At 41.3% G+C, this 72,089-nt stretch overlaps 1 protein-coding gene and 1 pseudogene across 1 annotated transcript; both read right to left on the bottom strand.

Moving 5' to 3' along the window:
- Positions 1 to 5,938: 5,938 nt before the first annotated feature.
- On the bottom strand, positions 5,939 to 7,339 carry LOC137815834 (uncharacterized). Its single transcript, XM_068618946.1, has one exon. It carries the CDS (start codon positions 7,337 to 7,339, stop codon positions 5,939 to 5,941), a length of 1,401 nt encoding a protein of 466 aa, XP_068475047.1.
- Positions 7,340 to 16,628: 9,289 nt separating this feature from the next.
- Positions 16,629 to 33,287, bottom strand: LOC137815833 (uncharacterized; annotated as a pseudogene).
- Positions 33,288 to 72,089: the final 38,802 nt, after the last annotated feature.

Below are 72,089 nucleotides of genomic sequence, written 5' to 3'. Positions count from 1 at the left end.
CGCGAGAAAACTCAGAGGAGGAAGAAGAAGTGGAGAAACGCAGTAATGCATGAATAACAACAGTCCCAGGCAGTTCAATAAATCCTATAATGCGACGAAAGGGAAGAGTCGTGAGTACTCGAAATCGTACCTTTCCTACTGGAGTGGAGGCGGTAGAAGAGCGCACGAAATTGCAGAAAAAAGGGGTTTGAAGACGATGAACAGTGCGGAGATGCAGAGAGAATGAATGTAACAGTAGGGTGAGCGCGGGGTTTGGAGTAACTTAAACGTTACATTTCGCAACTCAAGAGGCGCTAACTGAGGGCCGTGAGATCGTACCACGTGTCAAAGGATCAATCGCCTCAGGGAAGCGCAAGGGTCTCTAGAGTTTGACCGTGAGATGGGCCACGTGGCACGCGATCAAGGGTAGCCCCAAAAGGTGTTATTATCATCATTTCAGAGAAGGTTCAATCAGTCAGTAAGAGCGCTCCTAGGGTTCAGAGAGCGTCACGTCAACAATTCGAGACTTGTTGAGTCAGCAGGGAATGACACGTCATCAGGATGACACGTGGACGGCGTGGGCGAGGCTTTAGTCTTTACGCTGAAGACAAGTCTTCAGCTTAAGACTGGGGGCCTTGTGTACCGTCCCGTATCTGGGCATTGACTAAGTCAAGGTCAAAGTCAACAACTGAAGAGTCAAAGTCAACGCAAGGCGTCGCCTAGGTGGAGAAACGCCAAGTGCCAGCATCGCCAAGAGGAAGCGTCGCCAGGACAAGGCGTCGCCTAGGTGATGGCCTCGCCCAACCAGGGCGTCGCCAGATCAAACAGTGCTAAAGCAAGGCAATCAGGGTGTGGTTCCTCGATACCCATGGGTAGCAAAGACCATGGAGGGAGCGACGCCTTGGGGAGGCCTCAGGTCCCGATAACCCGGGGCAGTGATAAAGAGAAGGAAAAGGTGGCTTCAAGGCCATAGTAATAGTACCAGTGTAGGGCAGCCTGACTCGTGAAGTGCTCCTGCCGCCCCAGAGACGCCTGTGGGACAGATACGACTCAAGAGGAAGGTCACGCCCAGGGCAGCCGGGTGCAGGGTACAAGAGGAAGGCAGATACGCTCTCAAAGTAAGTGACTAGATAATTGGGGGCATGAGTTGGCACCCAAAAAGTCGCCCCTAGCGCAGTAGCACTCCCAAGCAGGAGGACTCACACGTAGAAACGTCCCCAGATGGGCAGAAACGCCCCCAGATGGGGTCATGGCGTCGTGAGGACCTCCACGCGTACGACAGCCATGCCAGAATAGAAACACCCTTTAGTAAGGTGCCAGGTAATTAAAGTCCTTCAATACAGTTTCCCTTTCGAGCATTCAGGTGTTATAATGGCTCCCAAGCGTTTCAACGTCTTAAATGCGCTACGTTTTCTAATTAAATACGCTGATTGAGTGCGTTACATTTGTAATTAAAGGCGCTTTAAGGCGCTTTAAATGCTTGGGTAGTTTAAATAGCGCGGAGGATGTTGGAAAGAGGGTTCGAACTTTCTGCAAATTTTCCAGAGCTCTCTAGTTGCTTGCTCGTGCTCCAAGGTTACGAACAAGGGACTGGGGAATATTTTTGCTTGAGAGAGAGAACACAGACACACAATACACAGTCATTTCTTACCACCTTCAAAGTGTCATACGCGGTGCTCAGAGACAGAGGTGAACAGTTTTGGTGTTTCTTGCTGGCTGACTTGAGCGTCGGAGTGCAAACGGCCGCTAGGGCGCCTCTTTGTCCTCTTTTTTGCAGGAATCCACAGGTAATCAGTGGGAAGGAGTCTCTAGCTAACGGTTGAGGTCGCGCACGAAGACGTCCCGGTCAACCGGACGGAACAGTTAGCAAGGTGTTAAGAGGCCCAAAACTAAGGTATCAGGCCTTGGAGAAAGCAGCGCTGGCAGTCGTATTCTTGGCGAGGAGGTTGCGCCATTATTTCCACAGTTTTACAGTGCTGGTGATGACCAACTTGCCTATCCAGAAAGTCTTAAAGAAGCCTGATGTAGCTGGGAGAATGGTGAAGTGGGCAGTGGAACTGTCGGAGTTCGACATCAAATACGAACCCCGAGGACCGATCAAGGGGCAGATTTTCGCTGATTTTGTGGTCGAGCTCTCGTCGGAAGCGGCACGAGTCGAGGGGGACGATTTTCGTTGGGTACTTTCGGTGGACGGATCGTCTAACCAGCAGGGTAGCGGTGCTGGAGTCATTCTAGAAGGGCCCAACGGCGTGCTGATAGAACAATCCCTGAGATTTGCTTTTAAAGCTAGCAACAATCAAGCAGAATATGAGGCGTTGATCGCAGGCATCTTGTTGGCTAAGGAGATGGGGGCTAGGGTGTTGATGGCCAAGAGCGACTCGTTGTTGGTCACGGGACAAGTAACAGGCGAGTTCCAGGCCAAGGATCCACAAATGGCGGCTTACTTGGAGTATGTGCAGGAGTTGAAGGGTTCCTTTGCCTCGTTTGAGGTGGTGCATGTACCCAGAGAGCAAAATGCCCGAGCTGACTTGCTAGCCAAGCTCGCCAGTTCAGGCAAGGGGGTAGGCAGAGGACAGTTATTCAAGAAACTCTGAAGACGCCCAGGGCATTTGTGGCAGACCACCAGGTTCTTCAGATAAGCAAGTCAACGGAGTAAGCAGCGAGGAGTCACAGGTCCTTGACCCAGGAGACCTTGAGATCGCCAAGAATAAGAGCATGTCGAGGGGAGAGAGTGAATGTGGCGCAGGTCTGCGCTACGCATAAACCAGACACATGGATAACGCAATACCAGCGCTGCCTGGCAGATGGCGTTCTCCCGCTGGATCCGACGGAGGCTAGGAAGATAAAGAAGAACTCCAGCAAGTTCACCATGATCGACGGCGAGCTGTACAGGTTTGGGTTTACACACCCACTCCTAGAATGTGTGCACGGATAAAAATGTACAAGAATTATGGCCGAGCTCCATGAAGGTATATGTGGGAGTCGCATCGGGGGTCGAGCTCTAGCTGCAAGAACTCTCCGTGCAGGTTATTACTGGCCGACAATGAGGGAGGACTGGAAGAAGTATGCACAATGTTGCAAGCAATGTCAGCAGCACGCCGATTGGCACAAGGCACCTCCAGAAGAGCAGAAGTCAATTTACAGCCCTTGGCCGTTTCATACTTGGGGAATTGACATTCTGGGACCCTTCCCATTGGCAGTCAGGAAGATGAAGTACTTGGTGGTGGCGATTGAATACTTCATCAAGTGGATCGAAGCGGAGCCAGTAGCCCAGATCACCGCACATAAGATCGAAGGCTTTGTATGGAGGAATCTCGTGTGCCGGTTTGGCGTGCCTAAACGCCTGGTGTCAGACAATGGAGCTCAGTTTGCGAGTCACCCGTTGAAGAAGCTGTGCGAAGAGGTGGGAATACAGCAGGTGTTTGCATTCGTCGAGCACTCACAGACAAATGGCCAAGTAGAGTCTGCCAATCGGGTGTTCCTGAGAGGTTTAAAGAGAAGATTGGAGAAAGCTAAGGGATCGTGGGCTGAAGAGGTACCCCGCATAGTTTGGGCGTACCATACCACTAAACAGTCAGGAACCCACGAGACCCCGTTTAGCTTGGTTTATGGATGTGACGCGATGATTCCAGTTGAAATCCAGGAAAGCTCGCCGAGATTCCAGAACTTTGTGGCGGAAGACTCGAACAAAGAAAGAAGATTGAATCTGGATTTACTGGATGAGGTCAGGGAGGAGGCAAGAGTAAAGGCCGAGGCAGTAAAAAGGAGGATTGAGCGAAGGTATAACTCTAAGGTAATGCCAAGGCAATTTAGAGAAGGCGACTTGGTGATGAGGAAGGCCCATCAGTACGAGATGGAGAACAAGTTAACACCTAAGTGGACGGGACCGTTCAGAATAACCGAGGTGCTCGAGAACGGCGCCTACCGCTTAGAGACGTTAGAAGGAGGGGCGATTCCTCGCACTTGGAACGCCACGCATCTCAAATTATATTACAGTTAAAGCTTTGTAAGTAAAAACGAACATGAAGAGATTTACATGCTTTCTATTAAAACAATTTGAAGGGGGCACTCTTTTTTCCCTAAGGAGGGTTTTTAATGAGGCCACCCAATAAAGAAGAGTTTTCAAAGTTTAAAGTTTCTAAGATTGCATGCTTGTGGTTTTTAAAGTTTTCATAAGAAAGACCTTATCACTCGAACGTGATCTAAGGCAACGACAAAGTTATGATGCATGCTTTCTAGTTAAAAGTTTTAAAGTCCCCATCGTTTTTCGGCGATTGGCGGCATCAGTTAAAGGTTTTAAAGTCCCCATCGTTTTTCGGCGATTGGCAGCATCAGTTAAAAGTTTTAAAGTCCCCATCGTTTTTCGGCGATCGGTGGCATCAGTTTAAAGTTTTAAAGTCCCCATCGCTTTTCGGCGATCAGCGACAGTAGTTAAAGTTTTAAAGTCCTCATCTTCTTTCGGCGATCGGAGGCACCAGTGATGATTAAAGACCTCAACGTTCTCGTACGTCTTGAGGCAAGAAGAGAACAAGACCTCCTCGCCTTTGAGCGAGTGCAGGCGAGAAAGAGAAAAAGTCCTCCTCGCCTTTGAGCGAGTGTAGGCAAGAAAAAGTCCTCCTCGCCTTTGAGCGAGTGCAGGCGAGAAAGGGAAAAGACCTCCTCGCCTTAGAGCGAGTGCAGGCAAGAAAAAGTCCTCCTCGCCTTTGAGCGAGTGCAGGCAAGAAAAAGTCCTCCTCGCCTTTGAGAGAGTGCAGGCAAGAAAAAGACCTCCTCGCCTTTGAGCGAGTGCAAGCGAGAAAGAGAAAAGTTCTCCTCCCCTTTAAGCGAGTACAGGCAAGAGGAAGTCCTCCTCGCCTTTGAGCGACTGCAGGCAAGAAGAAGTCCTCCTCGCCTTTGAGCGAGTGCAGGCGAGAACAAAAGAAGTCCTCCTCGCCTTTGAGTGAGTGCAGGCAAGAACAGATCAAAAGACCTCTTTGCACAAGCAGATAGAGGCAAGATTAAAAGTCCTCAGCGCGAACAGGGGGGAGGAGATGTACACCCTGGGAAAGCTGAGGCACTAGAAAAAGTCCTTCTCACCTCAGAGTGAGTTCATACAAGGTGAACTGAAAGGTCAGGGGTGTTCGTGACCTTAAACGGTGGGAAGGGAAGGAAAACGCCTTTTCCCCCTTTAAGTGAAACATCAATATTGACTCAGTAAGACCAGAGAAAGCTTCCACGCTTGTAGGCAGTGTGAAGATAGATAAAATCCTTCTCGTCTTGAACGAGTTCAGGTATGGCGTGAAGGGTGAAAGAAGTTAAAAAGATAACTAAGGTAGGTTCAAAGAGAACACTCACTATCCAGGTCATTGTTCTGAAACTCAGGGAGGTAGAGAAGGATCCGAAAGGCGCCTCTACCTCCCAGATGAGGGAACAATGGTCAAGTTATGAAGGCAAGAAAGGTCACATCGCCAGAACCCTACGGCGATCAGAAGAGTTCTAGGTGATGACAGGAATAAGGGCTCACTTTGCTGGGCAGATCAGGTAAACTGTATTTTGATACTAGTTTGAGTTAAAACCTGCTGCCTAGTAAGTAACTCATGTTAAGGTTTGTTGCCTTGAGTTCACAAGTTATATTAAATGTCATCGCTAAAGAGTTAATAGTTGCTCAAGTTTACTTTGACTTAACAGTTTGATAAGTTGTTGTAAGATTAACAGTTTATTCAAGATCGAAGCAGTGTGTGAAAGGTGAGGCTCGAATGTTGCTGAGTTAATTCGTTTGAGTAAGCTTCACCAGTTATGTTGGTAAACCACACAGCAAATAAAGGTAAAAGCGTGCAAAGTAAATAGGAAGACGATATACGAGAAGTGAAAATCATATAAGAAGTTGCAATTCAAGTTTGCATGCATATAAAAACAATTACATAAGCAGCGTCATTACAGATAAAAGTTTTTACAAAGAAGAGGTGATGGAGGAAGGTAGCTAGTCTTCAGAGGGTACAATCTTCCCATCCACCACCTTGTTGTTGATCGACACCATAGAGAGGTCGAGCTCAGGGTATTGATATGCTACTTGCTCCAGAGCGGCGTCAAACCCGGTGGTGAGGACTTGGGCAGCGCTCTGCTCGAGCTCGTGTGTTTGCTTCTTCAGCTCTTCCGTTTCCTCACGAGCTCGAGCAAGTTCTTCAGCAGCTTTTTTGCCTTCGTCCCGAGCTTGGGCCAGCTCTGCAGCGGTCTTTTTGGCCTCCTCGCGAGCTTCGGCGAGTTCAGCGAGAGCATTGTCCCTTTCCTTCTCGACCTTCCCAAGGAGAATCTCCCGATCTGCCGATCTCTTCTCGAGGTTCTCCATCTTGGACGCTTCCGCCTTTTTGGCAGCCTCCAAATCTGCCACCTTGAGCCTATATAGGACCAGTTTGCTCTCCAAGTCGATCTTCTCTTGGAGTTGGAGGTGCAGTTTTTGGCGCAGATCGGAGGCTTCCTTGCGCGTGCTTCTTAGCTCCGCGTCCATTGCATCCTCCAGCCTCGAGTGCCCCAGCTCAGTCATCAGCAAGTTGCACGTGAGCTTTTCAGCCTCAGCCCTTATCATCAGATTTGACTCCTTGAGCACGGAGTTCTCCTCTTGAAGCTTCTTGAGGGAGTCCTTCACAGCTCTTGATACCAGCAGGGGAAGATCTTCCGCCATAGTCTTCAGTTGGGCTGTGAAGGGCCTCAAGGTCTCTTCAAAGGAAGTTGGGAGGCTTGAGGTTGCTGCTGGAGCTGGTGGAGGAGTTTGGTGCTGACTTTCACCACCACCCTCTTGAGTTTGTAGGGCGAGGGGGGCTTCTAGGCGTGGTGGTGAGGTCAGGGATTCTGTTATCAAAATTGGCGAGACTTGAGCGCCCTCATCGTCTCCTAACGCGGCCCCAACAATAGAAGTGGTTGAAGGAGGACCCTCTCCGACAGATACAAACGGTGTTGAGGCGCTCGGAGGGTTCTCTACATAGTTAGGGCCGCTGCTTTCAACCACTGGGGGTGCGGCGGCCAGGGGCGTTGCTTGGACTGGTTGTAGTGGAGCTGGAGGTGAGGGCGGTGTTGGTGTTGGGAGTGTAGGTGGTGTAGAGGTGGCCACCCTTTTCCTCTTAGCGACGAGGCCATCCTCGGTTTCTTCATCATCATCTTCTTCCTCTTGCACCACTTGAGGAGCCTTCCTCTTGGGTCTCCTCAAAACCAGTTTTTTCCTTTCTGGGGCGGGTAGTACCCCAGAAGAAGTTGGACCTCGGGGAGGAGTTTTGCCTTGAGTAGCGGCGACCGCCACCACCGGGTTGGGCACAGCTTGGGAGCCCGCCGCGAGCTTGTGGGATCGGGCGATCGCCCTCAATTCCGCCAGTTTCCCTTTTCCCAACATGTTATCTGCACAAGGTAAAAAACAGATCAGCAACCAAGGCAGAAGCAAAACTTGCAAGTGCATTCATACAGAGATGACACAAGTAGTACATGGATGAAAGATCAAGGTCAACACAGAATAATGGGATGCTAAAATAGAGTGGTGAAGACGCTAAGATAGTGTTAACTCGAAGTGAGAGACTTGGTACTGGAGTAGGGGCTAACCTATGTGTATTTCGAGTAGGCTCTCGAAGAACTCGTAGGGAATAATTGAGGCAGTGGGGAAGGTGATGTTGACGGCAGCCACGCTCTTCCAGAAGAGACAAAGATCTTTGTCTAACTCCCCATGTTGTCAGGACTCCTTGGTCTCCTGAAGCTGTCCTTGGAGTCCTTGTTCCCCTTGTTTACCCAGTACAAGGGGAAGTCGTCAAGCAGTGAAGGGTCTTGCTCATTCTGGCACACCTTCACGAACTTCCTTTTCCAGTCTTTATAAGATTGCTGGAAGATTGAGAAGATTGATCTCCCAGCAATCCCGTTCAAGCTGACCCAGAGGCGATCTCCGGGATTCTTTGCCTCAAACAGGAAGAGGAAGACGTCGACTGAGGCCGGCAGCAACAAGTGCGCACAAAGAATTTGGAACGCCCTTACAAACGCCCAGCTGTTGGGATGAAGCTGGGCAGGGGCGATGTTGAGCTCGGTCAGCAACTCTCTCTCAAAACGAGTAAAAGGAAGCCTAAGTTTCACTTTCTTGAACAAGGTAGTGTAGATGAAGCAGAACAACTCGCCGTCGTTCCTCTTATCGTCCGCGCGGATCGGTTCACCCGGGAGGCAGGGCAGCACGACCACTTTGCTATCATGCTCCTTGTGGAAGGAAAGGTCGGGTTGATCTCCTTTCCTCAATCGGTGCACGCCCAACTCGGTGTTTATCGAGGAGGTCTCTTTTAGCAGAGTTGGGGTGGCCCAAGGGTAGAGCTCCTTATAGTCTTGCGGAGGAAGGGAGGCTCCTCCGGCGAGTGGTGGAGTCGCCTGAGTAGGGTTGGCATGAGAAGAAGCAGGCCTCTCAGCCTGTGTAGAGGGAGCACCAGAGGCTCGTGATGGGTTGCGTATCGATGGAGGATTTGTCCCAGGGACAACCCTACTGGTTTTGGGTGGAGGGTTTCGCGATGAAGAAGGAGGGTTAGCGGTGGACTTCGTGTGAGCCATCGCAGGAACTGCAAAGGAAAGAGAAAGGGATGAAATGAAGCTAGCAGAGAATGACTCGATTGGGGACGAAGAAGATAGAACGAACGGCTGAGGGTTCGCTGGGATGGACGTTATCAGGGACGAAACCTTAGGTTACGAGAAAAAAGAAAAAACAGCCCACAGCGTATGCTTCAGACAGATAATGGATGATGCAAATCGGTTAAAATGCAACAAATACCACTAGGAGGAGTAAAAGGGTTACCTTTTTATGATCGAATGAGCGCTGAAGAAAGTTGAAGATTGAGAGAGACGAGGAGTTTCGGGGTTCGCAGAGAGAGTGTTTGGAATGCTTGAGGATGAAGAAAGATGATGGAACAGTGAATAGCGCGAAGGGTTTAAGGGTTTCGAACGTTGTAGGAAGCGCAAACGGCAATTGAAAACGACCGTTGATGAAGCCACGTGTCGTTTGATTAAAGAGAGGGTTGGTGGAGCGTCAGAAAGGCAAAGGGTACGAACGTACGGAGATCCGTACAAGCGCCACGTAGATCGACGATGATTTGACTTCTTAGTCTTTTCGCTGGTCAAGGCTCAGCTTAAGACTGGGGGGCTTGTGTACCGATCAGGTAATTGGAAGTGATGACGTGGCAGCAAGCGATAATATAGGCGTGTTGAACGGGACACCTGGCTGACATAAGGGAAGTACATCGGGAAGTCTGTGTAGTCGCCAATCGTTGAGTTGGCGTTCTCCGATCTCTAGTATGTATAACCGGCGGTCACCAGTCTTGCGTCATAGTCGCCGTCGCTCAGCTTATTCAAGGTTTCCAAGGGGTACTAGTATGGGAAATGAGTGATATGCTCGTCGCACAGCAGTGAAGGATGAGGTTATCAGATAAACACTCCCTAGCCAAAGGTTGGGGCAAGGGAACAGTTTACCAGAACATGCATGATGTGCGAGTGAAGCAGATCGTGATAGCGGCAGGCGAGACCACAGAGAAGGTGTGCATGGTGACACCCTGTACTCGCCGCTTAAGGGGTCGCGCTCCAAGGAAGCTGTGCACCAAGTTGCTCCTCGCATGGGTAACTTAGTCGAATAGCTTGAAGAGTAGAAGTGACGCTCAAGTGGAGAGGGATCCAGATGGTGACACGTGTACAGTTGGATGTGAGCCACGTGTCCAGAGGTGTAACCGTCAGGAGAGAGAAACGCTCAGGTATATAAGGAACTCTTAACAAACTTTTGAGGTACGTTTCTGAGAACACTTGAGTACGCTTTGAGAATACTCTCTAGTACACTGAGATTCATTGTGCACGGTTCCTTAAGTTTAGATTTTCTCTCTTAGTATTTGGTGATTCCGTCACTGACTTGAGCGTCGGAGCGCGATCGGCCGCAGCGGCGTTACTCTATTTTCTGCAGGTTCTTGCGAGGAATTGAGACGCGAAAGACAGAGGCTAACATAGTGCGAAGCTGATCGAGAAGGAGAAACCTTTGACGTGGCAAGACTCTTGCACTCAGGTCAACCGGCAGGATCAGTAACAGCCGCACTCATCAATCAAGTGCTTATATTTACAAGTGCGGTTATAGTAAAAGTCGTTGCCGATAAAAAAAAATAGTAAAAGTCGCATTTATAAATCAAAGCGTTTGATTTACGAGTGCAACTGTTACAAATAGCCACATTTGTAAATGAACTTAATTTAAAAAATGCCACCACATTTTTTATGAGTGCGTCTGTTCGTAAAACCGCACTTACTAAAACCTTCTTATACATGTTCAAAATGCCTTAAGCTCTAGTGTAGAGTAGACTTTAATTTCTTGTCAAAATTAGCATAGGAATTTTATTTGTAATTTTTCTTAGAATTAATTTTGGCACATAAATCACCAACCTAGGTAAACTTAGGGTTTCTAAAAACCTCTAAATTTACCAAGGCCGGTCTAGAAAGCCCATAGAAGGGGTGAGCATACAACACTAGCCACACCACTCCCATGTGCTTCATTAGGCACTACTTTTGGGAGGGAATTCATTTGAATTTCCCTCCACTTTCATTTGAATTTTCAACCCTCTAAAAACTATAAATAAGAGGGTTTGGCTCATGTAATTGTAAGATTAATGATAGAGTGAAATTGCTGCCAAATTTATGCCAGTTTGTCACTCTTGTCTACTTCCTCTCTAGGATAGACAAGCTTAGTCTTCAACCTTCACCTTCCAAGTGAGCTGGCGAACCACTCACCTTCCATACATTACATGCACCTTCAAGGAGTCCACACCTCTTAGGAGATCCTTGCACACCTCTTTCATAAGCTTCCACCACCATCAATTCAAGTTTCTTTAACATGAAGGCACTTCTTCCATCATTCTAGGTTTTAAAACTTCGGGAAACACGTTCTCCAGGAATGATGTAGCGGAGAAAACTGCAACCCTGGATAAATGACTTCACTGATGTTTTTAACCCTTGCTAATGTAAAAATAAACTCTGTTAAATGTCTTTCATTTTGTAACATATAGTTTTGATTTTGGATTGAACTTTACTACCAACAATTCTATCAGATATGGATATATGAATGAAAATGATTCACAAAATAGAAAAAAGAAAGTGAAGATGATTGTGACTTAGAAATTGCTTACTACGTGTAATAACATGTCAAGTAAAATGGTCTATATAAAAATTTTAAATTTTATTTTAACTGTAATAACTATTCACTGAAATGTTCTTAACTTTTATGACTTCAATCAACAACCACTACAAGGAAAAGCTATATTTCCCATGGATAATTACCCATGAATTTTTTTTGTTATGTAAATAGGTTTTTACCTACCAAAGATTTCATAGGTAATGTTATTGAACATAAAAAAATAGCTAAAATGAGACACTTAGCGTACGAAAGTTAGGTGGTAGGAAAGTTTTTAATGTATTTTAAAAAATAAAAATAATGTTGTTTCCTCCTCAGAAACATTAGTTTCCCTCCACCGAAACCCTCTCACTCTCTCACAGTAACACACTTACTCCCTTGACGAAACAACTTTCCTAAACTGAAACACTGGAGGTTTTCTTTGAAAATGTCATTGGAGGTTCTCAAATCCAAATCCAAACCATCCAAACCGTGAGAATGTGAAAATCAAAACTGTAACACCTTTAAATCTCTTCAAAGCTCTGAAACGCCCAAAGAATGAAACTTTGAAGTTCCCATTTTTGTTTGTGTTCCCAGTCTCGGTTTCATTCCAAAATTTGAACCCAAATTCGTGTCTTCTCAAATCTACACTGAAATCCCCAATTTTTTGTTTCAATTTGTGAAACCAAAAGCCTTAATCTGGTGTTGGTGATTGTAAACCTAAATCCTGAATGGTGACTTCGAAAATGTAGTGAAAACCTAATGGAAAGCATCGTCGTGGTGACCTGAAGCGCAAGCGATCCAAGGGAGATTTACGGAGGCTTATTCATCCAGTATTGAGAAAGGTATTGATTTTTTTTCTTTCATTTATTGTACGACTAGTACGTTGACCCGTGCAACGCACGGGAATTTTTCTAATATTTTATATGTAAATATTAATATTAAAATTAATAATTTAATTTATATATAAAAATTATAAAATTCATGAAATGAAATTAAATATAGTGCAATAAGTTTACATACTTTTAGTATATTAATAAATTTAATATAAAACAAATGAATAAATTTTTGCCATAATAAATATATTATTATACAATAACAATACAATACAATACTATGTTCCCATAATGTATTTATGATGAAAATGAACTCCTATTCACCAACCTCTTCACCAACCTTATGCTATCTTCATTCTGTAATAGAATCTACAAAAAAACTCTCCGAAAAATTATTGCAATTAAAAAAAATATTCATTATATTATAACAAGTACAATTATTGCAAAAAATTATCAGTAAATGTGTGTTTCTTCCAGAAACATATTGTAGGCAAAATCATATTAAATTATGAAGTCACCTTTTATGATATAAATTAAATTAAAATGTAATATAATACAAATAAAACATGATGAAATATAAATACAATGAAATACTATTTATATAAATAACTAAAGATCTTAAAAACCATACAACAACAATAAACACATATACATCATCAGGTTTTTAGATAAAAACAACAACCATTAATACTTCAATGACTAACTATTAATAATTAATAATAAACAATATACAAAGAATAAAATGAATATAAGCATTCTATAATATTAACAAAAAATATATAAAATAAAAAATATGATCAAAGATTTTTATGACTTTAATATACTGGCAATTGTTATAGCGTTAAGCATATTTAATAATGTCAACCTATTATAAATATACCAGATAATGAAAAAAAATTGTAATAATTTATGTATTCACATTGCAAGAAATGCATGAACAATGAATAGTACTAAACAGAAACATATAGTGAATATAAAATAAACATAAAGAGTACCTAAGTGTTGAGGTTTCCAAAAAAGTCCAAGCAGAAAAATAAATAGAAGTAAGTCATTATCCTATGAGAATAATAAAAGAAATTATGCAGGATAGCTTAAACTGTGAATAAAAGTAAGTAACAAAACCCTGATATGAGAAGAAGGATTTCTCGTATCACATTCAAAGATAAGTTTGTCTCCTTCTTGAAAAGAATGAAGACCACATAAAAATTCTTCCACCCTTTTCCAAGTTTAATCCGTCTAAAAGGAGACTTCCCTTTCAAAACCTTGCATTCCACATCCATTAGTAGACCATGCAGAGTAACCTTATTGAATCTCTTTTTTCGAATATATTGTGAAAATGGAGCAAGTAGATCCTACAACAATATCGAAATAATAAATAAATAGAAATGAAGTAAAATATAATACAGGGCATTTTTAAATAAATGAATGGTATACTAACCAGATAACTGAGTTTGATACTTAATCGAGACAACTTTATGGAAAAATGGTCGAAGGGATCAATGCTTAAGGGTTCCTTTCCTTCAATTTCTTCCAAATAACGATTTACTCCACTCTGAGGCACGTCATCCATATAAACAGTTATATGGAAAGCGTTGTGACCCACATAACGGAATAAAATGTAGTTATCATCTATGAAACCATAAAAATCAAACAAATTAAACCATCCACTCAATATTTCCGACGACAATAAATTTTCATTATATTCCACTATATGGACGTTTCCTTCTGAATCAGCTAGGGTCCACTCCTGTCCAAGTTCTTTTCGAAACTCAATGGCGAAAGCCCGATCTACATAACCAAGCTATTTATTTTGACATAAAGAAAAAAAAAAGTCAGGAATTGAAGAAAATGTTTAAAAGAAGAAATTTTTGAAAAAAAGATAAATATACATACTTCACCACGGCTGTTCATGCACCAAAAGACTCCTCTTGTTTGAAGTCTAATGATTTCTTCAGCACTTGGCGCCATTAAAAAGAGTAATAGAGAAAACACCAAGAAGTAAGTAGGAGAGAAAATGAATAATAGAGAAAGCACCAGAAAGATAGTAGAGCAGTAGAAAGAAAGTAGTAGAAAAGAAGATTTTATAGAAGATTTGAGTAGAAAAGAGTACGGTTGTGAATAATAAAAAACACAATAATGTTATGACCTCTGGTTTGTCCAGGGTCTCTTTCATTTCAAGTACAACATTAATTAATTAATAATCATTTAATATTATTAAAAAATAACAAATAATTGAATTATAACAGGCATGCTTCAATATAATAATACAGAATACATAATTATAATTATATAATATATATAATATTAAATATTATTTATATAAAATTTATAATATTTAATCTATCTAAAAATAAAAATTAAATTAAATTTTAAATAATATTGAATATCTAAAAATAAAAATAAAGTTAAATTTTAAATAATATTGAATTTGAATTAAATTTGAATTGTATAAAAAAATGATTGTAGAGAAGTGAAATTTAAATTTAAACTATTATTGTTTAATGTTGAAATGAAATCATTATCTATATCTATAAAATCTGATAGGGAAGAGGAATGAATATTTTGGAAACTGTGTAAGAGAAACTACATTAGCCACGTGTATCTGAAAAAAAATACAAAATCAAGTATGTCAGAGTGAATCTAAAAAATGACAGTATTTCTGAGTTGATTGCTATCAGATAAATGTAAAGGAAACATTTATCAACAAATAAAGCCTTTAAATATTTTTTTTATTTAATCAAATTGTTTTATTTAATAAATATTTTGGAATAATGAATTTGTTCATTTTTAATAAGTTTGATAATGAGAAATATAAGATAAAAAGAAGTCGCCCAAAAAAAAAATATTACAGACAACATATAATTATTTTACATAAATAATAATAAGTTGTAAATCCAAACGTCAAAATTTAAATATTGTTTAAAAAAAATTATTCTGTAAAAAAATAAATTTGGAAATACTATAATTTGGAAAATGGGATGAAATGATTACCTGCTTCATTAACTCTGCATACGAAGAGTCAAGTAAATTTGAAAAAAGTGTAAAAGGAAAATACAAAGGGCACTCTCTATTGAGTTAATTATTCTGACACCTATTTAATGCAACCATGTATCAATAAACAAAAGCCTTGAAATAGAAATGATCTACCTTGCACCTTGTATGATCTACCTTATCTTGTTGAGCACATCTTGTTGAGCATAACGTTGATATATACTGACCAAAGTAACTTATATAATGCATTAGAGGTATAAGTTATAAGTAATAAAAACAGAGCATGATTAAATAACAAATCATTGTTAGACATTTAAACCATTTAAATAATAATTCGTTATTCAATTTAGTACATGTATTTGAAGAATAAGTATAACATAATTGACATACCTGTAAAGTTTATCAAGACAAACAATGTTACCTAAAATTTACAGAAAAATAATTTATTATATTATTATATCAGTTATAAATAAAAAAAACAGATTAAAGTAACATTTTAACTACAATATTAAGCATACCTGAAACATTTTGTCCACTGATGAAACCATCACATTACCCAAAGAAATATTAAAGAATGATTCTACTAATAAATCACAATATCTTCTCAATAGAAATTAAATAATATGTACTCAGTAACGAATAAAAACTAAAATGTGCAAATAGTAAAACCGCTAAAAATTAATAAAAGTTATGAAACAATCATGAATAATAGATTTTTGCGAAACAAAATAATTTTACATTCCTTTAACAATTGTTTGAGAAATAGTTCTACAAATTAGTACATTTGATTTGAAGAATAAGTATAAGGTAATATACATACCTGTAAAGTTTCTTGAAACAAATTTATATTATTAAAATAACATAATAGAAATTTATATATATATATATAATATAAATGTATTGAAGTCTAAGAAATTGTTTTATCTCAAATAGTAAGCATACCTGAAACATTGTTTGTTGTGATGACACCAAAACATATACCAAGAAATTTTAAAGAGTAATTCTACAAATCATCAATATATGAACAGAAATTAAATAATATGTAGAGAGTAAAGAATAGACCCTAAAATTGTCCAAGTAGTGCTAATAATACATAAAAAATCATCATTGAAAATACTTCCTTTTCAATCAATCTTGATATTTGTCCTTAATATCTTGAATGAGATATGATCATCTAGTCCGTAGCCTGATTTGACAATTTATTAACAATCTTGGGATAGTAAGTACACAAATTGATACACGAAAGTTGCAATAGTAAGAATAAATTATGTAAATTAATAAATTAAGTAAGCAATACCTCTTCAAATGCTTAAGAGAATAATCCTTATGAAGTGCTTCAGAGAAGCATCCTCATGAAGTGCTTTAGAGAATCATCATTTATGAACTTTAATGTTACAGAATTGTTTCTTCCGTTAAGGAATTCATTTAAAACATTAATGAAATTAACAAACTTTTACAAAGGTATTTCAGAATAGGATATAACACATTCTACAATTGATAAAGAAAACGTACCATACTTTGAAGATGACCATGAATATTTGTGTCACACAAAAGCAATGATCAAAACCTATCAGAGACCGTGTATATTAGTTCTTAAATTGTTGATAATATATTACAAAAAAAAGATATAAGAAATAAAAATAATTTACAATTAATTAAACAATTTTCATACCTCATATGTAAGGCTGTAAGTAAATACTTCAAACATTTTCGAATATTTCTTTGTAAACCACGTTAGTATTGAAGTTAGTGGTAATACCATTATCATCCAAAATCAATATCTTCAACCCTTTCTTAGATTTTACTCTGGAAAGAGCAACATATAATTGTCCGTGTGTAAACACTGGACGCGATAGATATAGACCAACTTTATTGAGAGTTTGACTTTGACTTTTATTTATTGTCATGGCAAAACACAAAGATATTGGAAATTGCCTTCTTTGAAACTTAAATGGAAAACCTGTTTCGGAAGGAGTCAAGTTCATTCTCGGAATAAATATTTCATCACCTATATTTTTCCCAGTAATAACTTTGGCACTAATAACATTTTTCCCCAAGTGAGTTACTTGTAATCTTGTTCCATTGCAAAGTCCATTGGCTTGATCAATATTTCTTAGAAGCATTATTGGAACTCCGACTTTTAATTTAACACAGTGATTGGGAATTCCAGAGCATTTGATATCATTCAAAAATTCAGTTGTAAACCACTCAACTTGAGCATTGTCTTGTTCTTCACATTCGCAAGGACTGTCTAAACTTAAATAAGTAACTTCAAATCCTGGTATTAATGATAAAATGAATTCATTCACTTGATCCACACATTCAAAAGAACCATTAGATGTCACACTGTTTATGTAGGAGGGATAAACAAACTGAACCAACTGCAGTAAAGGTTGTTCAACATCTAAAATTAAATTCTCTTCCGGTATTTCAATGATTCCTTGTCCCAACTCATTTAACTCCATATCTCCATCTCCAATGTGAAGTATCCAATCATCAAACTCTTTTATTTCTTTTTGACTTTGCATTGATGTATGACTCTTTAATCTCATATTCTCTATAAGTTTTAAGATTTTGCAATGTTTCCATAACTTCGAGTAATTTACTGTTGACTTCACAATGTCATATTTTGATGCATTTTTTACAACAGGTAATATCTGACGAAAGTCTCCTCCCAATACAATTACTTTACCACCAAAAGGTTTAAGAGCATTTTCTTCACTTTCAACTCTCATGACATCCCTTAAAGTTCTATCCAGGGTCTCAAAACATAACCTATTAATCATTGGGGCTTCATCCCATATAATTAATTTAGTTTTGATCAACAATTTGGCCCTAAGACTTCCTTGAGGAATATTGCATGTTGACTCTTCAGTTATTAACAAAGGAATGCAAAAGGTAGAATGAGTTGTTTTTCCTCCTGGAAGTAACAAAGAAGCTATACCGCTAGAAGCTACATTTAATACAATCAACCCTTTTGATCTAATAGCAGTGGACAAAGTTTTCCACATGAAAGTTTTTCCAGTTCCTCCATAACCATATAAGAAAAAAAAAACCCCTAGCTATGACAAGACTGCTGTCATTATATTCTCATAGACTTCCACTTGCTCAGGAGTAAGAGATTGAAAAAGAGAACAATGCATTTCAAACATTTCTATTTTGTCATAATTCAATTCATCAATAATGAATCTATTTTCATAAATAAAAGAATCTGAATGAATAGGTTGTGGCAGACTTGGAAAATCTTTCAAACACTTACCATATGAAATTAATAACTCTTCTACTTGTAGAAGACAAAGGTTTTGTATTTTAGCATCTTCAATTATAAGACCTAGGAAAGAAATTATATGTCATACAGTAATTATAAATTATAAATTATAAATTTCCAAGAAATAAAAAATTTATACCTGGTAGGACAAACTCCTTTCTTTTTTGGTATAAAATGTCATCTGATAACAACTTCCGTGTTTTGTTCCAGACTTAATCTGGTCTAGACATAGTATTCATCAATAAAAGGGTAACAAAAAGTCTTCTCAATTGATTTCCTGAAGCAAGGTCACTGGATTCTATAATTGCATCAATAAACTCTTTATCATCTGCCAATAGCCCCATTGCATAGCATGCCTCTTTAAATGTTTTGTGAATGAAACCATTAACAATTTTGATATTCTCATAGTTACAACAACCGTTTTGATAATTCAACAATAACCTCAAATAATATAATTCCCCTGAACCTGCAGGAATATATGTTAACCTTCCAATACTAACACCAATTTTCCTTGGCTTCCACTCTCTTTTGTCTGCCATCCAAACAAAATATCTAGGGTATTCACAATAAGTCAAATTTTTTCCCAGTGGATAAATTTTATTAGCTTCAAACCAAGCTAAAAACATTGTTCTTTTATGTTCATTGAAGTTCAATATTTCATCAATGTCTTCATTGTCTTTAAAGAGAATTGGTTGCTCATACAATAGATGAAAAGTCAATCGTTGAACTGGAGGCCATCTATGATGAATATCAAAGGCAAATATTCTCCACACAGCTTCACATGGAGATATGTATCTACAATCATAATATTGTTTAATTTCATCAATAACTGGGGTCTTTGTAGAGTTTTTATCAGCAGTAGTAATTTTCAAATTGGCTCTATCTGGACCCTTGTTCACATATTTAAACAAATACTTGATTGAATTTGATTTGTTGCAATATTCTGTGTTAACATGGGCTTGGTACCTCAGTAGTAGCAATGGGCTATATGGAACAACATTTCTATTGTCCAACTTAATTCCATTTTTAAGAATGAATGTTCCATTATCTTCACGTTTATAACATGCATATCCATCCTCATCAATAGTAGTCAACAGTTTAAATTTCTTGGGGTAAAATTTTGAACATCTACCATTAATCATGCAAGGTGAACTTATTCGACTTACCCCACAAGGGCCATGTATCATGTAGGTTGCCACTGCCTTTGACAATTTAGGGTATAAAATTGCATCCGGTAATTTTGCAAAAATGACTGCATCAATATTTGTTGGAGTTCTTAACTTTTTCTGTCCATCCAACCACAATATTATGTGGGCATGAGGTAAACCCCTTTTTTGAAATTCCACAGTGTACATACCTATGAGAATATGAAAAAAAATTCTTCAAAATGTAATACATAATAATATAACAAAGAAACTGTTAAATATGGGTTAATGTGGATTACCTGCATTAACTTTGCCAAAATAGTCATCTTTTTTTAAGTCAATCATCATTTGATCCAATTTCATCTTGAAAACTCTACAAACAATGTCTGGCCTATCAGCAACAGTTAATCCTTTTGAAGTAACAAAGTCACGTATTTCTGACCAGTTTACGTTGCAGGTAATAGTGATAAATAAATCAGGATATCCAAATGTTTTGCAAATGGCCATAGCATCTTGGCAATTGTTGAACATATAACGCATTCCTCCTGTAAAAGATGCAGGTAAAATTATATGCTTTCCAATTGCAGAAGAATTTGTTTCTCCTGGATTCATTGCTTCTTGTACACCTTGAAAAATATCATAACAAATTGTTTTTTGGTTTAGCCTTATGAACGACAATCTTTGAGCTTCAACCAAAAACTGTTGAAATAATCGACGTGAATGAACTATATTCCCAAACTCCACATTTCTTTCTTGAATTCTAAATGCAATAAATTCCCTTAATGAAATACGAATTCTCTTACGTTCTCTGCTATTACTTCCAGAATTTCGTATTGGAATCTGTTCTTGATACCCATCCTCTCCAAAGGGGAATATTAATGGATATTGTAATGGAATAAAGGTTGTATGTGTTTCATGGAGTCTAAACAATTGTCCTGAACTTTTTTCACTATGATATCTCGCCCTACATCCACGTTGCTCATATCACCCACAATTAATGCTGCTATCTCATCTGTTGTAGGGGTATTGTACACTCTTGGATCTTTGTATCGGTGTCTAAATAACCTCAATGCAAAATCTGAATTTACATCATTATGTACAAAATCTCTTACTCTTCTAAAACTTTTTGCCAAAACATTGTTGTCATCAATCATCTTGGTAAGATCTTCAATCAAGGATTTGTCAAACTTCACATTTTTCACTTTCGACCTACATGCAATTTTTAAAAATATATCATTAAAAATTATCTTTGAATTAATCAAGTAAATAGAAAGTAAATCATTAAAGTAATTGAATATAACACATACCCAAAGTGAGATAATCTATTTGACACTTCATTTTGAGTGTCATATATGTAAAGTTGTGCAAACTTAGGAGTTGATCCACTATCGGGGAGCAAACTTCCAATCCTATGATAGCTTTGTCCATGCAGAATAAATTGAGGAGGTCCATATCCATCATTTATAGAAGACTGAATATTCCCTCCAATTGAAGTAAATGAAAACATACTATTGTAACTTCTAATATTTTGTAGATAGTGTTGACTTCGACTATCTTGCCCATTTAATAACTCTAACAACAATTTAGGAGGTTCTTGTAAGAAAGGGAGTTGTACTTTTCCCTTTTGACAACAAATAGAAAAATCAACGTTAACATAAGTCTTAGATTTCTGAGATCTTTCTTCATACCAAACCTCGCCCAAGCAGTATTCACATTGAATAGTAGGTTGTCCAAATTCAACAGTATCTATTTTTAGAAAATTAAGAAAGGTGATATATTACTTTTCTGAGATAAATGGATTTAGTTTGCATGAAGAAGTGAATAAGTTAGAGTTAAAGATATGCACCTTCATTTTCAGCTTTTGAATATAATTCAGAACTATAAACTTGTGTGGTGTCATCTGAAACAAAAAATAATAAAAGAAAGTGGTTGTTAAAAAATAAATAATAAAAAATATAAAGTAACAATTTTTAGTACCATTAGTTTCGTCATTTTGGACATCTTCGTCAAAATTCAATCTCTGAGTCACTAATTCAAGGGTTTGAACATTGTATGTACCGGACTTGTTATGTAAGTTTAATGTGTTACTAACTACAAACCCTACACTCCCTGCAACTGAATTACTTGGACAAAATATGTTCCAAACCAGCAATTAAGTAGTACTAAAACATCAGTATGATTTTGAAATTTAATTCATAAAAGAATAATGAAAAATAATTTACATTGGTTTCATGAACTAACCTTGAAATTTAAGGGTAGTACAAATTGTTTGTAAACATGACAATGATTGAGAACTTGCATCCATGACGTTCAAATGATTCTTAGGGGTCACTGATTGAGAAACACAATGATTTAGGTTAAAAAAATGTGTCTTTCGTTAAATGAATTTTCATTCAGTTTATATTTCTACTACCTCTACCTTGATCACCCTTTTGCATCTTTCCCAAAATTTGCACAAATACAAAGAAATAAAATTCTATTGTCCTATTTCTATATATTATAATGAAATAGAACGAATAATGGATTGTAAACTAACCATGAGGATGTTGAGTAAGGCTAATGTCTCCATGAGTAATTGTTTGGATTGATGACATTCCTTTGGTAGTAGAATGCATCATGTTTAAGTCATTGTTAGGAGTAAGGTGGTGAGAAAAAGGCAAATTTGAGTATGTAATTCCAGATGTCTGAGAAGCAAAATCCTGACTTGATTTAAGAGTACTTTGACCTACAACAAAAAGTTTCAATGAGTGATAGAATAAGATAAATCAATTAAGATCAGTACATAAGAACTTATAAATTCTTTTACATCAAAGTTAATCTTTGAACAATGATTTGAAGAACTTTAACATTTCAGTGTATTTGAACCATATATATATGATAATTATTACTACTTAATAATTTCAGCTGATTAAGAAAAAATATAGTAAAACATAAATTAGTACTATACTTAATAAATCTAAACTGTGTGTATATTTGTAATAATACTATAATTATAATCAAACAATGTGAATTATCCATTAAGAACGAACCATGAACTTGCATTGTAAGCCCAAATTCTTCATTAATAATTGTAGCCATTGATGACAATACTTTTGTAATTGAATGCATGGTGTTGAAGTCATTGTCAGGAGTCAGGTTTACAGAGACAAAATCATTTATGCTTTTATTTTGAGAAGTTTGACACAAAAATTGCTTACTTGAGTTCACAATAGTTTGATACAAAAATTGCTTACTTAAGTACAATAATTAGAAATTTCATTGAATGACATACTGCGAGAGTTAAATGAAATAAAATGTCATTGTTACTACCTCTTTTATGATCAACCTTTTCTCGCTGATCATAAATGAAGTTTTCCCCCTTCGCCCTTGCAGATTTGGCAACATCTGATTAATATAAACAAACAAAAAAATGATTCCACAAAAACAATATATATAAAAACTAAAATGTTTATTGAGGTAGTATGTAGTATTAGTCTAAATTGTAATGAATATAATTTATAATATGTTTTCACTGACCTTGAAGCAGTTCTACATTACTTATAGTACTCATTGATGAATATACTTTGGTTGTTGAATGCATTAATTGATTGTTGGGAGTAACCTTCTCATAAACAGAGATATTTGTTATCATAATTCGTGATGCTAGATAACCAAGATCTTGACATGAGTTAGGAGTACTTCCACCTACAACAAACAGTCAAAATGAGTGATAAATAAGGTAAACGAATGACAAATTACTATGTATTTCTTTTACACATTTCATATAAATTGAAAATTAATTTGAATTGGTTTTACACATTCTATATCAATTGAAAAATAATGTTAATTCTATTTTAAATATAAATCTAAATATAAATAAAAAAAATGTATTTAGGTTTCACTACCTGTTGTTTTAACTTCTTTGCTACGCAGTTCATATAATATATTTCTTTTTTTTCTTCTGACGTATTTTCCAATATCAGCATCGAGAATTAAAAAAAAAATTACAAATAAAATCATATATAAATAAGATACAATACTTTTGAAGTAAAAAATATTCTTAAAGTTATGCTTACCATTGCTGGATTCAGATATGCATGTTGTGTTTGGATTTTCATTCTCTAGAAAATAAAAACCATGTAAAATAATAAGTTGTTAAAAACTATAACATAACATCAATTTTTTATATATTTTTACCATAAATTGTGTTGAGAGTTCATTCACTCTTACATCATAACTGATTATTAACTTCTTTTATGAACCTAATTTTTAAATATATATAATAAAAAAATTACATAACATTAAAATTAAGTTCATAGAATTATATGAATTAAGTGTATTCCATTTGGATTAATATGTTTCAAAATAAAAATACATGGATAAATTTTGACATTTAGTATTATTAATGATAAAAAACGGTAATTATGTTCACTACCTGTTTTTTTTTACTTTTCCGTTCCGCAGTTCATACAATATATTTTTTCTTTTTCTTCTGGCATATTTTCCATTATGAGTGGCGAGAACTAACAAAAAAACAAATTACAAAGAAAATCATAAATAAATAACATACAGTACTTTGAAGTAAACAATATACTTAAAGTTATGCTTACCATTGCTGGATTCAAATATGTATGTTGTGTTTAGATTTTCATTCTCTGAAAAATAAAACCCATGTAAAACAATAGGTAAAATCATAAACACACAGTAAATATCTTAAGAAGTATAACATACCATTTATTTTTTATATATTTTTACCATAAATTGTGATTAAAGTTCATTATATATTCTTACATCATAAAAGACTTTGAAATTGTTTTTTGAACCTAATTTATAAATATATATGTATATCTATATGTATGTATATATGACACTTAAAAATATAAATATACGTTGTAGTTCCTGTACCTGATACATTCGAATTTGTTTGAAAAAGACTAACAATCATATTTCTTCTATTAATATTTTGCTTCAGTTGCTCCATAACTATTGAAAGATGAATGACGGAACTTTAGGAAGTATTGTAGTAATAACAAATATTTTCAGCCATAAAAGTATGTACTGTTTTCAGGAGTAAGTGTGTACAATATATTGTTCACAATACCTTTGTTTTGGCTGTTTGTTTTGGCGCCAATTTTGATGGTACATGGTCAGGAACGGGACTTCCTTATATGTTATTACTTTAACATAATGCAGTTATTAAATAAATATTAAAATATTGAACAAATAAAAATGTGTAATGTTTTTATATAATAATAATGATATCTAATTATATATAATGATATAATAATGATATTTAATACTTAAAAATGTTCAACCAAAAATTTACTTTTTGTACCGCCCTGGTAGTCGGAAGTGATGACGTGGCATCCAGCTATAGTATAGGCGTGTTGACAAGGCGCCAGGTTGGCAGAAGGGAAGGAAGTCGGGGGGCTCGTGAAGTCGCCAGTTATTAAGTTGGCGTGTTCCGATCTCCAGCATACCAGAACCGGCGATCACCAGGTTAGAGATGAAGTCGCCAGATGTAAACTCAGGCGACCTAGTGATTGGAGATCGCCAGAGAAAACACATCGCCAGAGATGAAGGTGGTGCAGATTATGAAGACGGTCGGCGAGACCACAGGGAAGGTGTACGAAGGCACCCTAACTCGCCAGTTTCAGTAGAGATCGCACTCCCAAGTTAGCTATGTACTGGGCAGTACCATGCATAGGTAACTTAGCCAAAAAAGAGAGTTAGAAGCAGCGCCCAAGTCAAGGAGGCTCCAGATGATGGCACGTGTACAGTTGGATGCGAGCCACGTGTCCAAGTCTGTAACTGCCAGGAGAGAGAAAGTAACCAGGTATATAAGAGTTCTTAACGGACTTTCTGAGGTACGCACGTTCAGATTATACTCTTTACGCTTGCGAGTTATAGAGCTTACTGTGAGAGAGGATTTGCACGGTTCTTGTTCTCTTAGTATTTGGTGATTCGATTTCGCTGACTTGGGCGTTGGAGTGCGATCGGCCGCAGCGGCGCCGCTCTGTTTCTTTGCAGGTTCTTGAGGTGGATCTCGAAGAGGAACGGAGGTGTGAAGCGGTGCACACGTCGATCCTTTGATGAGGCAGTTTCCAGCGTTCTGGTCAACAGGCAGGATCACTTTTGAAAAGGGATAACACTTGCAACATTTTTCTTTATTTTGCATAATAAACAAACAAACTTCAAAATCTAACTTAATTAAAAAATCAAATAATAACAACAATAAAAACATTTACACATTAGGTAGTATCAATGTTCAATGAAGAAAGCTCATGCAATGCATGTCTAGAAATTGTTGTGAAAAAGGGGAACTTAACTTTTAAGATCTGAAAACAAATTCCTGGTCCATTCCAAAAGAACAACGTTCTACTTTAAGCATTGTCATTAATGAATTGTTGGTTGACTTTTTGAAAGGGCAAAACTACAGGGAATAAACTTATCAGATTGTATATATAATAATATATATAGTAAATATTAAATATAGTAATATATTTGGACCGACATTTATCTAGAAACAATCATCTCTTAAACCATAGAAGAACGAAGCAACCTCCAAAAATAGAAACATAAAGTACGTCAATTTAAAAAAACAGAGGATGTTCTGACAACCATAATAAGCAAAAAAAAGGGAACTTTGGGTAACTTTATTTTGCACCATTGCAGAACAACTTTTCTGTTTAACAAAACAATAGGAATTCTTGCATTGGGTATATCTGAAATAATACACAGCATGCAAGAACATGTAATATATGTATACCGCCAAAACAATTTGACTAAAACAGATATGCTCATTTTGTATTTACTAATTTGAGTAAAACACAAATCAAAGAAAAAAAATTATAAATGAAAAAAATGGTAAATAAAGTGATTATTATAAGCCCATTTATTTTTATGAAATGTATATACCTTACATCTGTGAACTAAAAGCATTTTAAAAATGGAAACTTTAATGAATATTTATGCTCAGAATGAAAAAAGATCCAAACTTTAATTAACTTTTCCATTCCATGGATACCTCCACAGTGAGTATGGTTACCAAGCTCTATATTGGGAAATCATAGTAGAAGAGAAACAACTTTTATGTCTTAAAGCGTAAGATAGAGAAATATTATTAAAACAACATTTTTTCTATGAAATGCATGCACCTCTAATTAATATTTATGGTAGGAATGAAAAAAGATTCAAGCTTTAATTACCTTTTCCGTTCTACAGCGTTTCAGTTGTATCTCCCAGAATCAAGCAGAAACAGAGTAAACAATCTGGTAGATCTGATATTTGGTATCTGATATACTGGACAAAAAGAAGATATGGGAAAAGTGTAACAAATAGATATCAGTTGGCTTATGAATGTCGAAGAAGATGAACATGATAAAGGGAAAATGAGTTTGAACTAATATTAGCACACCCAACTTTATGTGCTTTTCCAAAAACTTCCTCATTCATTTGTTAATGATCTACTGTGAAAAATGTGATATTAAGTTATTTTGAATTTGAACTAATATTAGTTTTTTTTTCTTTTTAAATTAACTTCGAAATTTGTACTCAGTGTGGATGTAATGATTACTTGAAAGTTCTCAATGTCTTAAATATTATTTTATACAAATTTATTTTATTTAAAAATAATGTAAATGTCCTTTCTTGGGCTAGTTTAATTCTTCCTAACAATATTTTTATACTATTCAACATTTTAACTATTTTATAATTGCAATTTAAAATTATAATAAGTCAGGCTAAATATAAAATTTGTAAATTTATGGAATATAGAAATAGATAAATTGAGAAGTTGAAATATAATTAAATTAAATTAAATATAATAAAAAAATAACATTAAAATTACACAAATTACACAAATTTACAATGTAAACGACCCACAAATTCTATGTAAAAGTTAAAGAATAATTTTTTTTCCATAACTTGTAAATAAATTACAATACATTACAATAATTTTAATTTAAATTAAATAAAACGATTTCTAATACTATGTTCCCATAAGATATATATATATATATATATATATATATATATATATATATATATATATATATATATGAAAAATGAAGTATATGAAAAATGAAGTATTAAAGATCAACTTCCTTCTTTAAGTTCAACCTGAAAAAAATACTCCACAATAATTACTGCAATTAAAAGTATAATTCATTAGATTATACCAAGTCAAGTAAATAAAAAAAATGTGTGTTTCCTCCAGAAACATTGTAGGCAAAATCATATTGAACTATGAAGTCACCTCAAGATATATATATATATAATAAAGATTTTTAAAATAAAATAGTACTCATAAAAATTAATAAAAATTAGAGAAATGATACACAAAAAAACAAACATATGTACACCAACAGGTTTTAAGATAAAAATAATAATTAATACATCAATAAGTAATTAATTAATAATTGATAATAAACAATATAAACATAAACAAACAATGTATAGAAAATCAAATTAATATACATGCATTGCACAATCTAAAACAGGATTATGATTTTTTTAATATACTGGCAATTCTTATAGCGTTAAGCATATTTAGAAATGCCAACGCATCATTAATATGCCAAATAAGAAATGAAAAATTAAAAGAAGTATGTATACATATTGAAAATATTGGAACCCTAAACAATAAATACAAAGAAATAAAATTAGCTAACTAAACATAACCAAAAAAAAATAAAAATAAAGAGTAAACAAAATAAACTGTTCTTGTTTCCTTAAAGTGGAAACTGGATGCTCCACAACAAAACGAAGCAATACTTGCAAAATAAATTAACTTAAACAAAACTAATATATCAAAATAAGAACTGATTATCCTAAGCACTAAGTCTTTTGTAGTGACACGTCTTCAGTAGTAGAACACTGATATCAGTAGAGGGCTTCTTGTTATAACATTCAAAAATAATTTTGTCATCTTCACGAATAGAATGAAGACGACAAAATTGTTTCCACCCGCTACAGAGTGTATCACTTCTGGAAGGAAACCTGCACTTGAAACATTGCATTCCACATCTTGTAGCCATCCATGTAGAGTAACCTTATTGAACTTCCCTCTACGAACATATTCAGCAAAAGGAGAAGGCAGATCCTTAAACAATAACGAAATTGTTAGTTAATAATTAGTTAATAAAAGAAATAGAATATATCAGTAACCATTTCAAAAGAAAGGATGCTAAACTGACCACATATCCTCCAAAGACCTGTTTTGAACTCAACTTTAAGCCAAAATGTATAAAGGGGCCATTGTTGAGCGACACCCTCCCTTGAACTTCCTTCAGATAATTTCTTATAACCATTTCACATAACTCCCCCATAAAAACAGTTATATGGAAGGAGTTATTACCCACATAACGAAACAATAAGCTGTGGTGACCTTTAAACCCATAAAAATCACTCAGTTTGGATCATCCATACAAAATTTGGGGACAAAGTATATCTTTGTTATAATATACTATATAAATATTGCCTTGACTATCGCTGAGGATCCATTCCTCTTCCAGTTCATTTTCAAACTCGATGGCGAATGCACGATCCACGTGTCCATTCTATCCATTTTAAAACCATAAAAATACTCAAAGAACTGAAAAAACTATGAAAAGTAAGGCATTTCAGAAAAAAAAAAAGCATACGTCCCCACGAATGTTAACTGTTGTAAAGTAACCTCTACCAGAAAGTTTTACGATCTCCTCAGGAATCACAACCATGACAATGAGAAAAAGAAAGATGAGGATGATGAAAGTAGGGAAGAAGTAGAGAAGAGCAATTTACGAAGTTACAAAGAAGATAGCAATAGGTTTGTGAGTAATAAAAAGTCCTACGTTACTTATATATAGCAATCATACCTTTTCAGTCACAAATCTACGCAAAATTTTCTCTGAAGCAAGATGTCTTTTCAGTTCCTATATTAAATAATAAAAAACATAATTAAAATCCAATAATGATAGTAAATAAATTAAGAAATATTAATAATAATAAATAAATCAATAATATTAAAGTAAATAAAAATAAATACGAAAAGACATAACTATAAAAAGAATAGTAGGTGAGTTGTTACCTGTAATTATTCTTTGAAGTTTCCATTTTCCATTGCCTTATACAACATTGTCTTATACAACATTGTCTTATACAACAGAGTTTTTTCAGTTTAAATAAGTTATTAACAAAATAAACAAATAATAATTAATAAAAAATACAACTATTTCCACAGATAAATAAAATGGATATGAATGACACGTATAATTAATTAGCATTATAATTTGACAAATATATATATATATATATATATATATTATATTTAAATATATAAATAAATAATTAATAAATAAATAAATAAATACATAAGTATAAAATAAATATAATATAAATATAATATAATATAAAATATATTAAACATATTAAATTTTAAATATATTAAATATTATATTTTATATGTTATATATTATTATGAATATATTATATATTATATTATATATATATATATACATATATTTAAATTAAATACTTAAACCCTAACCTCTAACATTATATAACCTACTTGTAATTAAAATTTAAAATTGAAAATATAATTTCATATTAAATTTAAAATATAACACTTTTAACTTCTGTAATTATTACTATTGTCCATAATTTTTAATTAATTAATCTTGGAAGATGAAATGAATACTTTGAAAAAAGTGTAAAGAAAACAGAAGAGACAGTTTATGAAAAAATAAAAAATACAAAATAAGTCATGTATTAATTGCTCTGACACGTAGTTAATGTTATCCTCTATATCCTTAGAGGTTGAGTGTAAGGAGAATTTTTGTTTTTAAAAAAGTCTTTCTCGTAAGGACAAACATATCATTACACAAAGATTTCTTTTTTATCACATAATAAGGTATTATCTATAAAAAATGAATTGACGAAAAAAACAATACCTGCAATAAAGGAAAACAATACCTGGGAAAAGAAAACAATATTTCAATAACCTTAAAAAAAACACAAATTATAATTAATAAAATATTATATAATTCTATATATATATTTATGAATAAAGAAAAAGTAAAAGTTGAGGCACTTACCATTACGATGCTGATGCTGAGATTTCATGAAAGAACCATTGTTACAAAATAAAGTTACAGAAAGTATGCAATAATATGAATTACACAAAAACAAACTCATTAAATAAATTAAAATGTACACATAAAATTGAAAAAAAAAACAAAATATAACAACTTCAAAATGAACTATAAAGTCAGTATCTACCTCAAACATAATGTCAACATATGAAAGAAGCAATATTACATAAAGAGATTTAAAAATATAATTGACTAATACAGCATAATATGTTCTACATAGAAATTAAAGAAAGTCTACAATACATGAAAATAGATCATCCAAGTTACAAAACATTAGAGAAACAGTATGAAATTATACTACTCCCTTTTCGATCTTGATATTTTTCCTTAATATCCTCAGTGGGATATCATCATTAGGTGTGTGAGCAGGTGAAGCAAAATCTCTTGTAACCCGTGGAGCAACCAATTCAGTAGCATTACCTAAGACACTATCACTGGCTAAATCAATAGTTTTAGATTGCAAATCAACAGCTTCAGTGGAAAATTTATTAAATAAATCCTGCGATGATAACAAAACATATTAGTAAGAGTAAATTATTCACTTTTTTAAGTTAATACTTTAAATGATAATTACCTGAGAAAGTGGTACAAAAGACTCATCATGTTGGACATCTTTAACAGTATACAGTCTTTTCTTCTGAGAATGAAGTTCCTTCACAAAATGATAACTAAATTAAATTAAGTAAAAAAGGAATAAATTACGAATTTAAGGGTAAAATGTAAGTAAGAATACAATGAAATTAGGAAACATACCACATTTTCAACACGGCCTTCACAAAACCTTTGTATAGTACTATCATCAATACAAACTTTTTTGACACGGAATGATTGGTCAAACCTAAGAGTTTGATCTTTAACACAACACAACTTTGTCAATCAAAAGATCAAAGTCTTTTGGTAATACACCAGAATCACCGTTCTAAATATTAAAAAAAATATCAATTAATATAATAACCTTTTCTTATATGCATAAATAAACATATGCATGGTTCGATAATTTACCTTATCATGACTTTCAAATAATTCGGTGCAAGATTTATTGATCAGTGTAGTGGCATCCCTGTCAAATAGAACGAAAGTCGTAGAATCCGTTTCATCAATCACTCGCAGCTTAAGCTTATACCTGAAATATAAAATACATAAAGGTTCACAATTTCTAACTATAATTTGAAAAATATAATTAATAGTTAATTATTAACAAATTAATAATTTATAATTATTAATAATTAATAATTATTATTAATAAAAAAATTAATATAATAATATAATAAGTAATAACTATTAAGAAATATGTAATATGTAATTAAAAATAAATTCAGGCAAGTAGAAACACTACCTTTGTTGGACTTTGATAACATGTTTGTTACATTTCTCACAAAAAAACATTTTGGAATCAGGGTACACAGCTTTACCGCATAAGCAAGTTGTGTACCACCAATCGTCATCAGCTACAATATGTTTTATTGTAGCTAAGATAACAAAAGTGATTTCCTGTAAAAAGAAAAAAAATGATCTTAAAATATTAATAATCCATTTCAATAAACCGTTAAAAAACATTAGTAATACATCTTTGCAATCTTTGAGGCCTTGAATAGTATTTCTATGAATGAAGCTGATGAATTCATCCTCAACATTCTGTTTTCCATAATCACAATTGACTGAGTCCCTGTGTAGGAGAATCTGTACTTTCAATCATCCTACACATGTAAAAGTTGTGGTTAGAAAGGTTCATACATTTTAATTATCGAAAATTAATATATTAAACTAACCTTTTTCTTGAGTTCAGTTGCATCTTTGGACTTATCATTATATATTATTTTCGTACAGTCCAAGCAATTTTGTAGAAAAACCTTGTCTACATTAAAATATAATGAATTGTTTTATAACAAATATCATATAAATAAAATAATCAAATGAAAAAATTTAAATAAATTGAAAATTCATCACTTCACATACCCTGGAAATTTTTTACTTTAGCAAAGTGCACACTGATGACAATATTTTCCACCTCTCCAGATGACAGAAATGCATTGAGCTCATCAACATAGTTACCAAATAAAGTACACTCAATGCGGTAGCTGTTGTAAGTTAAAATTACAATTGTAAGAAAAAATATTTTGGATTCGTTATGGTACAAAATATTAACTTACCCATCAGCTTCAATAGAAATAGCATTTAACTTAGTTGTTGACCCTGATCTATTCAACTCTCTTTCAGTTCCCACACCAGTTAATATTCCAATAACATCTGTAAAAACATATTCATTTAAAAACAGGTCGAAAGAAATCTGTTCAAGTAAAAGAATATTACTAACCGACTAAGTAGTCCATATCAAAACCAGACGCCTTTAACACAGAAATTGGTGTGTAGTGAGGTTTTGGACATGAGACCAGATCATTACCAACAAAGGTTACTTTAGTTCCAAACTAAAAATTTATTTTGTATTGGTGACATGTAGTGCGATAAGATCCTGAATTAGTAGACACACTAAAGAAATTGAAGGAATAAACTTTATCCTAAAAAATATCAGTTTGAAATTTATAAATTAGAGTTCTTCTAACGGAAACAGGAATTCTATCACCCTGAAAGATAGAAACACACATTAAGCATGATTAATAAAAATTACATTAAACTGTAGTACAAAAAAATATGAAAGAAAATGATAAAGTATTTTACATCTTTGTCTTGAATCACCATTTCCATGGAGAATGAAAACTTTGTTTTCTTGAAATCAGAAACAAACCACAGACGTATAACCCTTGCTATCAGGATCCAATTTTCACTTTGTGGATTAACATCTTTCATACAATTTGTATTTTGTCTTAACAAAGACATTGTAAGGGTGACCTTTGAGTAAAAGGAAAATGTAGAATGCAATGGTCAATATGAAACACAAAACATATCGATATATATATATATATATATATATATATATATATATATACATATATATATATATACATACATATATATATATATACATACATATATATATACATACATACATATATATATACATACATACATATATATATACATACATATATATATATACATATATATACATATATATATACACACTGAGGAGGTTGTATGGACTTATTTTTAAAAATATCAAAATAACAAATTTAAAATTTCAAAGTGAAATAGATGGGAATAGTAAGAAAACATAATAAAGTATAACAGTATTGTGAGACAAAAACAAACATTCCAATTTTCAAATGGGATATAGTTTTATAGCTAAGAATAAAGATGAATTTAGTTCAAATATGTCATAAGAAAAAAATAATAATAAATAACATTAAATAAATATACAGGTAATGACAAAAATGAAGTTAACCATGTCAGGCTTCATACAGAAGAGAAAGTAATCGAAACTATAAAACGTGCAAAAAATTCTACTTCCAGAATTGCGATTAATGAAATTGTGGTTTGACTTTTAAAAGTCACTTTGCATAATAAAGAAATTTTTTTGAAAAGAAAGTACATCACTTTTGAAATTCCTAGCATGATCGGATAAAAATACTATGCAAATAAATGGAATTTTAGGTAGGTTTGCTTAGACATTTGCAAAAGAGGATTCTTGTTTAGCACAAAAAAAACCCTTGCTTTGAAATTTCTAAAATAATACACAGATTGCCAGAATACAGAGATGCAGAACATAGACAGAAAGGTGGAAACCCTAACAGAGAAATCTTACTAATTTCATATAACAATAAACTCTTGCTTTTGCATGCGGAGGAAAGAAGGAAAAAATCTTTCCTTGATGCTTGATATACTGGGGAATCAGTTTGAAAACATGAAATAGTTGTGATTAGTAAGAAAACATAATAAAGTATAACAGTATTGTGAGACAAAAACAAACATTCCAATTTTCAAATGGGATATATTTTTTTAGCTAAGAATAAAGATGGATTTAGTTCAAATATGTCATAAGAAAAAAATAATAATAAATAACATTAAGTAAATATACAGGTAATGACAAAAACGAAGTTAACCATGTCAGGTTTCATACAAAAGAGAAAGTAATCGAAACTGTAAAACGTGCAAAAAATTCTACTTTCAGCATTGCGATTAATGAAATTGTGGTTTTGATGGAAACCAAGTAGAGGACGCTCAAGCCCATGAAGCCCAAGCCCAACAAGGGGCCCAAACCCTCGAATCACTAGGAGCATGGCAAGAGCTTTGGGACAAGAGTATCAAAAGATGACTCTTCTTATTTCTATTGTGTAGAGTAGGGGTGCGGATATTAATAAATAGGTGTGAACTTAGTAAGGGATGCTAGGGGGAGTGTAGATATGAGTTAGGAGGTGCCAAACTAGGAAGGAAAGTCACACTTCCTTCATGCACTAGTTGGCGCCGAATTTGAATGTCATTAGGGGCACATTTAGCTTTGCATTTCAGCACCTTATAGGCTATAAATAAAGGTGCTGCCCTTGTACAAATCAAAATTGGAAAATAGAAGTAGAGAAACTATACTCAAGTTTAGAGAGAAATTGTGAGTTTTGTTGTCTTCTTCTTCCTTTGCCTTATCTTGTGTGCCAATGGTGAGCTTCAAGTGGCGACAACCTTTCACTTATCTTCGAACAAGACTCCAAGTGGCGTGAATGCTGTTCCAAATTCTCAAATCCAGCAAGCTTCCTTCAATAAGTGTTCATTCTTTCATCTCTTGTAATTTCAATCGTTAGTTTCAAATGTTTTAGTGTTCTTCATCCTTTTCACCGTTTGATTTGGTGTTTCTTAGCTTGTTCTTCAATTTCTGTTCGGTTCTTGGTGTTTCTGTTTTCAATTGCGTTTAAATCATGTTCCACGGTTGTGTAAAAGGAAATAGCACTCTTAATGAGTTTGGATCATCATTTTGGAAGGCTTGGTCTCCATTGATGACTCCTTAAGCTTCTTTGCACCCATTCTGTTTTCAGCTTGTTGTTTTGTGATTTTGATTTCGTTTCCTTTGTTCTAAGCACTCTTTGATCCTTTAATTGTTGTTATTCTTCTCCTATAATGTTGTTTTCAAGAGTTCTAAAGTGTCTATGTTCAATGCAACTCATATCAGGTTTGACTTTTAAAAGTCAGTTTGCATAATAAAGAAAAAATTTGAAAACAAAGTACATCACTTTTGAAATTCCTAACATGATCGGAAAACCCTACTATGCAAATAAATGGAATTTTAGGTAGGTTTGCTTAGGACATTTGCAAAAGAGGATTCTTGTGTAGCACAAAAAAAAACCTTGCTTTGAAATTTCTGAAATAGTACACAGATTGCCAAAATACACAGATGCAGAACATAGACAGAAAGGTGGAAACCCTAACAGAGAAATCTTACCAATTTCATATAACCATAGACTCTTGCTTTTGCATGCGGAAGAAAGAAGGAAAAAAATCTTTCCTTGGTGCTTGATATACTGGGGAATCAGTTTGAAAACATGAAAATCAAGAAACAAAGCTATAAAAGTAGCGGTGCCGTTCATAGATTACTGAAACCATAAAGAAATCAAAGAAGAGAAAAGTGAGATAATGACTTAACATAATCAAGTAATAACAACAGAAAAACCAAATGAAAGAAAGTCGGCAGAAGTATAAAATCAGATCTCTACAAAATGATATTTGAAAAAATGTAAACTTTTTAATAATTCCTTTACAAAACAGGAAAATGAAGATACAAACCTCTGAAAGTAGCTGTGGGGTTGACAGATTCATGAAAAAGGAAAACAAATCAAAGGTAATAGAAATAATGACTTAAGCCAAGAAGAGTACAAAACAACATTAATGATTTAAGCCAAGAATGTAATAGAAACAAAAAAACCAAGACAACGCACACGGGTAAAGGTTTAAAATCATATGTAAGTTTACTGAAAGTAGAAAATGGGAATGTCAGATCTTTAAATTTTAGAAAAGTGTTTTGAACCAAATGGGATATGTGTGTAAAAATGAAAACTTTATCAACACATCCAGTGCAAACATGAAAATGAAGAAACAAATGAATGTTTGACTTGAATCTATGTATAATACAAACTTTCTTACACTTTCTCTGGAAAAAGACAAAAGATGAAACCTTTATCAAATTTCAGCCTCATTGGTAACCACACACCTATGATCCTACCTTCACTATTAAGAAAACAACCCAAAACAAAAATAAAGGTCTTATGGTGTAGAGGATGAACATCAAAACAGGTTCTTTATCAAACAAAAAGAATCACTTCCATTCAATGTACTCTTTTAGGGTTTAGAAATAATGAACTTCAGATGGAGCTGAAAAAAAGAATCAAAGAGGTACAGGGAAACCACAATCATGAATTGAAAAATCTAAATGACTGAAAACTTCATTTATTTAATTGTATTTGATATTTATAAATTTTCAATTAACTTTTAGGATTTACTGTTTTGAGCAAATAAAAAATAGAAATAATGAACTTCACATGGAGCTAAAAAAAAGAATCAAAGAAGTACAGGGAAACCACAATCATGAATTGAAAAATCTAAATGAATGAAAACTTCATTTATTTAATTGTATTTGATATTTATAAATTTTCATTTAAGTTTTATAAATTAAAATAACTTTTATTTGTGTAAAACATTAAATCATTTAATTTTTGTATTTATTTCAATATTTGAATGAAATGCTAAAAATAGTAATCTTGGACATTTTATATGAATGAGAAAGGTAATTAATGTTGTTAAAAATTTGAAATTTGAAATTCTGAAAAATTAAATATTTGAACATTTGTAATAATAATAATAATCTTGGATTTGGAAATAGTGTGTAGCAGAAGAAGTCAGAAAAATAATATATGAATCACAAAGGTAATTAATGTTATTAATTTTGTTGATATTTTAAAATTTCAAAATTTTTAAATCTAAAAAATTAAATATTTGAAGATTATTAGTAATTAATAATAATAATAATCTTGAAATTATAATTTTGCAGAAGAAGTCAGAAAAAGAAGATATAAATGAAAAAGGTAATTAATGATATTGGAATTTTAAAATTTGAAAATATGAAATATTAAATATTTGAAGATTATTAGTAATAATAATAATCTTGGAATTATAATTTTGTAGAAGAAGTCAGAAAAAGAAGATATAAATCAAAAAGGTAATTAATGATATTGGAATTTTAAAATTTGAAAATTTGAAAAATTAAATATTTGAAGATTATTAGTAATAATAATACTCTTGGAATTATAAGTTCGCAGAAGAAGTCAGAAAAAGAAGATATAAATCAAAAAGGTAATTAATGATCTTGGAATTGTAAAATTTGAAAAATTAAATATTTAAATATTGTTAATTGTTCCGGCCGGTTGACCTGGGACGTCTTTGTGTGCAACCTCTCCCGTTAGCTAGGGACTCCTTCCCACGGGTTACCTGTGGATTCCTGCAAAGAAGGACAAAAGGGCGCCCTAGCGGCCGTTTGCACTCCGACGCTCAAGTCAGCTCGCAAGAAACACCAAAACTCTGCACCTCCGTATCGGAGCACCGTGAATGGTACTCTGAAGGTGGGAAAAAGAAACTGTGTCTAGTGTCTATTTTCTCCTCCTGGCAAACAACCTCTCTCCCTAGTCCCTTGTGCATAGCCTCAAGACTCGAGCAAGCAACTAGAGTGTGTTCTAGGAAAGTCTGCCAAAAGTTCCAACCCCGTTTCCAACATTAAAGGTGCTATTTAAACTACTCTCGCATTTAAAGCGTCTTAAAGCGCATTTAATTATAAAACGTTCAGCGCCTTTAAGACGTTTAAACCGCTTGGAGCATTTATAGTACCTTAAATGCTCGAAACGTAAACTTTATTAAATAGCTTTAATTACCTTGTACCTGACAAATTGACGTTTCTATTCTAACTTGGCTGCTATTACACGTGGAGGGCCTCACAGCACTGTGACCCCACTTGGGGGTATTTCCTCATGTGAGTCCTCCTACCTGGGAGTGCATCTGCGCAAGGGGTGACTTTTTGGGTGCCAACTCATGCCCCCAAACCTCTAGTCACTCACTTTGAGAGCGTATCTACCTTCCTCTCGCACCCTGCACCTGGCTGCCCCCGGGCGTGACCCTTCTCATGAGTCGTAACTATCCCAAGGGCGTCTCTAGGGCGGCATGGGCACTTCACGAGTCAGATTGCTCTCCACTGGCGCTATTACTATGGCCTTGAAGCCACCTTTCTCTTCTCTTTATTGCTACCCCGGGTTATCGGGGTTTGAGGCCTTCCCACGGCGTCACTCCCTCCATGGTCTTTCCTACCCATGGGTATCGGGGAGCAACACTGTGATTGCCTTGCTTTTGTGACATTTTACCTTGGCGACGCCCTACCTTGGCGACGCCTGCTCTAGGCGACGTCTTATCTTGGCGACGCCCCACCATGGCGACGCTTGCACTTGGCGTCGCCTCACCTAGGCCACGCCTTATGTTGACTTTGACCCCGACGTTGGCTTTGACCTTGACTTGTCAACGCCCGGGTACAGGACGGTACACAAGCCCCCCAGTCTTAAGCTGATGACTTGTCTTCAGTGAAAAGACTAAGGCCTCGCCCACGCCATCCACGTGGCACCTTGGTGACGTGTCATTCTTACTGACGTGACACTCCCCAAACTATTGACGCGACATTCTCTAAACCATTGGGGTGCTCTTAATGGCTGATTGGACATCCTCTGAAGCGGGGAAGGTAACACCTTCTGGGGCCACGCTTAATCGCGTGCCACGTGGTTCATCACGCGGTCAGCCTCAAAAGTCTTGTACCGTCCCGTATCCGGGCGTTGACTAAGTCAAGGTCAAAGTCAACGGCTGGAGAGTCAAAGTCAACACAAGGCGTCGCCTAGGTGGAGAAATGCCAAGAGGAAGCGTCGCCAAGGCAAGGCGTCGCCTAGTGAAGGCGTCGCCCCACCAGGGCGTCGCCAGATCAAACAACCAAGAGGAAGCGTCACCAAGGCAAGGCGTCGCCTAGGTGAAGGCGTCGCCCAACCAGGGCTTCGCCAGATCAAACAGTGCTAAAGTAAGGCAATCACGGTGTGGTTCCCCGATACCCATGGGTAGGAAAGACCATGGAGGGAGCGACGCCGTGGGAAGGCCTCGGGTCCCAATAGCACGGGGCAGCGATAAAGAGAAGGAAAAGGTGGCTTCAAGGCCAAAGTAATAGTACCAGTGAAGGGCAGCCTGACTCGTGAAGTGCTCCTGCCGCCCCAGAAATGCCTGTGGGGCAGATACGACTCAAGAGGAAGGTCACGCCCAGGGCAGCCGGGTGCAGGGTACAAGAGGAAGGCAGATACGCTCTCAAAGTAAGTGACCAGATACTTGGGTGCATGAGTTGGCTCCCAAAAAGTCACCCCTAGCGCAGTAGCACTCCCAAGCAGGAGGACTCACACGTAGAGACGTCCCCAGATGGGCAGAAACGCCCCCAGATGGGGTCATGGCGTCGTGAGGCCCTCCACGTGTACGACAGCCATACCAGAATAGAAACACCCTTTAGTCAGGTGCCAGGTGATTAAAAGTCATTTAATACAATTTCCGTTTCGAGCATTTATGGTACTATAAAGGCTCCCAAGCGTTTCAACATCTTAAATGCGCTACGTTCTAATTAGACGCGTTAATAAGGTGCGTTACGTTTTATGATTAAAAGCGCTTTAAGGCGCTTTAAATGCTTGGGTGGTTTAAATAGCGCTGAGAATGTTGGGAACGGGGTTCGAACTTTCTGCAAATTTACCAGAGCTCTCTAGTTGCTTGCTCGTGCTTGATTTAGTTACGAACAAGGGACTGGGAATATTTTTGCCTGAAAGAGAGAACTCAGATACACAGTACACAGTTATTTTTTACCACCTTCAGAGTGCTATACGCGGTGCTCAGAGACGGAGGTGAATAGTTTTGGTGTTTCTTGCTGGCTGACTTGAGCGTCGGAGTGCAAACGGCCGCTAGGGCGCCTCTTTGTCCTCTTTTTTGCAGGAATCCACAGGCAATCAGTGGGAAGGAGTCCCTAGCTGACGGTTGAGGTCGCGCACGAAGACGTCCCGGTCAACCGGACGGAACAAGTCTCTTGCGCTCCCATGGAGCGCCTAATCCTTTGACACGCGGCTCAATCGCACGGTCCCCAATCAGCGCCTCTTGGGTTGCAAATGTAACGTTTAAGTTACCCAAAACCCCGCGCTCAAAACCACTTTTTCTTCCACTTTCTCTGCATTCCCGCACTGTTCATCTCCTTCGAGCTCTTTCTCTACAATCCCTACTCTCTCCTTCGCGCTTCCATTCCTTCCCTACTTCGACACTCAAAGGTATGATTTTTCTACCTCCATGACTCTTCTTCTTCATCGCGTTGCATCGTTGTGTATTGAATTGCCTGGGACTGTTTATGTTTCTGCATTTCTGTATTCTTTCGCTCCTCCGTTCTTCTCCGCTCTCTTCTCCCCCTTTCTGGGTTTCTTCGCGTGGGTGGCATTTTCTAGGGTTTTGTTACCCTTTCTGCCTTGGCATCGCTTGTTAAAACCCTTTCCCTTTCTTCTTTCTCCAACTATTTATCCGCATCATGGTGCGCCTGAAACCAAGGTCCAGTTCTCCCCCCAAGACCGACTACAAGGCCCTCTATAAATGGGCCCTTGACGATCTTCTAAACGAATGCACCACCCTGACGACCTTTCAGAACTTGGAGAACCATCGGGGTGACCCCCATTTATACAACTTCAATGCCTTCTGCCGCACCCACGATGCCCACATTTCCGTCTGCCCCGGCAGGCCAGGGAAACCTGTTTGTGTGGATGACAGACCCAGGAGTGGGACCCCCTTTTTCTTCATGTACCAAACTGTATTCAAACGCGTTGGTGTACGCCTTTCGTTCACACCCTTCGAGAGGGAACTCCTCACGAAGATTAATACGGCCCCTGCCCAGCTACATCCCAATAGCTGGGCCTTTGTTCGGGCCTTTCAGATTCTTTGTGGATATCTAGGCGTCCTCCCTTCTATGGACGTCTTTCTACACTTCTTCGAGGTGAAGAAGCAAGGGAAAAGCCTCTGGGTGAGCTTTTCCGGGATCGCTGGTAGGATCCTCCTTTCCCTCTTCCAGAACTCGTATAAAGGCTGGAAGGGAAAATTCTTCAGGGTGTGCTGCGCCAAACAGGACCCCACAGCCTTGGACGGCTTCCCACTATATTGGACAGAGCATCCCAAGCTGCTCAAGGCTAAGGCCCTAGATGAGCTGTCCTCTGTTGATAGGGGGGTATGCAAGGCCTTGGCTGGCCTGGGGATCGTTTTCGACACGCTGAAGCTCATTGCGTGCGAATACAACGCACACACCCTGTCCACCTATTTTGGTAGGGAGGCTCGTTTCTTGTTGCCCTTTCTTATATGTGTTTTACTGCATCATGCTTGTTCTGTTGGCCTTCTCCACCTATTTCCCTCGTTGCTAAGCGTCTTTATGTCTTGTTTATCTGCGTGCTTTGTGGATTTATATAAATGCATTGGCCTTAACTTCTGTTATTTGGTTTGTCTGAATGTAGGATCAGTGATGGATTCTTCTAAGAGGATGGTCTTGGCGAAAGCACTGAAGGCTGCTCGTGCCACCAAGGCTGGCGCCTCCTCCGCCCCCGCTGCTGATCCAAGCCTCCCACTATCCTCACCCTCACCAACACCAACCACCACCGAAACTCCACTAGGCCCATCTTCACCACCCCCACGTAGCCCCCAAACACTTCAAACACCCAGCTCACCTCCACCCATCGCCGCAGTCCCATTGGTTGTGGCCTCATCACTTGCCCCAGCCCCCCGGGACTAAGGGAAGAGGGTGTTAGAGATCCTCTCCGATGATGAGGACTCTGATGGCGTGGTATCCTTCAAGAGGAGAAAGGCTGCGAGGGTTCCCATCCTATCAGCAGCATCACCCCAGGGAGGGGATTCCTTCAGGGACAACCCCCCTAGTGCTACCTCTCCCCCTCCCACAATAGTCCAAGAGGAGAAAGGTGAAGGGGTCGAGTCTGCTCCGCCTCCCCCACCAGTAGAGGTTCCCGCTGATCCTACCTCCATTTCTGCCGCCCTCAATCTTATCGCTATTCCTCCTCCAATCATGCATCTGATGAGAGGTTTCAACGGGGGATTAATGCCAGAAGGCTCCGACAGAAAAAGAAGGAATGCCCTTCTACTTGGGAGCCTTCTTGGCCGTGGCCCTTGATTGGCGCGCCCAATCTAGAAACGCAAACTTAAACACACAAGCCCTCCAGGCCCTGGAAGCAAGAGTGGCTGCTCTGGAGGAGGAGAAGAAAGCTTTGGGACGCCAAAATGAGGCCTACCAAGCCTCTCTGAAGTTGGCGCAAGAGGACAAAGAGGAGGCTGAAAGGCAGCTGGGTGAGGCGATGGAGTTTCAGGCTGACTTCTACGTTCGGGAAGTCTCTCTCCAGGTTCAAATAACGGACCTCCAGGACATGGTCGAAGCCTCCGAAGAGCTTCAGAAAGACTTGGAGGATCAATGCTATGGGCAGGTTGAAAAACTGGAGTGGATGGAGGAGGAGATGGCTACCCAGGCCAAGACATTGGACCTTCTCCAGGTTGACCATGACAAACTGCAGATCGAGGTCAGCCGGCTCCGAGTGGAGAAGGAGGCTCTGGAGAAGCAGGTGGCTTCCGGTGACTCTACCATCGAGGAGTTGGAGAAGGCCAAGAAGGTGCTCATCGATGACATGGTCGGCACCTTCGAGGAGGGATTCAAGGAGGCTCTGGCCCAGGCCGTCTGCGAGAATCCGGGGATCAACGTTTCTAACTGCGATTCCACCCACCATGTCGTTGATGGGCGCGTCGTGCCCCTTGAGTTGGATGATTGAAACGCTGACTCTCAACAACCACCTTTACTTTTTACGCTTTATATTTGTTCTTGCCAATCTCCGATAAATTTGTAAACCCTTTGAACTATTTACACCTTTGTCAGAGCCATGGGTTTTGTATGACAATTTTATACTTCTGAGGTATCGAGTTCTGTTTGCATGATATTTTTACCTTCGTTCTTCATTTTTGTGTACTTCAATTGCTTTGCCTGTATTTTTACCCGTTTCTTTCGTTGTGTTGGGTGATCCTGTGCCCCCGGTGCCTCACTTCTAACGTGCACCTCAAACCTGCTCAGCCTTCGTATCTATGAGGCCTCTGCCTCGTGAAGGCGCTGGCCGCTCCGCCATCACTGCGAACGTGAAGGTCGAGACCTGCTCTGTGTCTTAAACACTTGGGACAAGGTCGCGCTTCAATGCCCACGCCCATGGAGAGGCCTGTCTAATCAGCGCCGTATCGTCCATGGAGTGTCTTAAGCATCAAGGCGATCTGTCCCTTAATTCTTGGTGCTTCGCGCCAACGCCGGAGGAGAGGTCTACTACAGCAGCGTCGTATCGTCCTCAGGGTGTCTAGAAACGCCCAGCACAGGGAAGGCTCGAAGCCCCCCATGGGGTCGTTCCCTCCATGGTCTTTCCTTCCCATGGGTATCGGGGAGCAACCCTACCGGTGGTTCACTCGGCCTCTGGCGATCTCGTCTCCCTCCACAGTCTTTCCTACCTGTGGGTATCAGGGAGGCGACGCCTCTGGTGACTAGTTTTGACTTCTTCGATTTCGTCTCCCTCCGCAGTCTTTCCTGCATGTGGGTATCGGGGAGGCGACGCCGCTGATAACTTATACGGCGACGCCCTCGGCGTCTGATACCGGCGACGCCCTCGGCGTCTTCTACTGGCGACGCCTTCAGTTTCTTGGCGATGCCTGGTGCGATCAACCTGCTGACTTTGACCTTGGCGTCGACTTTGACTTCAATTTTGGTCAACGCCTGGGGGTAGCGGAGAGCTCGGGGTCTCGCCCGCGCCATCCACGTGGCATTTCCCGTATGGCTGATGGGACGTTCCCTCACTTGACTTGATCCTGACATTTTCTGAGCTTCTGACAAGATGCTCCCATTCTCGGCGGCGCATCATACCCTTGGGCATTCTGTCGACGTGACGTTTTCTGAATGTTAACCAGTGGCGCTAGGATCATCCTCCCATCGTCTGACACGTGGCTCGATCGCACGGTGCTCCCATTTGCGTCGCTTGGCGCTCTAACTGCAATATTTAGATCTTCAGAATCTTATACCTGCGTTTATCATCCCTGTGTTTTGCACCCTCCTTGCACCGCTACGCAGAGAGTTCCTTCTGCATTCCTTCTAGTTGGGCTTTACCTCCCGTATTCCTAACGCGCCATTCTCCTTTGAACTCCCAGCTCTTTGCTCACCTCTTGTAGCAACATGTCTTCCCATGTTCCTCCCCCTAGGGTTAGCCCCAAGGACCTGTATGCATGGGCCTCGCGCGAGCTCCTTGACGAGTGCTCATGCTTGCTTTCTACCAAGGCCATAAGGGAACACAAAGGGGATTCGTGTTCCTACGATCATCGTGCCTTCGCCAGGAGGCATGATGACGACATCGCCGTACTCCCTTGCACCTTGGGGGAGCCGGTGTGCGGGGACGAACGGGCCAACGACGGGGTCCCCTTCTTCTACTTCTACCAGGTGGTATTCAAGAGCATCGGCGTGCGCCTGCCCTTCTCCAGGTTTGAGAGGGAACTATTGACGGAAATTAACGCTGCTCCAGCCCAGTTGTATCCTAATAGCTGGGCTTTCGTCAAGGCTTTTGACATACTCTTTGGCTTTCTGGGGTGTGCGCCCTCGGTTGATATCTTTCTTCACTTCTTTGAGGTGAAGAGGCAAAGGAACAACCTCTGGGTGACCTTCAGTAACGTTCCCGGCAGGGTTCTCCTCACTCCTTTCCAAAACTCCTTCACAGGGTGGAAGGGTAGGTTTTTCAAAGTCTGTTGCTCCGATCTCGTGCCTTCCGCCCTAGATGGTTTTCCACTATACTGGGTGAGGGAGACGAGAGCCCTGAAGTCCAAACCCTTCAAGAAACTAACCCCGAACGACCAGGTGGTTTGCCGGATCCTGGCTGAGGCGGGGGGTTTTGACTCCGCCACTCTGATTAGTTTGGAGTTCAACGCCGAAACCTTGGAGAAGTATATATGTACGAGTGACTGCCTTAGAAACTGCCGCTCTTGATCCTTTCTAAATCTTTTCATGTTCTGTCTTGTGGTGTCTTCACCATGTCTGTTTCCCTTGGTGCAGGTTCGAAGATAAACCAGCAACGGAGGTCACAGCTTACCCGGGCACTGAGGGCTGAGAGCGGAGCTTCGTCCTCCTCCCATCCCGACTCCGGAGGCCACTGAAAAGTGGTCTGTTTGTAGTTTTTGTTTGAGCATAGGGCATGTACCTGTTCTCCTCATTTGTCTTATTGACCTTTATCTCGAACTCTATTTGTAATATTAACTCTAGTGTCATGTTTTTGCTTTTTGTAACGCCGCTTCATTTTTTCACACCTTTGCCTACATTCGCTTCTTTTAACATACTGTGCACGTTTCCTTCGTTATGTTTCTTGGCGACGCCTGCATCTGGCGACACCCCTTTCTTCTTGGCGACGCCTGCTCTTGGCGACGCGTATGCTTGGCGACGCCTGTCGCCTATTTCGAATCTTTGTCTTTTATCCTTTTACCCCTTGGCCTTGCACTTCGAGTGGAAAGAAGATAAAAACTGAGGCAAAGCTTTTCTTGAACTTCTCTTTCTTTTTATTTGGGTGACCTCGTTAAAAAACCCCCGAGAGGGAAAAAGAGTGTCCCCTACAATAAAATTGTTACATGGCTGTTTACTTACATAGTTTAACTAAAATAAAACTTCAAATTGGCCGCATTCCAGCTGCGCGGAATGGGACCCCCCTCCAAAGTCTCTAAGTTGTATGAACCGTTCCCCTTAGCTTCGGTGATTCTGAAGGGTCCGGTCCACTTGGGAGACAATTTATGTTCCAGCTCGTATGGGTGAGCCTTCCTCATAACTAGGTCGCCAATCTGAAACTGCCGTGGCTTCACCTTAGAGCTATATTGTCGCTCTACTCTTCTCTTTACTGCTTCGGCCTTTATTCTGGCTTCCTCCCTGGCTTCGTCCAGTAGGTCCAGATTCACCCGCCTTTCTTCGTTGGATTCCTCAGCCACGAAATTTTGGAAGCGTGGCGAGCTTTCGTGAATCTTAACCGGGATCATCGCATCCGATCCATATACTAAGCTGAAAGGCGTCTCCATGGTGGAAGATTGGGGCGTGGTGTGGTATGCCCATACGATCCTTGGCACTTCCTCCGCCCACGCTCCCTTAGCCTTTTCCAGCCTTCTCTTTAGCCTTCTCAGCAAAACTCTATTCGCTGACTCTACCTGCCCGTTAGTCTGGGGGTGTTCGACTGATGCGAACACTTGCTTGATGCCTACCTCCGCACACAGGTTTCTCAACTGCTGGCTGGCGAACTGGGTTTCATTGTCGGATACCAGCCGCCGAGGTACGCCAAAGCGGCACACAATGTTCTTCCAAACAAAGTGTTGCACCTTGTGCGCAGTAATCTGGGCCACGGGCTCCGCCTCTATCCACTTGGTGAAGTATTCAATGGCAACAATCAAATACTTCATCTGCCTTATCGCCAATGGGAATGGACCTAGGATGTCGATCCCCCACGTATGGAAAGGCCACGGGCTGTATATGGATCGCAGCTCTTCTGGCGACGCCTTGTGCCAGTCAGCGTGTTTTTGACATTGCTTGCAACGCTGGGCGTGCTGCACGCAATCCTCTTTTACCACCTTAGAGGCTAAGGACCTTCCCCCTACGTGACTCCCACAAATGCCTTCGTGGAGCTCCGCCATTATTCTGGTGCACTCGTCGCCGCTTACGCACGTTAGGATAGGGTGGGTGAACCCGTGCCTGAACAATACTCCATCCACCAGGGTGTATCTTGCGGCATTCCTCTTAACCTTCTTGCCCTCTTCGGGTTCCGCTGGGAGAACCCCATCCGCCAAATACCGTCTGTATGGCGTCATCCAGGTGTCTCCTTCGGCTAAAGCACATATCTGCGCGTGCCTTCCTCGTTCAGGCGTGTCCGTGTATGTGCTAATATGGGGCGTCTTCACCGTATCTTGATTCAAAGAACGATGACTCCTTGGCCTCCCTCTCGCTGTACTAACATGGAGGACATTCACCCTGTTGTCCTCTATGAATTTCCTCGGGGCTTTGAGCGTCTTTTGGATTACTGTCCTCTACTTGCCCCCCTTGCCTGAGCTGGCCAGCTTGGCGAGCAGGTCAGCTCTGGCATTTTGTTCTCGTGGGATATGTATTAGCTCAAGAGCACTAAACGCTCCCTTCAGAAATTGGACGTATTTCAAATACGCCGCCATCTGCGGGTCTTTTGCTTGGAACTCGCCCGATACTTGTCCCGTGATCAGTTGGGAATCGCTTTTCACCAAGAGGTTCTGCGCGCCCATCTCCTTAGCCAGGAGCATCCCTGCAATCAGAGCTTCGTACTCAGCCTGATTATTACTTCCCTTAAAGGCGAAACGCAAAACTTGCTCAATCAACACACCATTGGGTCCCTCCAAGACTATCCCTGCACCACTTCCTTGCTGGTTGGAAGAGCAGTCGACCGAGAGCAACCACTGTGAGCCCGCCTCCACCTCTTGTTCGCCCCTGGGCGAGAGTTCTGCCACAAAATCTGCATATACCTGCCCTTTGATGGATCCTCTGGGCTTATACTGGATATCAAACTCTGACAACTCCACCGCCCAGCGCACCATCCTTCCCGCTACGTCGGGTTTCTGCAATACCTTTTGTATAGGGAGGTTCGTCATCACCACCACTGTAAACCTGTGGAAGTAATGGCGGAGCCTCCTGGCTGAAAATACCACAGCCAAAGCTGCCTTCTCCAGCGCCTGGTATCTCATCTCCGGGCCTTGTAAAGCCTTGCTGACGAAATATATGGGCTTTTGAACTTGATCCTGTTCCTGGACCAGCACAGAACTGATTGCTCGCTCTGTTACCGCGAAGTACAACCGGAGAGGCACGCCCGCTACTGGTCTGCAAAGGACCGGTGGCGTCGCCAAATACTCTTTCAACTTGATGAAGGCCGCTTCGCATTCGTCAGTCCATGCAAAGCGACTATTTCTTTTAAGGCACTGGAAATACGGGTGCCCCTTCTCTCCTTCAGCAGAAACAAACCTTGATAGTGCCGCCATTCGCCCCGTCAGCTGCTGCACTTCCTTCACTGATGTCGGGCTTTGCATGGCGATGATTGCTGCGCATTTAACGGGGTTCACCTCTATTCCCCTCTCCGTGAGAATGAAACCTAGGAACTTACTGGCCTCCACCCCGAAGACACACTTCTCGGGGTTTAGCTTGAGGCGGTACTTGGATATAGTGACAAACAACTCCTCTAGGTCCGCCACGTGCTGCATCCTATCCTTCGACGCCACTACCATATCATCCACGTAGGCGTATACATTCCTCTCTAACAGGAGCGTTAGGACCTTGTCCATCAGCCTTTGGTAGGTGGCGCCTACGTTTTTTAGCCCAAAAGGCATCACCTTGTAACAGTAGCTGCTAGTCTCCGTCATGAACGTAGTTTTACTCTCATCTCTCGGGTGCATTTTGATCTGGTTGTACCCCGAGAATGCATCCAAAAAGCTAAGTATCTTGCAACCGGAGGCACTGTCCACAAGCGCGTCGATGTTGGGTAGTGGGTACGAGTCCTTCGGGCACGCTTTATTCAAGTCGGTGAAGTCCACGCACATCCTCCACTTCCCATTCGCCTTCTTCACCAGGACGGCGTTGGCCAGCCATTCAGGGTATTGAATCTCCCTGATGTGACCAACACTCAGCAGCTTTTGCGTCTCTTCCCTTACCAGAAGCTGCCTCTCTTCATTAAACTTTCTCCTTCTTTGACGCACGGGGCGGACCGTGGCGTCCATGCTAAGGTGATGGCATAGGAAATCAGGGTCGATGCCGGGCATATCCGAGGCAGACCATGCGAAAGCATCTGAATGGCGTGAAATCACCCCTGCCACCTCATCTTGCTCTTCTTGGCTCAACAAATGCCCCAACTTAAATGTTTTGCCGCCCATCTCCCTCTCCACCACGTTAGCCGCCTGCTGATCCCTGCATTTTCCTTACTGGGCGTCGCCTCTTCTACGGGCGATGTGTCGTCAGGCCCCTCCTCCATGTGCGTATCTGCCTCGGGCGTCGCCCCAACGAGTGTGGCCTGGCCAGGCGTTGACTCCGTGGGCGTCGCTTTAATCAAGGGTTCTATCTCCATCATTGCATCTGCTCTTGGCGGACGCTCGAACACCATAAACACGCCTCTCCTCGTTTTCAGGCTATTCTCATAACATTTCCGTGCTTCCTCCTGATCTGATTTAATGACAATCACCTTGCCACTGAGATCCAACAGCTTCATCTTCATATGGCGCGTGGAGGCTACTGCGTTCAGCCTATTCAACGCCGGTCTGCCCAACAAGATGTTGTAGGCGGAATTGACGTTTACGACCAAGTACCGGATGCTTTCGGTACGCGAGGCCTCTCCATCCGTGAACGTTGTCCTCAACTCCAAGTAGCCTCGGACTTCCACCTGGTTATCTGCAAACCCATATAAGCACCCTGTGTAGGGTCTCAAAAGGTCGGGAGACAACCGCAACTTGTTGAATGTCGACCAGAACATGACATCTGCAGAGCTTCCTTAGTCGACCAGAACCCTGTGCACCTTTCTGCCCGCCGTGACGACTGAAATGACCACGGGGTCGTTGTCGTGCGGCACAACATCCCACAGATCCGCCCTCGTGAACACGAGGTCCGACTCCCACGAATCACTTGAGATTCTTTCTTCAATTGAGTTGACCCCCCTCGCGTACTTCTTTCGCTGGGAGGTGGTGGGTCCTCCACCGGAAAAGCCACCAACAATGGTATGGACTTCGCCGAGGACAGGCATCTCGTGCGCTTGCTCCTCCGCTGGCGCTGGCAGGGTCGCGGTCGTGGCGGGCTCTGCGACATAATCCTTCAGAAATCCGCTTCTCACCAACTCATGTAGCTGGTAACCCAGCGAAAGGCAGTTATCGATGTGATGACCGAAAGCCTCGTGGAACTCGCACCAAGAGTCCTTTGGAGGCCCTAACACCTTGTCAGTCTTCGCCGGTCGCCTCAACCTTTCAACTATATTGGGCACGGCGATCAGGTCCTTCAACTCCACCACAAAGTTGTACCTCGCCGGCCTTGCCCTCTCTCTGGCCGGGCGATCCCCTCCTGCTGGACCCCGGGGCTGGGGTTTTTTGGTCTCATAGGGGCGTCTCCCCTCTGGCTTCTTTCTCCCCGTCGTGGTCTCGTTGACCCTGACGGGTTGAGCCCGCGTCTGCGTTCTCGGGCGTGAGGGTACGACGCTAGTGCGCTTCTCACACACCTCTCCTTCAGAGGCGATATGTTCCACCGCCCGACGCCGTATTTCAGCGAAGGTCCTAGGGCGATTGCGAATAATGGATTCGCAAAAAGGGCCGGGGCATACGCCTTTTCTGAATGCGTACACGATCATGGGCTCCTTTGAACTACCAACCTTTACTACTTGGGTCCCGAAACGGTTGATGTATTCCTTTAAGGTCTCCCCTTGATACTGTTTTACGTCAAATAGGTTGTAGGAAACTAGCGGTGGAGCCTTGTTCGCCAAGTATTGCTCCCTAAACAGCCGCGACAATTGCCGAAAGCAGGTGATATGGCCGTTTGGAAGGCTGATGAACCAATCCATTGCCATCCCCGTCAACGTGCTCACAAAGAGCTTGCATCTCGCGGCATCGGAGCCGCCTAGCAACACCATCTGTGTGTGGAATGCAGTGAGATGTGCCTCGGGGTCCTCCATCCCGGTGAAAATCACCTTGGGTCCCGCTAACGTGTTGGGGATTGCTGCATCCAGGATCTCCTGCGAGAAGGGTGTGGAAAACTCCCTTGGTGGGCTGAGACGCTTGGTCTCATCTTGTTCACGTTGCCCTTGGTTATTGTTCAAACCCCGGCGCAACTCTTCATTCACACGATGGAGCTCTTCGTTTCTCGCGCGCGAGTCTGCAAGATCCGCCTGTATGCGTTCTTGTTCCATCCTCGACTCCGCCATCTCATCCTGCAGCCCCCGCATCATTTCCATGACTTGCTACATGGACATTTCCTCACTCGCCGCGCGTGCGGTACCTTGTCTAGTGGTGGCCCTCATTCTTCACTATTTCCTCCAACTTCTGCCAACATTATGGTGGCTCTGATAGATCTTCGTTGCTTGTGATGGGACTGATGTTTTAAATCGGCCCTACGGTGGGCGCCAAATGTTCCGGCCGGTTGACCTAGGACGTCTTTGTGCGCAACCTCTCCCGTCAGCTAGGGACTCCTTCCCACAGGTTACCTGTGGATTCCTGCAAAGAAGGACAAAAGGGCGCCCTAGCGGCCGTTTGCACTCCGACGCTCAAGTCAGCTAGCAAGAAACACCAAAACTCTGCACCTCCGTATCGGAGCACCGTGAATGGTACTCTGAAGGTGGGAAAAAGAAAGTGTGTCTAGTGTCTATTTTCTCCTCCTGGCAAACAACCTCTCTCCCTAGTCCCTTGTGCGTAGCCTCAAGACTCGAGCAAGCAACTAGAGTGTGTTCTAGGAAAGTCTGCCAAAAGTTCCAACCCCGATTCCAACATTCAAGGCGCTATTTAAACTACTCTCGCATTTAAAGCGTCTTAAAGCGCATTTAATTATAAAATGTTCAGCGCCTTTAAGACGTTTAAACCGCTTGGAGCATTTATAGTACCTTAAATGCTCGAAACGTAAACTTTATTAAATAGCTTTAATTACCTTGTACCTGAAAAATTGACGTTTTTATTCTGACTTGGCTGCTATTACACGTGGAGGGCCTCACAGCACCATGACCCCACTTGGGGGTATTTCCTCATGTGAGTCTTCCTACCTGGGAGTGCATCTGCGCAAGGGGTGACTTTTTGGGTGCCAACTCATGCCCCCAAACCTCTAGTCACTCACTTTGAAAGCGTATCTACCTTCCTCTCGCACCCTGCACTTGGCTGCCCCCGGGCGTGACCCTTCTCATGAGTCGTAACTATCCCAAGGGCGTCTCTGGGGCGGCATGGGCACTTCACGAGTCATATTGCTCTCCACTGGCGCTATTACTATGGCCTTGAAGCCACCTTTCTCTTCTCTTTATTGCTACCCCGGGTTATCGGGGTTTGAGGCCTTCCCACGGCGTCACTCCCTCCATGGTCTTTCCTACCCATGGGTATCGGGGAGCAACACTGTGATTGCCTTGCTTTTGTGACATTTTACCTTGGCGACGCCCTACCTTGGCGACGCCTGCTCTAGGCGACGTCTTATCTTGGCGACGCCCCACCATGGCGACGCTTGCACTTGGCGTCGCCTCACCTAGGCCACGCCTTATGTTGACTTTGACCCCGACGTTGGCTTTGACCTTGACTTGTCAACGCCCGGGTACGGGACGGTACATTAATAATAATAATAATCTGGGAATTGGAAATATATGAATCAGGAAGGTAATTAATGATCTTCAAATTGAAAAATAAAATATTTGAACATTAATAATAATAATAATCATCTTGGAATTCGAAGTAAGTGTGCAGCAGCAGAAGAAGTCAGAAAAAGAAGAACATTGTCCTTGGAAAATTAAATTCAGAAGAATACAATCTTGAATTTTTACAACACTAACAACACAATCATATGAATTGGGGTTACTCCACTATCAAAGATCAATTTGTGGTCTTCACAGAGTGCATATATATAATAAAATTCCCCCCATCCACAACCAAAATTAATAGAAGCTTTGGTTGCCTTATCCTAAAAGAAAATAAACACATGTATGAGAGTTATCAAATAAACTAACTAAACTTAAAAGAGTTATCAAATAAGGGTTATAAAATGAACAATGAAAACAACCATGAGAACAAAGTAACGAAAAGATTTCACCTTGATGCTTGAAAATATGATGGATATGAACGAAAATCCCATTACAGTTGCACTACAGGTTGCTCGAGAAACTGAAATGTAAATGGGAAAAAGGTGTTCAAAATTTGCCAAAGAAAGTTTAACAACAAAAAACATATCTCTTTGAGTGGAAGTCCAAACCCTAAGTAGCCCCAAAAAACTCCATTAACGATTAATCAACAAAAAACCATGAGGACACACGAACAAAATAAGGAAAAGATCTCACCTTGTTGCTTGAATATGAACGAAAATCCATTCCACTTCCACTACAGGTTGCTGCAAAAACTGAAATGTAGGGGAAAAACTCCAGAAAAGATTAAATCAACAATAAAGTGAAAAATGGAAAAAACCATGAGGACAAACGAACATAATAAAGAAAAGATCTCACCTTGGTGCTTGAATATGAACGAAAATCCATTACACTTCGACTACCGGTTGCTACAGAAACTGAAATGTAGATGAAAAAAGTCCAGAAAAGATTAAATCAGCAATAAAGTGAAAAATGGAAAAAACCATGAGGACAGACGAACAGAATAAGGAAAAGATCTCACCTTGGTGCTTGAATATGAACGAAAATCCATTAAACTTCGACTACCGGTTGCTACAGAAACTGAAATGTAGATGGAGAAACTCCAGAAAAGATTAAATCAACAATAAAGTGAAAAATGGAAAAAACCATGAGGACAGACGAACAGAATAAGGAAAAGATCTCACCTTGCTGCTTGAATATGAACGAAAATCCATTCCACTTCCACTATAGGTTGCTGCAGAAACTGAAATGTAGGGGAAAAACTGCAGAAAAGATTAAATCAGCAATAAAGTGAAAAATGGAAAAAACCATGAGGACAGACGAACATAATAAGTTAAAGATCTCACCTTGGTGCTTGAATATGAACGAAAATCCATTACACTTCGACTACCGGTTGCTACAGAAACTGAAATGTAGATGAAAAAACTCCAGAAAAGATTAAATCAGCAATAAAGTGAAAAATGGAAAAAACCATGAGGACAGACGAACAAAATACAGAAAAGATCTCACCTTGCTGCTTGAATATGAACAAAAATCCATTCCACTTCCACTAAAGGTTGCTGCAAAAACTGAAATGTAGGGGAAAAACTGCAGAAAAGATTAAATCAGCAATAAAGTGAAAAATGGAAAAAACCATGAGGACAGACCAACATAATAAGGAAAAGATCTCACCTTGGTGCTTGAATATGAACGAAAATCCATTACACTTCGACTACCGGTTGCTACAGAAACTGAAATGTAGATGGATATCATTTTTATGCTGTCAAAAGTAACAAAAAAAAAACAGAATCAACCATGTGAATAACAAAGAAGAAAAGAAACGGTAGAAACATGAAAAGAACACAACTTTGATAAGAAAAACCAAAAAAGTTTTCATTTTTATGCTGTGGAAAAAAGAAATAGTAAATGAGATGAACAGAATCCACATAATCGAACCAATAATCACCTGGAAAAGGAGAAGGCAGAAATGAAATGAAGAAGCCAAAAATGAAGAACCATAGAGGAAGCCCAGAGAAGAAGAAACCAAAAGGCAATGAAAAAGAAAGAGAAATCGGGGAAGTTGAGAAATAGGAGAGAGAAACGCTGAAAGTGTATATAAAGAAAGGGAGTATTTAAAGAAATGGGGTTTTGCACACGTGTAAGTCATACAGAGTGCCACTTGTCACTCCCAGAATGAGTTTTAGCTTTTTATTTTTAGTTAAAATTTGAATTTTTTTCTTTTTGAATTTTTTTTAGAACTTACCCCGGAAGTGCCTTCTATTTGTATTATAGATAGATAATGATTAGGTGGATTATGTTACATTTAAAGTGAGTGTAGAGGTGGTGAGTGGTGCGGTGATGAGCAGTACGGTGGTGAGCGGTGCGGTGGCTCACCGCTTCCACCGATTAACGCCTATAAATAATACCTAATGTAATGGAAGAAATATAATAAGCAATAATACACATACTCCCTTTCCTCTACTTCCTTTTTTGTTCACTATTATATTCTTTTCTCTGTTCGGAATTCTCAATTGGGTTTCCTTCCTTCAGCTTTATCTTGGGTTCAATTAGGAACCCTATATGACATTTTGTTCTATCAGTTTAAGGTATTTTACAATATACTTTAAATGTATTGATATTGATAACCTATTGTGATCTCATAGTGTTTGTTTCATATGGGACCTTGAACTGGAGAAGCTGGTATTCTGTTTTGTATCGTGTAGGATCAAAATTTGGATGTTTGTCTTCTTTTCCAAGAGCTTAAATTTGATGGACAACATTCGTACTGGCTCCTTCATATTTGGCTATTCAGCTGCACTAGTTTACAACAATGAAGGGTATGTTACAGCTGCATTGTTTGCATCGTTATAATCTTTCAGTTACATACCACTATAATGTAATAAAATATTTCACTTGAACTAGATCTCATTCTTGTGATTTTTACTTAATTTATTTATTGGTTTGTTATATTCCCTGCAGACAGTATTTGATTTTTAGCTAATCCAAGGGTCTTCTTTCTTGTCCAGATTGTAGGTAGTCATCTTGTTCCCTAAATATTGCAAATATTGAGTTCTTTGGGGTTAGATGTTGCTTTGGATTTTATTCCTTTTAGTGTACTTGTTTACTTTGGTCTTGGAGGTCAAAGTCACTCTACACATAATGGCTTTTGTACATAGTTTGCTTTCTCCAAGAAACCTACTTTGGTACTATATAGTCTCTTCACATTACTATATAGTCTCTTCACATTGGCATGAACCAAAAAGGTTTTTCACTTTCACATCCTTTTGTCTGCACAATTATAATTTGAGACCCTCTGTTTGACAAAATATTAATTTTTTTGTGCTACTTCAACATCACCCAAGCACGTTGGATCCAAACATAGTCGTTGCCTATGACTTAGAGAAGAAGAAAGGATTGATGGGATGTTAAAGGTTGATCATTGTATTTGTGATGGGAATATTGAATTGCTATTTCATTATGATATATGTTTTTCATGCTCTTTTCTATTATTAATTTGTCTTATCTTTTCAATTTTTAATCAAAGGTCGACCCAGTGCAAATTCTCAAAAGCTGATATGGTTGAACCTAAAGGTTTGTCATTTTTGTCTACCACTTTTCATTGTTTATCAAAATATCAATATTAATTTTTAATTTATATTGACTTGTAGTGTAATAAATAACCGACTTCTCCATGAAAAGTTATGAAAGTTTATTTCATTCCTTGATTTCAAACAACTTTCATTTTTTATGCGTCTCAATTTGATTGCACTACCAAAAGTTATGACTGTTAGGTTTGATGGCTATAACAAGAGAGGGGTGAATTGTTTACAAAAGATTTCACAAATACTTTGCTTAGAATGAAACTTTAACAATCAACTCAGAAAAGCAATTCAGAAAGTCAATCAAATTTCCAAACAGAAACAGATAACAAAATTATAATCGGTTAAAATTACGATTCAACCGGTTGTTTATGACAGCGGAAAATATCAAACAGATATGGAAAGAAGATATAGAGAGAATTACACACAAGGTTTATACTGGTTCACTCTATCCAAGAGCTACATTCAGTCCTCAGTCAAACCACTGAGTATTTCACTATGCAACCTGTTGAACAAGATGCTTTGATCTCTCCAAATCTTAGTGGAAAGCTTGAAGACCTTGTTGTTGTTGTTGTTGTGTGTGTGTGTCTAGTTGTTTGAAACTTGTTAATTCACTCCTTAAGTTGATCCAAGCTCAATTGAATCTTTAACATTTTGAAAAAATGGATTTTCTAAAAGGAAGTGAAATTTCAACAGGTTGAAATTTCGATTTAACAGGTTGTTTGACATAGTGGATTTTAAGCTTTGTCTTTGCCTTTGCTGTCAAACAAATTTCAACAGTTTGAAATTTCATTTTAACAAGTTGTTTGACACTTAGTAGATTTCAAATTGATTTGGAAAAGCTTTGTCTTTGCCTTTGCTGTCAAACAAATTTTAACAAGTTAAAATTTTGAACAACAGGTTATCTGACACTTAGTGATTTTGAATGTTGTCAAATAACATTTAATCGGTTATTTCGAAAAATCAACTGACTGTTTTGCTGAAAACCTTAATAGAATGTTGTTAGGTGGTTTTTCTGTTTTGAATGATTCTAACTGCTTTTGGGCTTTTGCTGTAAACTGTTTTAACCATTTGATTGAAAGATAAAAAGGTGTTTTTTACTCTCCTATGTATGAACTAAGAAAAATAGATCAATCAAAAACAGTTTTGTAGTTTTGAAAGAGCTTTGGATCATCTCAAGCGTGGAATAGGATTGGGTCTGGTAATTCTGATCTTTGATCTTGTGATTTACCCAGGTGTTTTCTATTCCCTTCCTTCTTAATAATTGTATTTCTGTACTGGTGTCGCCAAGAAGTGTTGTGTGTTCTTGAGGGGATCAAGATCAACATTCTTAGACGGGTGTGTGGTTGCAAAGAGGGTGAGTGGGCTTAATGGGATTCAAAGTCACCTCTTTGTGGTTGTGTAAGGTTGTAATCTATGATTGATTACATAGTCAATTCTTAGTGGTTTCTGAGGACTGGATGTAGCCCAGGTGTTTAGTGAACCACTATAAACATTCTGTGTGAATCTCTCTATCCTTACACTCTTTAAATTGCTTTAAATCTGTTTTGATAAAACTGCTGATAAAAACAACCAGTTATTTCATAAAAACAACAGGTTGAATTTCTGCATCAATCTTAAAACAATTTTATATTTGGCTGGACAGTTTCTCCATTGATTAATTCTTCATAGCCTTTCACTCTACCTTCAATACTTGCGAAAATCTTTCAAAAACAATTCAATCCCCTCTCCCCCCCCCTCTTGTTTTAGCCCTATAATTCTAACACAACCAATCACAAATTACACATACACTACACAAAGAGGTGACTTTGAATCCCACAAAGCCTACTCAACCTCTTTGCACATAACCAACACCTCAAGCCAGAATCACACTAACTTTACAGGATTTTATAATAGTTTTTCAGAGAGTAATATAAACAATTACAAGAACCTAAACAGGTATAGAAAACACTTGGAATCACAGTACACCAGAACCCTATTGATCAGTTGTTTGAATCACAACAAAGCTCAAAAGCAATCTTGCTAAAACTTAGTAAAAACCTTTTCACAAACAGTTGATAATCTCTCAAAACAATCTCAAATCAGAGTATCAAACTTTTCTTTTTTATCAAATCTCTATCACTCTTTTTACGTTTGAAAGAAGACTAATTTTATATTACATGAGAAGTTACCGTTGAAGACAGATTTGAACAACCAAATCAGTTAAAACTGGTTTTCAAAAAATTGTTATGAAAACACATATTTAATCGGTTAAAACTACGATTTAACCGGTTGAATGGCTTTGACAGTTATATAACTGATTCACAAAACAATTTCAAAACACCTTTGCCTGCTAAGTGACAAACAGCCGATTATCTTGAAACTTTAATCGGTTCTTTTTCCCTTTTGCATGGAAAAACACTTAAATCTTTAAAACTGATTGGAATAAGCTTTGTTTGAGAATCAAGACTGATCTTACCAAGATTCTAAACCCCAAACCAAAACCTAAACCTAAAACGCAACACAGCTTCAGGCTTCAAAGAGGATTTGATACATTAAAGCTTCCCATCTTCAACAATCTCCCCCTATTTGATGGAGACAAATCCTTGGGATGCTTTTAGGAATGTTTTTTGTTTAGAATCTTTTGAATCCTGCATTCACTGGACAAACATAGAATAGTCTAGTCCAAAACAATTATCCACAGTATATTAGATATCATATAAGCAGAACTACATAGAACAATCGGTTATATCACAGAAATAACCGGTTAAAAAACTGAAAACCAGAAAACACATCAGCTTTAAAACTTCCAAAAATAAAGCAACACAGTCAATAAGGACAATGTTCTAAAGCAGTAAACACAATTAAACACAATTTAAGAATCATTACAACTTCTGTTCCGTCCGGTTGACCGGGACGTCTTCGTGCGCGACCTCAATCGTCAGCTAAGGACTCCTTCCCACTGATTGCCTGTGAATTCCTGCAAAAAAGAGGACAAAGAGGCGCCCTAGCGGCCGTTTACACTCCGACGCTCAAGTCAGCCAGCAAGAAACACCAAAACTGTCCACCCACGTATCTGAGCACCGCGTATGGCACTCTGAAGGTGGTAAAAGAAACTGTGTATGTGTGTGTGTGCTGTCTTCTTTAGGCAAAAATATTCTTCAGTCACTTGTTCGTAACCTTAAAGTACGGGCAAGCCACCAAAGAGTTTCTCGTAAATTTGCCAAAGGTCCCAACCCTTTTTCCGACATTCTCAGCGCTATTTAAACTGCCCAGCATTTAAAGCGCCTTAAAGCGCTTTTAATCTCAAACGTAACGCACTCATTAAAGCGCTTAATTACGAAACGTAGCGCATTTAAGACGTTGAAACGCTCGGGAGCCCTAATAGTACCTGAATGCTCGAAAGGGAAACTGTATTGAATATCTTTAATTACCTGGCACCTGACTAGAGGGTGTTTCTATTCCGGCATTGCTGTCATACACGTGGAGGGCCTCACGACGCCATGACCCCATCTGGGGGCGTTTCTACCCATCTGGGGACGTTTCTACGTGTGGGTCCTCCTGCCTGGGAGTGCTACTGCGCTAGGGGTGGCTTTTTGGGTGCCAACTCATGCCCCCAAGTATCTAGCCACTTACTCTGAGAGCGTATCTGCCTTCCTCTCGCACCCTGCACCCGATTATCCTGGGCGTGACCTTCCTCTTGGGTCGTATCTGTCCCGAAGGCGTCTCTGGGGCGGCAGGGGTACTTCACGAGTCAGGCTGCCCTTCACTGGTACTATCACTATGGCCTTGAAGCCACCTTCTCCTTCTCTTTATCACTTTCCCGAGATATCGGGTCCTGAGGCTTTCCCACGATGTCGCTCCCTCCATGGTCTTTCCTACCCATGGGTATCGGGGAACCACACCGTGGTTGCCTTACTTTTACACTGTTTGATCTGGCGACGCCCTGGTTGGGCGACGCCTCCACCCAGGCGACGCCTTGCCTTGGCGACGCCTTGTCCTGCCTTGGCGACGCTTCCTCTTGGCGTCTCTACACCTGGGCGACACCTTGAGTTGACTTTGACTCTCCAGTCGTTGACTTTGACCTTGACTTAGTCAACGCCCTGATACGGGACGGTACACAAGCCCCCCAGTCTTAAGCCGAAGACTTGTCTTCAGCGCAAAGACTAAAGCCTTGCCCCCGCCATCCACGTGCCTTCCCGATGACGTGTCATTCTCTGCTGACTCAGCAAATTTTCGAATTACTGACGCGACATTATCTGAACCACAGGGGTATTCTTTAATGACCGATTGGACATTCCCTGCAATGGGGATGATTACGTCTTTTGGGCTACCCTTTATCTCGCGCCACGTGGCCCATCGCGCGGCCCTCCTTAAGGAACCTTTGCGCTTCCCCTGGGCAATCGACCTTCTGACGCGTGGCCCGATCCTGCGGCCCTTAGTTAGTGCCTCTTGGGTTACGAAATGTAACGTTTAAGTTACCCCAAACCCCGCGCTCACTCTACTGTTACATTCATTCACTCTGCAATTCCGCACTGTTCATCGCCTTCAAAACCCCTTTCTCTGCAATCGGGATTCTCTCCTTCCTGCGCTCTCCTACTGCCTCCAAAGGTATGGTTTTTCCCTCTTTGATGATTCTCTTTACTGTATGAACTGCCTGGGACTGTCCATATTACCGCATTTCCCTGGATGTCGCTTGTATGCTTCGTTATTCCTCTTGTTTCCCTTCGTTCTTTTGTGGGTAGGGCGCTCCTAGGGTTCTTCCATTTTCCCCTTTTCTTCTCTCCAAACCCCTTTTCTCTGAACCCTTTCTTTCTCCTTTGATCTTCAGCATTGGTGTTGATGGCAAAAACCAAGACCACCGCGCCTCCCTCGCTCCCCAAGTCTCATTACAAGGGCGAATACGACTGGGCCCCCGACGATCTTCTGGACGAATGTTCCCTCCTGAACTCCGTTGAGGACGTGGAGGCCCACAGGGGGGACCCTGCCCTCTATAACTTCAATGCTTTCCACAAAAGTCATGACTCCCAAGTCCTGGTAAGCCGAGTGCGACCTGGGATGCCCGTTTGCGCGGACTCACGGGATACTGGGGGATGCGCTTTCTTCTTCCTCTATCAGATGGTGCTCAAAAGGGTGGGCCTGCGTCTACCCCTAACTCCCTTCGAGAAAGAGCTATTGACAGAGATAAACACTGCTCCCGCCCAACTACATCCCAACAGTTGGGCTTTCGTGAGGGGGTTCCAAATTCTCTGTGGCTACCTAGGAGTTCCCCCCTCTGTGGACGTTTTTCTTCATTTCTTCGAGGTAAAGAAACAAGGGAAAAGTCTCTGGATGAGCTTTTCTGGCATCGCCGGGCGCATCATCCTGACGCTCTTCCAGAATTCGTTCAAAGGCTGGAAGGGGAAGTTTTTCAAGGTTCGGGCGACCAAGCGCGATCCTACTATTCTAGAGGGCTTTCCCCTGTACTGGACAGATAAGCCCATAACTATGAAGCCCTTGGCTCTGGACGAACTTGCCCCGCCTGACCGGGATATATGCAAAGCCTTGGCGGGATTGGGAATAGTCTTCGATACCGCCAAGCTCATCGCGAACGAATTCAATGCCCATGGGCTTTCTACATACTTCGGTATCTGTTCTTGGCGATTCATGATGCATTAGTTGCTATGGTTATCTGCATTACCGTTTTTCACTGCACAATGTTACTTGCATTTCGCATCTCTTCCTGTATTGTGAATCCATATAACTGCTCCAGAGCTAATCCTTATTGTTTGGCCTGTCTCGATGTAGGATCGGTGATGGGCACTTCCAAAAGAATAATGTTGGCGAAAGCACTGAAGGAGGCTCGTGCCGCCAAGGCAGGCGTCTCCTCCAGCCCTGCTGCCAATCCGATTCTTCCACCGGCCCCGACACTGCCGCCTCCAGTCGCTGCTGAAGCTGCTTCTAGCCCATCTCCGACGTCCCCACCTGGCTCCGACCTGCTTCCAACCCCCAACTCTGCTTCGCCTATCGCCGCGGTTCCCCTAGCTGCAGCCTCGTCACCGGCTCCACCCCCTCTTGACAAAGGAAAAAGGGTTTTGGAGATTCTGTCGGACGATGAGGAATCGGAGGGCGTGGCGCCCTTCAGAAGGAGAAAATCCGCGCGGGTTCCTCTTCTGGTAGAGACGTCGCCACAGGGAGGGAACCCCTTTATGGACAACCCTCCAAGCGCAACCTCACTCCCTCCTATGATTCTCCAAGAGGAAAGGGGCGAAGGTGTTGAATCTGCGTCGCCTCTGCCGCCGCCAGAAACCACTGCTTCCCCGGCTCCCAACGCTGCCGCCCCCGACTTCATTGTCATTCCCCCTCCAATCATGCATCTGATGAGGGGTTTCAGTGGCGGGACTATGCCAGAAGGTACCGACAGGAGGGAAGGTATGCCTTTCTATTTGGGGGCCTTCTTGGCGGTGGCTCTCGAATGGCGCTCCCAGGCCAGAAACGCTGTCTTGCAAACTCAAACCCTCCAGGCCTTGGAAACAAAGGCATCTACCCTGGAGGAGGAGATGAGGATCCTGGGACGCTAGAACGAGGCTTATTGTTCCTCCCTGAAACAAGCACAAAAGTCCAAGGCAGAAACTGAGAGGAAACTGGCAGAGGCCTTGGAGCTCCAGGGTGATTTCTACGCTCGTGAAGTCGCTCTCCAAGTACAGGTGGCGGGTCTTCAGGAAGTGGTCAAAGCGGATGCAGAAACTCACAAAGACCTGAAGGACCGTTGCTGTGAACAGGCTGCCAAGGTGGAGCGGATGGAGGAGGAAGTGGCCACGCAGGCCAAAGCTATGGACCTTCTCCGAGTTGACTACGACAAACTGCAGGTTGAGGTTAGCCGGCTCCGCGTGGAGAAAGAGGCTCTGGAGAAGCAGGTGGCCTCTGGAGACGCTGCCATTGAGGAACTGGAGAAGGAGAAAAAGTCCCTTATCCAGGAGATGGCGGGCACCTTCGAGGAGGGGTTCCAAGAGGCCCTGTCCCAGGCGTCCTGCGAGAATTCTGGCGTCAACCTTTCAAACTGCGACCCCACACACCACGTAGTCGACGGGAAGGTCGTGCCCATGGATCTGAACGACTGATCTGCTGCCCCTCATCCGCCACCTTCCTCTTCAAGCTTAACTCTTCATTCTTTACCTTCGCTTTTTGATTTCATCTGCCAAAACTTGTAATTCTTTGAACTATCCGCACTCTTGTTACTGACTTAGTACATTCGCACGGTTGTCTTTATTTCTTTTTCACATACGATTCTGCCTATGCGATCTCGTTCTCATCCTTTCCCTTCATACGCTTCAATTATTTTATCCGCGTCCTGCCCGTTTCTCACACTTCGTTGGGCGGTTTGGTATGATTGGGTAAGGTCGCCCGCCAACCCTTACGCCCATGGAGAGGCTCACTAAGTGGCGTCGTATCGTCCACGGGACGTCTCCGATACCGAAAGGCTCTTTCTTTGATCTTTTAACGCTCGGCGCCCACGCCTAAGGAGAGGCCTGCTAAAGCAGCACCGTATCGTCCCCGGGTGTCTAAAACGCTGAGTGCTGTGGGGTTTTTGTTCCCTCCATGGTCTTTCCTGCCCATAGGTATCGGGGAACACCCTGCCAGTGACTCGCTGGCGTTCGGCGGTTTCGCCTCCCTCCACAGTCTTTCCTACCTGTGGGCATCGGGGAGGCGACGCTTGTGACTAACTTTGCTTTTCTTTGCTTTCGCCTCCCTCCACAGTCTTTCCTACCTGTGGGTATCGGGGAGGCGACGCCTGTCGGTATTTAGGTTGGCGACGCCCGCGACATCTCGTCTGTCGTCGCCCTTTACGTCCTTCCTGGCAACGCCTCGGGCGTCACCTTTACTTCGTCATCGACCTTAACTCTTGCCTTGGTCAACACTTGATAACAGCGAAGAGCCCAAGGCTTTGTCTGTGCCATCCACGTGGCGCTCTTCGTATAGCTGATGGGACCTTCTGTCATTCGACCTGATCCACGTGGCGCTACTCTTATGGTTTGTGGGACATTTGGTCAGTTCATCAAGACCTGACTCCTGCTATGCCCCTGACTCATTTTCGACGGCGGATCATACCCTTGGACATTCTGTTGACGGGACATTTTCTGATTTAAACCAGTGGTGCCAGAGTCATCCTTTCATCTTCTGCCACGTGTATCGATCGTGCGGTGCATCCATTCACGTCGTTTGGCGCTCTAACCGCTTTATTTAACTCTTCAAGCTATGAAACTATCTTCACCATTTTCTCACTCTTCATAACCTACTTACGCTCTTTCTTCTTGCACCCTTTCTTCTCTGTCGAAGGGCTGTTCTAACCTTTACTCCCCTCGCTCAACCCTTGCACCTCTAGCCATCCTGACCTTGCTAAAGAATGTCTTCTCACGATGCTTCCCCTAGGGTTCGTCCCAAAGACTTGTACCCTTGGGCCTCGAGCGAACTTCTTGATGAATGTTCGTGCTTGCTTTCCACCAGGGTCGTACGGGAACACAGAGGGGAGTCGTGTTCTTATGACCACCGGGCCTTCGCGAGGAGGCACGATGACGACATCGCTGTGCTCCCTTGCACTCTTGGGGAGCCAGTGTGTGGAGACGAACGGGCCAACAACGAGGTCCCTTTCTTTTACTTTTACCAGGTGGTGTTCAAGACCATCGGGGTGCGCTTACCCTTCTCCTGGTTCGAGAAGGAACTGCTGACGGAGATCAACGTGGCTCCAGCCCAGTTATACCCCAACAGCTGGGCCTTTGTCAAGGCCTTCGATGTCCTCTTTGGGTTTCTGGGTTGTGCACCCTCGGTTGACCTCTTTCTTCACTTTTTTGAGGTGAAGAGACAGAGACACAACCTCTGGGTAACTCTCAGCAATGTACCCGGAAGAGTTCTCTTCACGCCCTTCCAAAGCTCGTTCACGGGGTGGAAAGGCCGGTTCTTCAAGATCTGCTGTACTGATCTTGTTCCCGACGCTCTGGATGGGTTTCCACTATACTGGGTGAGAGAGGAAAAGGCCCTCAAAGCCAAACCCCTCAAGAATCTAGCTCCAAGTGATCAAATAGCTTGCCGGATTCTTGCTGAGGCGGGAGGCTTTGACTCTGCTACGGTGATCAGCTTGGAGTTCAACGCTAGGACTCTTGAGAAGTACATAAGTAAGAACCACTGCCTTAGGCAACTTCGGCCTTCGTTACTTTCTAACTGTGCCTGTCTTCTTCACTGTGTCTCTAATACATCTGTTCCCTTTGTGCAGGTTCGAAAATAAGCCAAGAAAAGAGGACACGACTTACTCGAGCGCTGCGGGCTGGGAAAGGGGCTTCGCCTTCCTCCAGTGATGACTCTGATGGGCGCTGAGAAGCGACCTGTTTGTGTTTTTGCATTTTGTACTGAACATTGCTTGTAACAACAATTTTCCAATATCATAATTCTTTACAACGCCACTTTACTTTTCATATGCCTCATATACCGCGCAACTTCCTTTCGTCTCGTTCCGCCAATGATGCATGCCTTCCTTTGGGCGGCGTCTTCTTTCGGGGCGACGCCAAGACCTAGGCGACGCCTTCTTCCTTGGCGACGCCATGGCCTAGGCGGCGCATCACATTACTTCTAACAAGGAAAAATAATGGCTGAAAACCAAAGCACTTCTTTTTCTCAACTGGTTTTTCCATTTATTAGGGTGACCTCGTTAAAAAACCCCTGAAAGGGAAAAAGAGCGTCCCCTTCAACTAAATTGTTACATGTTGCTTACATAGGTCAACTGAAATAAAATTTTAAGTTGGTTGCATTCCAACTGCGCGGGATAGGGCCTCCATCTAAAGTCTCCAGGTTGTACGAACCGTTGCCCTTAGCCTCAGTAACTCTGAAGGGCCTGGTCCACTTGGGAGACAGCTTATTCTTCAGCTCGTAAGGGTGAGCTTTCCTCATCACTAGGTCGCCCACCTGAAACTGTCGTGGCTTTACTTTAGAGCTATATTGCCGCTCCACTCTTCTCTTCATCACTTCAGCTTTTATTCTAGCTTCTTCCCTGGCCTCTTCTAGCAGATCCAGGTTTACCCGCCTCTCCTCATTAGATTCCTCCACCACAAAGTTTTGAAAACGCGGTGAGCTTTCGTGTATTTCTACTGGAATCATCGCGTCCGACCCGTACACCAAACTGAAAGGCGTCTCCATAGTAGAGGATTGGGGCGTGGTGTGGTATGCCCATACAATCCTTGGCACCTCTTCCGCCCACGCCCCTTTGGCCTTCTCTAACCTTCTTTTTAACCCCCTCAGCAGAACTCTGTTTTGCTGACTCTACTTGTCCATTGGTCTAGGGGTGTTCAACCGACGCGAACACTTGCTTGATTCCCACTTCAGAGCACAGATTTCTTAACTGCTGACTGGCGAACTGGGTCCCATTGTCAGATATCAGGCGCCTAGGTACGCCAAAGCGACACACGATGTTTCTCCACACAAAATGCTGTACCTTATGCGCCGTGATCTGTGCCACAGGCTCCGCCTCTATCCACTTGGTGAAGTATTCGATGGCGACGATCAGATACTTCATCTGCCTGATTGCCAGTGGGAAAGGGCCCAGGATGTCAATACCCCATGTGTGGAAAGGCCACGGGCTGTATATGGACCGCAACTCTTCAGGCGGCGCCTTGTGCCAGTCGGCGTGCTTTTGGCATTGCCTACACCGCTGGGCGTGCCGTGCGCAATCCTCTTTCACTGTTGGCCAGAAGAAACCTGCGCGTATTACCTTGGAGGCTAAGGATCTTCCTCCTACATGGCTTCCGCAGATGCCTTCGTGTAGCTCCGCCATTATCCTGGTGCACTCATCGCCACTGACGCATGTTAGGATAGGGTGAGTGAAGCCGTGCCTGAACAACACCCCATCCACCAAAGTATATCTTACGGCGTTCCTTTTGATTTTCTTACCCTCTTCAGGGTCCACTGGAAGGGCCCCCTCCGCCAGGTATCGTTTATAGGGCGTCATCCAGGTGTCTCCCGTGGACAGGACACAAACCTGCATCCAATTATCCTCAGCCGCACCCGCGTATATACTGATGCGGGGCGCCCTCTGCGTATCTTGGGTCAAAGAGGAGTGACTCCTCGGCCTTCCCCTTGATGTATAAATCTGGAGGACATCCACCCTGTTGTCTTCCACGAATCGACGCGGAGCTTTGAGGGTCTCCTGGATCACTGTCCTCTATCTACCCCCCTTGCCTGAGCTGGCCAGCTTTGCGAGCAGGTCAGCTCTGGCATTCTGCTCCCTCGGGACGTGTATCAACTCAAGAGCGTTGAACGCCCCTCTCAACAACTGGACGTATTTTAGATACGCCGCCATCTGTGGGTCCTTCGCCTGGAACTCACTCGACACCTGCCCCGTAATCAACTGGGAGTCGCTCTTCACTAGGAGATTCTGTGCGCCCATCTCCTTGGCCAAGAGCATTCCTGCAATCAGGGCTTCGTATTCTGCTTGATTGTTACTTGCCTTAAAGGCAAAACGCAAGGCCTGCTCGATCAGTATGCCGTCGGGTCCTTCCAGCACTATTCCCGCACCACTCCCTTGTTGGTTTGAGGAGCCATCAACCGAGAGCAGCCACTGTGAACTCGCTTCCACCTCTTGCTCACCTCCGGGCGAAAGTTCCGCTACAAAATCCGCGTACACCTGCCCTTTGATGGATCCTCTAGGCTCGTACTGTATGTCGAATTCCGACAGTTCCACTGCCCAGCGTACCATCCTCCCTGCCACATCGGGTTTCTGCAGCACTTTCTGTATGGGAAGATTGGTCATCACTACCACCGTAAAACTGTGGAAGTAATGACAGAGCCTCCTAGCCGAGAAAACTACCGCCAGCGCCGCCTTCTCCAGTGCTTGGTATCTTGTCTCAGCTCCCTGTAAGGCCTTGCTTACAAAGTAGATGGGCTTCTGACTCTGGTCCTGCTCTTGGACCAACACAGAACTGATGGCCCGCTCCGTTACAGTAAAATACAACCGGAGGGGCACGCCCGTTACCGGCTTGCAGAGAACCGGTGGCGTCGCCAGGTACTCCTTCAGCTTAATGAAAGCCGCTTCGCACTCATCAGTCCAGGCAAAGCGACTGTTTCTCTTAAGGCACTGGAAGTACGGGTGCCCCTTTTCTCCTCCGGCGGAAACAAACCTCGAGAGCGCCGCCATCCGCCCTGTCAACTGTTGAACCTCCTTTACCGATGTCGGACTCCGCATGGCGATAATAGCTGCACATTTGTCGGGGTTCGCCTCTATCCCCCTCTCGGTCAGCAGAAAGCCCAAGAATTTACCGGCCTCTACCCCGAACACACACTTCTCGGGGTTCAACTTGAGGCGGTATTTGGATATCGTGTTGAACAACTCCTCCAAGTCTGCCATGTGCTGCACCCTGTTCCGCGACGCCACCACCATATCGTCTACATAAGCGTACACATTCCTCCCAAGCATTGGCCCAGGACCTTGTCCATTAACCTCTGGTACGTGGCGCCTGCATTTTTGAGCCCGAAGGGCATCACCTTATAGCAATAACTGCATGTTTCAGTCATGAACGCAGTCTTGCTCTTGTCTCTGGGTGCATCTTGATTTGGTTATACCCTGAGAAGGCGTCCAGGAAGCTTAACACCTTGCTGCCAGACGCGCTGTCCACTAGGGCGTCGATGCTGGGCAGCGGATAGGAGTCCTTTGGGCACGCCTTATTCAAGTCCGTGAAGTCAACGCACATTCTCCATTTTCCGTTTGCCTTCTTCACCAAAACAACGTTGGCGAGCCACTCAGGGTACTGAATCTCCCTAATGTAGCCAGCACTCAGCAGCTTCTGCGTTTCATCTTTCACCACCTGTTGTCGCTCCTCATTGAACTTCCTCCTTCTCTGACGCACGGGGCGGACCGTGGCGTCCATGCTGAGGTGGTGGCACAAAAATCGGGGTCGATGCCCGGCATGTCCGAGGCGGACCATGCGAAGGCATCCAGGTGGCGCGAAATCACTTCCGCCACCCCTTCCCGTTCTTCTGGACTTAGCGAACTTCCTAACTTGAAAGCTTTGCCGCCAATCTCCCTTTCTAGGATGTTGGCCGCGGGTTGCTCCCTATTATCATCATCGGCGGGCGCCGCTTCTTCTACGGGCGCCGCCTCTTCCACGTGTGCTTCCTCCATTGGCACGTCTGCTTCGGGCATCGCCCTTTCTGCTATGGCCTCTTCGAGCGTCTGCCTAGCGGGCGTCGCCTCGATCATTGTTGCGTCCGCGCTCGGCGGACGTTCGTACACCATGAAAACGCTTCTCTTCGTCTTCAGGCTGTTTTCGTAGAATTTCCTCGCCTCCTCTTGGTCTGATCTGATGACTATCACCCGGCCACTGAGGTCCGGTAGTTTCATCTTCATGTGACGGGTGGAGGATATTGCACTCAAACGGTTTAACGCCGGTCTGCCCAGCAAAATATTGTAGGCAGAATTAGCGTTCACGACGAGGTACCGAATGCTCTCTGTTCGGGAGGCCTCTCCGTCTGTGAACGTAGTCCTCAGCTCCAGGTACCCCCGGACCTCTATCTGGTTATCCCCGAACCCATACAAACATCCGTATAGGGACTCAGCAGATCGGGGGACAACCGTAATTATTAAAGGTTGACAGAAACATGACGTCTGCCGAGCTTCCTTGATCAACAAGCACTCTGTGGACCTTCCTTCCAGCCGTGACACGAGATGACAACGGGATCGTTGTCATGGGGCACCACATCTCGGAGGTCCCTTCTTGTGAACACAATATCTGACTCCCAGGACTCCCCCGAGAGCCTCTCTTCAATTGAATTCACCCCCTCGCGTATTTCTTCCGCTGGGAGGCGGTGGGTCCTCCGCCGAAAAACCTCCAGCAATGGTGTGGACCTCGCCAAGCACGGCATCTCGTGTACTGGTTCATCCGTCGGCGGCGGCAGGGTGGCGGTCGTAGTGGACTCTGCGACATAATCTTTCAAAAACCCAGTCCTCACCAGCTCATCTAGCTGGTAGCCCAACGACAGGCAATTATCAATTTGGTGCCCGAAAGCCTCGTGGAATTCCACCAAGAGTCTTTACGGGGCCATAACACCTTGTCGGTCTTCGCCGGTCGCCTCAGCCTCTCGGCTATGTTGGGCACGGCGATCAAATCCTTCAATCAACCACGAAGTTGTACCTCGCCGGTCTTGCTCTTCTCTGGCGGGGCGTTCGGCCTCCTGTGGGCCCGGGCTGGGGCTTTCTGGCTCGTAGGGGCGTCTCGCCTCTGGTTTCTTTCTCCCGTCGTGGTCTCATTGACTCGGACGGGTTGAACTCGCGTTGGTCCCCTCGGGCGTGAGGGTACGACTGGTGCGCTTCACACATATCTCCCCTTCCGAAGCGATATGCCTACCGCCCTACGCCGTAATTCAGCGAAGGTCCTAGGGCGATTGCGGATAATAGATTCTCCAAAGGGGCCGGGGCATACGCCTTCACAAATGCGTACACGATCATAGGCTCCTCTGTTGTACCAACCTTCACGACCTGGGCCCCGAAGCGATTGATATACTCCTTAGGGTCTCCCCCTGATACTGCTTCACATCAAACAGATCGTAAGAGACCGGCGGCGGGGCCTTGTGGCCAATACTGTTCTCTGAATAACCGCGACAATGGCGGAAAGACGTGATATGGCCCTCGGGGAGGCTAATGAACCAGTCCATAGCCATCCCGGTCAGGGTGCTCATGAAGAGCTTGCACTTGGCAGCATCAGAACCGCCTATCAGGACCATCTGTGTGTGAAATGCAGCAAGTGCGCCTCTGGGTCCTCCATCCCAGTGAAGATTACCTTGGGTCCCACGAACGTGTTCGGGATCGCTGCGTCTAGGATCTCCTGCGAGAAAGGAGTGGAAAACTCCCTTGGTGGGGAATGCTTCTCCGTCTCGTCCTGTCCAGGGCGCCTCCGATCGTTTCTCAGGCCCTGGCGCAACTCCTCATTCACAGGTGGAGCTCTTCGTTCCGCTCGTGCGAGGCTCGAGGTCTGCCTGCATGCGCTCTGTTCCAGTTTCGAATCCGCCATGTCTTGCTGCAGCCCCCTCATTATCTCCAGGACCTGTTGCATGGATAGGTCTGCTGGGGCTTCGCGGCCGATCTCCGTCTGGTGGGGGCCATTGTCACTCCAATCTCCTTCAACGTTACTATAACTTGATAATCCTTCTCGAACTTGTGATGGGACTGATGTTTTATATCAGCCCCACGGTGGGCGCCAAATGTTCCGTCCGGTTGACCGGGACGTCTTCGTGCACGACCTCAATCGTCAGCTGGGGTCTCCTTCCCGCTGGTTGCCCACAGATTCCTGCAAAAAAGAGGACAAAGAGGCGCCCTAGCGGCCGTGTGCACTCCGACGCTCAAGTCAGCCAGCAAGAACACCAAAAACTGTCCACCCACGTATCTGAGCACCGCCTGTGGCACTCTGAAGGTGGTAAAAGAACTGTGTATATGTGTGTGTTTGTCTCCTTCAGGTAAAAATATTCTCCAGTCACTTGTACGTAATCTTAAAGCACGGGCAAGCACCAGAGAGTTTCTCCTAAATTTGCCAAAGGTTCCAACCCTTTTTCCGACATTCCCAGCGCTATTTAAACTGCCCAGCATTTAAAGCGCCTTAAAGCGCTTTTAATCTCAAACGTAACACACTCATTAAAGCGCTTAATTACGAAACGTAGCGCATTTAAGACGTTGAAACGCTCGGGAGCCCTAATAGTACCTGAATGCTCGA

The sequence above is a fragment of the Phaseolus vulgaris genome, chromosome 1, assembly GCF_000499845.2.
Source record: "Phaseolus vulgaris cultivar G19833 chromosome 1, P. vulgaris v2.0, whole genome shotgun sequence".
NCBI lineage: Eukaryota > Viridiplantae > Streptophyta > Magnoliopsida > Fabales > Fabaceae > Phaseolus > Phaseolus vulgaris.
Note: the sequence above shows the minus strand (reverse complement) of the source record. Positions and strands in the feature narration are given on the sequence as shown.

Coding starts and splice junctions, on each gene's coding strand:
- LOC137815834 (XM_068618946.1), bottom strand. CDS start 7,339: ATGTTGGGAAAAGGGAAACTGGCGGAATTGAGGGCGATCGCCCGATCC.